We start from the raw sequence: 72,089 nt of genomic DNA on the forward strand, positions 1-72,089 counted from the left end.
GACTCAACTCTTGATTCTGCTTTCACTGAAAAGCTTACTTCAGTGAGATAAGCACTTCAGAATATCAAAATCTCAATTTCACCAACTGACTCAACATTTCATGCATGGTTTCACTGAAATGCTTATTTCAGTGAGATAAGCACTTCAGAAGAGCAAAATCTCAACTTCACCAACTGACTCAACATTTCATGCTGGTTTCACTGAAATGCTTATTACAGTACAATAAGCACTTCAGAATATCATAATCTCAACTTCACCAAACGGCTCAATTTTTAATGCTCGTTTCACTCGAATACTTATTTCAATGAGACTAGCACATCAGAAGACAAAAATATCGACTTCACCAAACGAGGCAACTTTTGACGCTGGTTTCACTGAAATGCTTATTTCAGTGAGATAAGCACTACAGATGACTGATATCTCAAATTGTCAAAACGTGTCAACTTTTAATGTTGGTTTCACTGAAATGCTTCTTTCAGTGAGATACACACTTCAGAAGAGCAAAATCTCAACTTCAGCAAACGACTGAACTCTTGATTCTGCATTCACTGAAATGCTATTTCAAGGAGATAAGCACTTCAGAGTATCAAAATCTCATCTTCACCAAACGACTCAACTTTTGATTCTGGTTTCACTGAAATGCTTATTTCAGTGAGATAAGCACTTCAGAAGAGCTAAGTCTCAACTTCATCAATCGACTCAACTTTTGATGGTGGTTTCATTGAACTGCTTATTTCAGTGCGATGCACACTTCAGAAGAGCAAAATCTCAACTTCACCAAACGACTCAACTCTTGATTCTGCTTTCACTGAAAAGCTTACTTCAGTGAGATAAGCACTTCAGAAGAGCAAAATCTCAACTTCACCAACTGACTCAACATTTCATGCTGGTTTCACTGAAATGCTTATTACAGTACAATAAGCACTTCAGAATATCATAATCTCAACTTCAACAAACGACTCAACTTTTTGTTGCTGGTTTCACTGAAATGCTTATTTGAGTGAGATAAGCACTACGGAAGACTGATATCTCAAATTGTCAAAACGTGGCAACTTTTAATGTTGGTTTCACTGAAATGCTTCTTTCAGTGAGATACACACTTCAGAAGAGCAAAATCTCAACTTCACCAAACGACTCAACTCTTGATTCTGCATCACTGAAATGCTATTTCAGTGAGAAAAGCACTTCAGAGTATCAAAATCTCATCTTCACCAAACGACTCAACTTTTGATTCTGGTTTCACTGAAATGCTTATTTCAGTGAGATAAGCACTTCAGAAGAGCTAAATCTCAACTTCATCAATCGACTCAACTTTTGATGGTGGTTTCATTGAACTGCTTATTTCAGTGAGATAAGCACTTCAGAAGAGCAAAATCTCAACTTCACCAAACGACTCAACTCTTCATTCTGGTTACACTGAATAGCTTACTTCAGTGAGATAAGCACTTCAGAAGAGCAAAATGTGAACTTCAGCAACTGACTCAACATTTCATGCTGGTTTCACTGGAAAGCTTGTTTCACTCAGATAAGCACCTCAGAATATCAAAATCTCAACTTCACCAACTGACTCAACATTTCATGCTGGTTTCACTGAAATGCTTATTTCAGTGAGATAAGCACTTCATAATATCATAATCTCAACTTCACCAAACGGCTCAATTTTTAATGCTCGTTTCACTCAAATGCTTATTTCAATGAGACTAGCACATCAGAAGACAAAAATATCGACTTCACCAAACGAGGCAACTTTTGACGCTGGTTTCACTGAAATGCTTATTTGAGCTCACTCAAATAAGCACTACAGAAGACTGATATCTCAAATTGTCAAAACGTGGCAACTTTTAATGTTGGTTTCACTGAAATGCTTATTTCAGTGAGATACACACTTCAGAAGAGCAAAATCTCAACTTCACCAAACGAATCAACTCTTGATTCTGCTTTCACTGAAAAGCTTACTTCAGTGAGATAAGCACTTGAGAATATCAAAATCTCAATTTCACCAACTGGCTCAACATTTCATGTATGGTTTCACTGAAATGCTTATTTAAGTGAGATAAGCACTTCAGAAGAACAAAATCTCAACTTCACCAAACGACTCAAATCGTGTTCCTGGTTTCACTGGAAAGCTTGTTTCACTCAGTTAAGCACTTCAGAATATCAAAATCTCAACTTCACCAACTGACTCAACATTTCATGCTGGTTTCACTGAAATGCTTATTACAGTACAATAAGCACTTCAGAATATCATAATCTCAACTTCAACAAACGACTCAACTTTTTGTTGCTGGTTTCACTGAAATGCTTATTTGAGTGAGATAAGCACTTCGGAAGACTGATATATCAAATTTTCAAAACGTGGCAACTTTTAATGTTGGTTTCACTGAAATCCTTATTTCAGTGAGATAAGCACTTGAGAGTATCATATTCTCATCTTCACCAAACGACTCAACTTTTGATTCTGGTTTCATGAAATGCTTATTTCAGTGAGATAAGCACTTCAGCAGTGCTAAATCTCATCTTCACCAATCGACTCAACTTTTGATGGTGGTTTCACTGATCTGCTTACTTCTTTGAGATAAGCACTTCAGAAGAGCAAAATCGCAACTTCACCAAACGAATCAACTCTTGATTCTGCTTTCACTGAAAAGCTTACTTCAGTGAGATAAGCACTTCAGAATATCAAAATCTCAATTTCACCAAACGACTCAACTCTTCATTCTGGTTACACTGAATAGCTTACTTCAGTGAGATAAGCACTTCAGAAGAGCAAAATGTGAACTTCAGCAACTGACTCAACATTTCATGCTGGTTTCACTGGAAAGCTTGTTTCACTCAGATAAGCACCTCAGAATATCAAAATCTCAACTTCACCAACTGACTCAACATTTCATGCTGGTTTCACTGAAATGCTTATTTCAGTGAGATAAGCACTTCATAATATCATAATCTCAACTTCACCAAACGGCTCAATTTTTAATGCTCGTTTCACTCAAATGCTTATTTCAATGAGACTAGCACATCAGAAGACAAAAATATCGACTTCACCAAACGAGGCAACTTTTGACGCTGGTTTCACTGAAATGCTTATTTGAGCTCACTCAAATAAGCACTACAGAAGACTGATATCTCAAATTGTCAAAACGTGGCAACTTTTAATGTTGGTTTCACTGAAATGCTTATTTCAGTGAGATACACACTTCAGAAGAGCAAAATCTCAACTTCACCAAACGAATCAACTCTTGATTCTGCTTTCACTGAAAAGCTTACTTCAGTGAGATAAGCACTTGAGAATATCAAAATCTCAATTTCACCAACTGGCTCAACATTTCATGTATGGTTTCACTGAAATGCTTATTTAAGTGAGATAAGCACTTCAGAAGAACAAAATCTCAACTTCACCAAACGACTCAAATCGTGTTCCTGGTTTCACTGGAAAGCTTGTTTCACTCAGTTAAGCACTTCAGAATATCAAAATCTCAACTTCACCAACTGACTCAACATTTCATGCTGGTTTCACTGAAATGCTTATTACAGTACAATAAGCACTTCAGAATATCATAATCTCAACTTCAACAAACGACTCAACTTTTTGATGCTGGTTTCACTGAAATGCTTATTTGAGTGAGATAAGCTCTTCGGAAGACTGATATATCAAATTTTCAAAACGTGGCAACTTTTAATGTTGGTTTCACTGAAATCCTTATTTCAGTGAGATAAGCACTTGAGAGTATCATATTCTCATCTTCACCAAACGACTCAACTTTTGATTCTGGTTTCATGAAATGCTTATTTCAGTGAGATAAGCACTTCAGCAGTGCTAAATCTCATCTTCACCAATCGACTCAACTTTTGATGGTGGTTTCACTGATCTGCTTACTTCTTTGAGATAAGCACTTCAGAAGAGCAAAATCTCAACTTCACCAAACGACTCAACTCTTGATTCTGCTTTCACTGAAAAGCTTACTTCAGTGAGATAAGCACTTCAGAATATCAAAATCTCAATTTCACCAACTGACTCAACATTTCATGCTGGTTTCACTGAAAAGCTTATTTCAATGAGACTAGAACTTCAGAAGACAAAAATCTCGACTTCACCAAACGAGGCAACTTTTGACGCTGGTTTCACGGAAATGCTTATTTGAGTCAGATAAGTACTTCAGAAGACTGACATCTCAAATTGTCAAAACGTGGCAACTTTTAATGTTGGTTTCACTGAAATGCTTATTTCAGTGAGATAAGCAATTCAGAAGACCAAAATCTCAACTTCTCCAAACGACTCAAATCTTGATTCTGCTTTCACTGAAAAGCTTACTTCAGTGAGATAAGCACTTGAGAATATCAAAATCTCAATTTCACCAACTGGCTCAACATTTCATGCTGGTTTCACTGAAATGCTTATTACAGTACAATAAGCACTTCAGAATATCATAATCTCAACTTCAACAAACGACTCAACTTTTTGTTGCTGGTTTCACTGAAATGCTTATTTGAGTGAGAATAAGCCCTTCGGAAGACTGATATATCAAATTGTCAAAACGTGGCAACTTTTAATGTTGGTTTCACTGAAATGCTTATTTCAGTGAGATAAGCACTTGAGAGTATCATATTCTCATCTTCACCAAACGACTCAACTTTTGATTCTGGTTTCACTGAAATGCGTATTACAGTGAGATAAGCACTTCAGAAGTGCTAAATCTCATCTTCACCAATCGACTCAACTTTTGATGGTGGTTTCACTGAAATGCTTATTTCAGTGAGATAAGGACTTCAGTTGAACAAAAATCTCAACTTCACCAAACGACTCAACTCTTGATTCTGCTTTCACTGAAAAGCTTACTTCAGTGAGATAAGCACTTCAGAAGACCAAAATCTCAACCTCTCCAAACGACTCAAATCTTGTTCCTGGTTTCACTGGAAAGCTTGTTTCACTCAGATAAGCACTTCAGAATATCAAAATCTCAACTTCACCAACTGACTCAACATTTCATGCTGGTTTCACTGAAATGCTTATTACAGTGAGATAAGCACTTCATAATATCACAATCTCACCTTCACCAAACGACTCAATTTTTAATGCTGGTTTCGCTGAAATGGTTATTTCAATTCTACCGGCACTTCAGTAGACAAAAATCTCGACTTCACCAAACGAGGCAACTTTTGACGCTGGTTTCACTGAAATGCTTATTTAGGTGAGATAAGCATTTCAGAAGACTGATATCTCAAATTGTCAAAACGTGACAACTTTTAATGTTGGTTTCACTGAAATGCTTATTTCAGTGCGATGCACACTTCAGAAGAGCAAAATCTCAACTTCACCAAACGACTCAACTCTTGATTCTGCTTTCACTGAAAAGCTTACTTCAGTGAGATAAGCACTTCAGAATATCAAAATCTCAATTTCACCAACTGACTCAACATTTCATGCATGGTTTCACTGAAATGCTTATTTCAGTGAGATAAGCACTTCAGAAGAGCAAAATCTCAACTTCACCAACTGACTCAACATTTCATGCTGGTTTCACTGAAATGCTTATTACAGTACAATAAGCACTTCAGAATATCATAATCTCAACTTCACCAAACGGCTCAATTTTTAATGCTCGTTTCACTCGAATACTTATTTCAATGAGACTAGCACATCAGAAGACAAAAATATCGACTTCACCAAACGAGGCAACTTTTGACGCTGGTTTCACTGAAATGCTTATTTCAGTGAGATAAGCACTACAGATGACTGATATCTCAAATTGTCAAAACGTGTCAACTTTTAATGTTGGTTTCACTGAAATGCTTCTTTCAGTGAGATACACACTTCAGAAGAGCAAAATCTCAACTTCACCAAACGACTGAACTCTTGATTCTGCATTCACTGAAATGCTATTTCAAGGAGATAAGCACTTCAGAGTATCAAAATCTCATCTTCACCAAACGACTCAACTTTTGATTCTGGTTTCACTGAAATGCTTATTTCAGTGAGATAAGCACTTCAGAAGAGCTAAGTCTCAACTTCATCAATCGACTCAACTTTTGATGGTGGTTTCATTGAACTGCTTATTTCAGTGCGATGCACACTTCAGAAGAGCAAAATCTCAACTTCACCAAACGACTCAACTCTTGATTCTGCTTTCACTGAAAAGCTTACTTCAGTGAGATAAGCACTTCAGAAGAGCAAAATCTCAACTTCACCAACTGACTCAACATTTCATGCTGGTTTCACTGAAATGCTTATTACAGTACAATAAGCACTTCAGAATATCATAATCTCAACTTCAACAAACGACTCAACTTTTTGTTGCTGGTTTCACTGAAATGCTTATTTGAGTGAGATAAGCACTACGGAAGACTGATATCTCAAATTGTCAAAACGTGGCAACTTTTAATGTTGGTTTCACTGAAATGCTTCTTTCAGTGAGATACACACTTCAGAAGAGCAAAATCTCAACTTCACCAAACGACTCAACTCTTGATTCTGCATCACTGAAATGCTATTTCAGTGAGAAAAGCACTTCAGAGTATCAAAATCTCATCTTCACCAAACGACTCAACTTTTGATTCTGGTTTCACTGAAATGCTTATTTCAGTGAGATAAGCACTTCAGAAGAGCTAAATCTCAACTTCATCAATCGACTCAACTTTTGATGGTGGTTTCATTGAACTGCTTATTTCAGTGAGATAAGCACTTCAGAAGAGCAAAATCTCAACTTCACCAAACGACTCAACTCTTCATTCTGGTTACACTGAATAGCTTACTTCAGTGAGATAAGCACTTCAGAAGAGCAAAATGTGAACTTCAGCAACTGACTCAACATTTCATGCTGGTTTCACTGGAAAGCTTGTTTCACTCAGATAAGCACCTCAGAATATCAAAATCTCAACTTCACCAACTGACTCAACATTTCATGCTGGTTTCACTGAAATGCTTATTTCAGTGAGATAAGCACTTCATAATATCATAATCTCAACTTCACCAAACGGCTCAATTTTTAATGCTCGTTTCACTCAAATGCTTATTTCAATGAGACTAGCACATCAGAAGACAAAAATATCGACTTCACCAAACGAGGCAACTTTTGACGCTGGTTTCACTGAAATGCTTATTTGAGCTCACTCAAATAAGCACTACAGAAGACTGATATCTCAAATTGTCAAAACGTGGCAACTTTTAATGTTGGTTTCACTGAAATGCTTATTTCAGTGAGATACACACTTCAGAAGAGCAAAATCTCAACTTCACCAAACGAATCAACTCTTGATTCTGCTTTCACTGAAAAGCTTACTTCAGTGAGATAAGCACTTGAGAATATCAAAATCTCAATTTCACCAACTGGCTCAACATTTCATGTATGGTTTCACTGAAATGCTTATTTAAGTGAGATAAGCACTTCAGAAGAACAAAATCTCAACTTCACCAAACGACTCAAATCGTGTTCCTGGTTTCACTGGAAAGCTTGTTTCACTCAGTTAAGCACTTCAGAATATCAAAATCTCAACTTCACCAACTGACTCAACATTTCATGCTGGTTTCACTGAAATGCTTATTACAGTACAATAAGCACTTCAGAATATCATAATCTCAACTTCAACAAACGACTCAACTTTTTGATGCTGGTTTCACTGAAATGCTTATTTGAGTGAGATAAGCACTTCGGAAGACTGATATATCAAATTTTCAAAACGTGGCAACTTTTAATGTTGGTTTCACTGAAATCCTTATTTCAGTGAGATAAGCACTTGAGAGTATCATATTCTCATCTTCACCAAACGACTCAACTTTTGATTCTGGTTTCATGAAATGCTTATTTCAGTGAGATAAGCACTTCAGCAGTGCTAAATCTCATCTTCACCAATCGACTCAACTTTTGATGGTGGTTTCACTGATCTGCTTACTTCTTTGAGATAAGCACTTCAGAAGAGCAAAATCTCAACTTCACCAAACGAATCAACTCTTGATTCTGCTTTCACTGAAAAGCTTACTTCAGTGAGATAAGCACTTCAGAATATCAAAATCTCAATTTCACCAACTGACTCAACATTTCATGCTGGTTTCACTGAAAAGCTTATTTCAATGAGACTAGAACTTCAGAAGACAAAAATCTCGACTTCACCAAACGAGGCAACTTTTGACGCTGGTTTCACGGAAATGCTTATTTGAGTGAGATAAGTACTTCAGAAGACTGACATCTCAAATTGTCAAAACGTGGCAACTTTTAATGTTGGTTTCACTGAAATGCTTATTTCAGTGAGATAAGCAATTCAGAAGACCAAAATCTCAACTTCTCCAAACGACTCAAATCTTGATTCTGCTTTCACTGAAAAGCTTACTTCAGTGAGATAAGCACTTGAGAATATCAAAATCTCAATTTCACCAACTGGCTCAACATTTCATGCATGGTTTCACTGAAATGCTTATTTAAGTGAGATAAGCACTTCAGAAGAACAAAATCTCAACTTCTCCAAACGACTCAAATCGTGTTCCTGGTTTCACTGGAAAACTTGTTTCACTCAGATAAGCACTTCAGAATATCAAAATCTCAACTTCAGCAACTGACTCAACATTTCATGCTGGTTTCACTGAAATGCTTATTACAGTACAATAAGCACTTCAGAATATCATAATCTCAACTTCAACAAACGACTCAACTTTTTGTTGCTGGTTTCACTGAAATGCTTATTTGAGTGAGAATAAGCCCTTCGGAAGACTGATATATCAAATTGTCAAAACGTGGCAACTTTTAATGTTGGTTTCACTGAAATGCTTATTTCAGTGAGATAAGCACTTGAGAGTATCATATTCTCATCTTCACCAAACGACTCAACTTTTGATTCTGGTTTCACTGAAATGCGTATTACAGTGAGATAAGCACTTCAGAAGTGCTAAATCTCATCTTCACCAATCGACTCAACTTTTGATGGTGGTTTCACTGAAATGCTTATTTCAGTGAGATAAGGACTTCAGTTGAACAAAAATCTCAACTTCACCAAACGACTCAACTCTTGATTCTGCTTTCACTGAAAAGCTTACTTCAGTGAGATAAGCACTTCAGAAGACCAAAATCTCAACCTCTCCAAACGACTCAAATCTTGTTCCTGGTTTCACTGGAAAGCTTGTTTCACTCAGATAAGCACTTCAGAATATCAAAATCTCAACTTCACCAACTGACTCAACATTTCATGCTGGTTTCACTGAAATGCTTATTACAGTGAGATAAGCACTTCATAATATCACAATCTCACCTTCACCAAACGACTCAATTTTTAATGCTGGTTTCGCTGAAATGGTTATTTCAATTCTACCGGCACTTCAGAAGACAAAAATCTCGACTTCACCAAACGAGGCAACTTTTGACGCTGGTTTCACTGAAATGCTTATTTAGGTGAGATAAGCATTTCAGAAGACTGATATCTCAAATTGTCAAAACGTGACAACTTTTAATGTTGGTTTCACTGAAATGCTTATTTCAGTGCGATGCACACTTCAGAAGAGCAAAATCTCAACTTCACCAAACGACTCAACTCTTGATTCTGCTTTCACTGAAAAGCTTACTTCAGTGAGATAAGCACTTCAGAATATCAAAATCTCAATTTCACCAACTGACTCAACATTTCATGCATGGTTTCACTGAAATGCTTATTTCAGTGAGATAAGCACTTCAGAAGAGCAAAATCTCAACTTCACCAACTGACTCAACATTTCATGCTGGTTTCACTGAAATGCTTATTACAGTACAATAAGCACTTCAGAATATCATAATCTCAACTTCACCAAACGGCTCAATTTTTAATGCTCGTTTCACTCGAATACTTATTTCAATGAGACTAGCACATCAGAAGACAAAAATATCGACTTCACCAAACGAGGCAACTTTTGACGCTGGTTTCACTGAAATGCTTATTTCAGTGAGATAAGCACTACAGATGACTGATATCTCAAATTGTCAAAACGTGTCAACTTTTAATGTTGGTTTCACTGAAATGCTTCTTTCAGTGAGATACACACTTCAGAAGAGCAAAATCTCAACTTCAGCAAACGACTGAACTCTTGATTCTGCATTCACTGAAATGCTATTTCAAGGAGATAAGCACTTCAGAGTATCAAAATCTCATCTTCACCAAACGACTCAACTTTTGATTCTGGTTTCACTGAAATGCTTATTTCAGTGAGATAAGCACTTCAGAAGAGCTAAGTCTCAACTTCATCAATCGACTCAACTTTTGATGGTGGTTTCATTGAACTGCTTATTTCAGTGCGATGCACACTTCAGAAGAGCAAAATCTCAACTTCACCAAACGACTCAACTCTTGATTCTGCTTTCACTGAAAAGCTTACTTCAGTGAGATAAGCACTTCAGAAGAGCAAAATCTCAACTTCACCAACTGACTCAACATTTCATGCTGGTTTCACTGAAATGCTTATTACAGTACAATAAGCACTTCAGAATATCATAATCTCAACTTCAACAAACGACTCAACTTTTTGTTGCTGGTTTCACTGAAATGCTTATTTGAGTGAGATAAGCACTACGGAAGACTGATATCTCAAATTGTCAAAACGTGGCAACTTTTAATGTTGGTTTCACTGAAATGCTTCTTTCAGTGAGATACACACTTCAGAAGAGCAAAATCTCAACTTCACCAAACGACTCAACTCTTGATTCTGCATCACTGAAATGCTATTTCAGTGAGAAAAGCACTTCAGAGTATCAAAATCTCATCTTCACCAACCCACTCAACTTTTGATTCTGGTTTCACTGAAATGCTTATTTCAGTGAGATAAGCACTTCAGAAGAGCTAAATCTCAACTTCATCAATCGACTCAACTTTTGATGGTGGTTTCATTGAACTGCTTATTTCAGTGAGATAAGCACTTCAGAAGAGCAAAATCTCAACTTCACCAAACGACTCAACTCTTCATTCTGGTTACACTGAATAGCTTACTTCAGTGAGATAAGCACTTCAGAAGAGCAAAATGTGAACTTCAGCAACTGACTCAACATTTCATGCTGGTTTCACTGGAAAGCTTGTTTCACTCAGATAAGCACCTCAGAATATCAAAATCTCAACTTCACCAACTGACTCAACATTTCATGCTGGTTTCACTGAAATGCTTATTTCAGTGAGATAAGCACTTCATAATATCATAATCTCAACTTCACCAAACGGCTCAATTTTTAATGCTCGTTTCACTCAAATGCTTATTTCAATGAGACTAGCACATCAGAAGACAAAAATATCGACTTCACCAAACGAGGCAACTTTTGACGCTGGTTTCACTGAAATGCTTATTTGAGCTCACTCAAATAAGCACTACAGAAGACTGATATCTCAAATTGTCAAAACGTGGCAACTTTTAATGTTGGTTTCACTGAAATGCTTATTTCAGTGAGATACACACTTCAGAAGAGCAAAATCTCAACTTCACCAAACGAATCAACTCTTGATTCTGCTTTCACTGAAAAGCTTACTTCAGTGAGATAAGCACTTGAGAATATCAAAATCTCAATTTCACCAACTGGCTCAACATTTCATGTATGGTTTCACTGAAATGCTTATTTAAGTGAGATAAGCACTTCAGAAGAACAAAATCTCAACTTCACCAAACGACTCAAATCGTGTTCCTGGTTTCACTGGAAAGCTTGTTTCACTCAGTTAAGCACTTCAGAATATCAAAATCTCAACTTCACCAACTGACTCAACATTTCATGCTGGTTTCACTGAAATGCTTATTACAGTACAATAAGCACTTCAGAATATCATAATCTCAACTTCAACAAACGACTCAACTTTTTGATGCTGGTTTCACTGAAATGCTTATTTGAGTGAGATAAGCACTTCGGAAGACTGATATATCAAATTTTCAAAACGTGGCAACTTTTAATGTTGGTTTCACTGAAATCCTTATTTCAGTGAGATAAGCACTTGAGAGTATCATATTCTCATCTTCACCAAACGACTCAACTTTTGATTCTGGTTTCATGAAATGCTTATTTCAGTGAGATAAGCACTTCAGCAGTGCTAAATCTCATCTTCACCAATCGACTCAACTTTTGATGGTGGTTTCACTGATCTGCTTACTTCTTTGAGATAAGCACTTCAGAAGAGCAAAATCTCAACTTCACCAAACGAATCAACTCTTGATTCTGCTTTCACTGAAAAGCTTACTTCAGTGAGATAAGCACTTCAGAATATCAAAATCTCAATTTCACCAAACGACTCAACTCTTCATTCTGGTTACACTGAATAGCTTACTTCAGTGAGATAAGCACTTCAGAAGAGCAAAATGTGAACTTCAGCAACTGACTCAACATTTCATGCTGGTTTCACTGGAAAGCTTGTTTCACTCAGATAAGCACCTCAGAATATCAAAATCTCAACTTCACCAACTGACTCAACATTTCATGCTGGTTTCACTGAAATGCTTATTTCAGTGAGATAAGCACTTCATAATATCATAATCTCAACTTCACCAAACGGCTCAATTTTTAATGCTCGTTTCACTCAAATGCTTATTTCAATGAGACTAGCACATCAGAAGACAAAAATATCGACTTCACCAAACGAGGCAACTTTTGACGCTGGTTTCACTGAAATGCTTATTTGAGCTCACTCAAATAAGCACTACAGAAGACTGATATCTCAAATTGTCAAAACGTGGCAACTTTTAATGTTGGTTTCACTGAAATGCTTATTTCAGTGAGATACACACTTCAGAAGAGCAAAATCTCAACTTCACCAAACGAATCAACTCTTGATTCTGCTTTCACTGAAAAGCTTACTTCAGTGAGATAAGCACTTGAGAATATCAAAATCTCAATTTCACCAACTGGCTCAACATTTCATGTATGGTTTCACTGAAATGCTTATTTAAGTGAGATAAGCACTTCAGAAGAACAAAATCTCAACTTCACCAAACGACTCAAATCGTGTTCCTGGTTTCACTGGAAAGCTTGTTTCACTCAGTTAAGCACTTCAGAATATCAAAATCTCAACTTCACCAACTGACTCAACATTTCATGCTGGTTTCACTGAAATGCTTATTACAGTACAATAAGCACTTCAGAATATCATAATCTCAACTTCAACAAACGACTCAACTTTTTGATGCTGGTTTCACTGAAATGCTTATTTGAGTGAGATAAGCTCTTCGGAAGACTGATATATCAAATTTTCAAAACGTGGCAACTTTTAATGTTGGTTTCACTGAAATCCTTATTTCAGTGAGATAAGCACTTGAGAGTATCATATTCTCATCTTCACCAAACGACTCAACTTTTGATTCTGGTTTCATGAAATGCTTATTTCAGTGAGATAAGCACTTCAGCAGTGCTAAATCTCATCTTCACCAATCGACTCAACTTTTGATGGTGGTTTCACTGATCTGCTTACTTCTTTGAGATAAGCACTTCAGAAGAGCAAAATCTCAACTTCACCAAACGACTCAACTCTTGATTCTGCTTTCACTGAAAAGCTTACTTCAGTGAGATAAGCACTTCAGAATATCAAAATCTCAATTTCACCAACTGACTCAACATTTCATGCTGGTTTCACTGAAAAGCTTATTTCAATGAGACTAGAACTTCAGAAGACAAAAATCTCGACTTCACCAAACGAGGCAACTTTTGACGCTGGTTTCACGGAAATGCTTATTTGAGTCAGATAAGTACTTCAGAAGACTGACATCTCAAATTGTCAAAACGTGGCAACTTTTAATGTTGGTTTCACTGAAATGCTTATTTCAGTGAGATAAGCAATTCAGAAGACCAAAATCTCAACTTCTCCAAACGACTCAAATCTTGATTCTGCTTTCACTGAAAAGCTTACTTCAGTGAGATAAGCACTTGAGAATATCAAAATCTCAATTTCACCAACTGGCTCAACATTTCATGCATGGTTTCACTGAAATGCTTATTTAAGTGAGATAAGCACTTCAGAAGAACAAAATCTCAACTTCTCCAAACGACTCAAATCGTGTTCCTGGTTTCACTGGAAAACTTGTTTCACTCAGATAAGCACTTCAGAATATCAAAATCTCAACTTCAGCAACTGACTCAACATTTCATGCTGGTTTCACTGAAATGCTTATTACAGTACAATAAGCACTTCAGAATATCATAATCTCAACTTCAACAAACGACTCAACTTTTTGTTGCTGGTTTCACTGAAATGCTTATTTGAGTGAGAATAAGCCCTTCGGAAGACTGATATATCAAATTGTCAAAACGTGGCAACTTTTAATGTTGGTTTCACTGAAATGCTTATTTCAGTGAGATAAGCACTTGAGAGTATCATATTCTCATCTTCACCAAACGACTCAACTTTTGATTCTGGTTTCACTGAAATGCGTATTACAGTGAGATAAGCACTTCAGAAGTGCTAAATCTCATCTTCACCAATCGACTCAACTTTTGATGGTGGTTTCACTGAAATGCTTATTTCAGTGAGATAAGGACTTCAGTTGAACAAAAATCTCAACTTCACCAAACGACTCAACTCTTGATTCTGCTTTCACTGAAAAGCTTACTTCAGTGAGATAAGCACTTCAGAAGACCAAAATCTCAACCTCTCCAAACGACTCAAATCTTGTTCCTGGTTTCACTGGAAAGCTTGTTTCACTCAGATAAGCACTTCAGAATATCAAAATCTCAACTTCACCAACTGACTCAACATTTCATGCTGGTTTCACTGAAATGCTTATTACAGTGAGATAAGCACTTCATAATATCACAATCTCACCTTCACCAAACGACTCAATTTTTAATGCTGGTTTCGCTGAAATGGTTATTTCAATTCTACCGGCACTTCAGAAGACAAAAATCTCGACTTCACCAAACGAGGCAACTTTTGACGCTGGTTTCACTGAAATGCTTATTTAGGTGAGATAAGCATTTCAGAAGACTGATATCTCAAATTGTCAAAACGTGACAACTTTTAATGTTGGTTTCACTGAAATGCTTATTTCAGTGCGATGCACACTTCAGAAGAGCAAAATCTCAACTTCACCAAACGACTCAACTCTTGATTCTGCTTTCACTGAAAAGCTTACTTCAGTGAGATAAGCACTTCAGAATATCAAAATCTCAATTTCACCAACTGACTCAACATTTCATGCATGGTTTCACTGAAATGCTTATTTCAGTGAGATAAGCACTTCAGAAGAGCAAAATCTCAACTTCACCAACTGACTCAACATTTCATGCTGGTTTCACTGAAATGCTTATTACAGTACAATAAGCACTTCAGAATATCATAATCTCAACTTCACCAAACGGCTCAATTTTTAATGCTCGTTTCACTCGAATACTTATTTCAATGAGACTAGCACATCAGAAGACAAAAATATCGACTTCACCAAACGAGGCAACTTTTGACGCTGGTTTCACTGAAATGCTTATTTCAGTGAGATAAGCACTACAGATGACTGATATCTCAAATTGTCAAAACGTGTCAACTTTTAATGTTGGTTTCACTGAAATGCTTCTTTCAGTGAGATACACACTTCAGAAGAGCAAAATCTCAACTTCAGCAAACGACTGAACTCTTGATTCTGCATTCACTGAAATGCTATTTCAAGGAGATAAGCACTTCAGAGTATCAAAATCTCATCTTCACCAAACGACTCAACTTTTGATTCTGGTTTCACTGAAATGCTTATTTCAGTGAGATAAGCACTTCAGAAGAGCTAAGTCTCAACTTCATCAATCGACTCAACTTTTGATGGTGGTTTCATTGAACTGCTTATTTCAGTGCGATGCACACTTCAGAAGAGCAAAATCTCAACTTCACCAAACGACTCAACTCTTGATTCTGCTTTCACTGAAAAGCTTACTTCAGTGAGATAAGCACTTCAGAAGAGCAAAATCTCAACTTCACCAACTGACTCAACATTTCATGCTGGTTTCACTGAAATGCTTATTACAGTACAATAAGCACTTCAGAATATCATAATCTCAACTTCAACAAACGACTCAACTTTTTGTTGCTGGTTTCACTGAAATGCTTATTTGAGTGAGATAAGCACTACGGAAGACTGATATCTCAAATTGTCAAAACGTGGCAACTTTTAATGTTGGTTTCACTGAAATGCTTCTTTCAGTGAGATACACACTTCAGAAGAGCAAAATCTCAACTTCACCAAACGACTCAACTCTTGATTCTGCATCACTGAAATGCTATTTCAGTGAGAAAAGCACTTCAGAGTATCAAAATCTCATCTTCACCAAACGACTCAACTTTTGATTCTGGTTTCACTGAAATGCTTATTTCAGTGAGATAAGCACTTCGACAGAGCTAAATCTCAACTTCATCAATCGACTCAACTTTTGATGGTGGTTTCATTGAACTGCTTATTTCAGTGAGATAAGCACTTCAGAAGAGCAAAATCTCAACTTCACCAAACGACTCAACTCTTCATTCTGGTTACACTGAATAGCTTACTTCAGTGAGATAAGCACTTCAGAAGAGCAAAATGTGAACTTCAGCAACTGACTCAACATTTCATGCTGGTTTCACTGGAAAGCTTGTTTCACTCAGATAAGCACCTCAGAATATCAAAATCTCAACTTCACCAACTGACTCAACATTTCATGCTGGTTTCACTGAAATGCTTATTTCAGTGAGATAAGCACTTCATAATATCATAATCTCAACTTCACCAAACGGCTCAATTTTTAATGCTCGTTTCACTCAAATGCTTATTTCAATGAGACTAGCACATCAGAAGACAAAAATATCGACTTCACCAAACGAGGCAACTTTTGACGCTGGTTTCACTGAAATGCTTATTTGAGCTCACTCAAATAAGCACTACAGAAGACTGATATCTCAAATTGTCAAAACGTGGCAACTTTTAATGTTGGTTTCACTGAAATGCTTATTTCAGTGAGATACACACTTCAGAAGAGCAAAATCTCAACTTCACCAAACGAATCAACTCTTGATTCTGCTTTCACTGAAAAGCTTACTTCAGTGAGATAAGCACTTGAGAATATCAAAATCTCAATTTCACCAACTGGCTCAACATTTCATGTATGGTTTCACTGAAATGCTTATTTAAGTGAGATAAGCACTTCAGAAGAACAAAATCTCAACTTCACCAAACGACTCAAATCGTGTTCCTGGTTTCACTGGAAAGCTTGTTTCACTCAGTTAAGCACTTCAGAATATCAAAATCTCAACTTCACCAACTGACTCAACATTTCATGCTGGTTTCACTGAAATGCTTATTACAGTACAATAAGCACTTCAGAATATCATAATCTCAACTTCAACAAACGACTCAACTTTTTGATGCTGGTTTCACTGAAATGCTTATTTGAGTGAGATAAGCACTTCGGAAGACTGATATATCAAATTTTCAAAACGTGGCAACTTTTAATGTTGGTTTCACTGAAATCCTTATTTCAGTGAGATAAGCACTTGAGAGTATCATATTCTCATCTTCACCAAACGACTCAACTTTTGATTCTGGTTTCATGAAATGCTTATTTCAGTGAGATAAGCACTTCAGCAGTGCTAAATCTCATCTTCACCAATCGACTCAACTTTTGATGGTGGTTTCACTGATCTGCTTACTTCTTTGAGATAAGCACTTCAGAAGAGCAAAATCTCAACTTCACCAAACGAATCAACTCTTGATTCTGCTTTCACTGAAAAGCTTACTTCAGTGAGATAAGCACTTCAGAATATCAAAATCTCAATTTCACCAAACGACTCAACTCTTCATTCTGGTTACACTGAATAGCTTACTTCAGTGAGATAAGCACTTCAGAAGAGCAAAATGTGAACTTCAGCAACTGACTCAACATTTCATGCTGGTTTCACTGGAAAGCTTGTTTCACTCAGATAAGCACCTCAGAATATCAAAATCTCAACTTCACCAACTGACTCAACATTTCATGCTGGTTTCACTGAAATGCTTATTTCAGTGAGATAAGCACTTCATAATATCATAATCTCAACTTCACCAAACGGCTCAATTTTTAATGCTCGTTTCACTCAAATGCTTATTTCAATGAGACTAGCACATCAGAAGACAAAAATATCGACTTCACCAAACGAGGCAACTTTTGACGCTGGTTTCACTGAAATGCTTATTTGAGCTCACTCAAATAAGCACTACAGAAGACTGATATCTCAAATTGTCAAAACGTGGCAACTTTTAATGTTGGTTTCACTGAAATGCTTATTTCAGTGAGATACACACTTCAGAAGAGCAAAATCTCAACTTCACCAAACGAATCAACTCTTGATTCTGCTTTCACTGAAAAGCTTACTTCAGTGAGATAAGCACTTGAGAATATCAAAATCTCAATTTCACCAACTGGCTCAACATTTCATGTATGGTTTCACTGAAATGCTTATTTAAGTGAGATAAGCACTTCAGAAGAACAAAATCTCAACTTCACCAAACGACTCAAATCGTGTTCCTGGTTTCACTGGAAAGCTTGTTTCACTCAGTTAAGCACTTCAGAATATCAAAATCTCAACTTCACCAACTGACTCAACATTTCATGCTGGTTTCACTGAAATGCTTATTACAGTACAATAAGCACTTCAGAATATCATAATCTCAACTTCAACAAACGACTCAACTTTTTGATGCTGGTTTCACTGAAATGCTTATTTGAGTGAGATAAGCTCTTCGGAAGACTGATATATCAAATTTTCAAAACGTGGCAACTTTTAATGTTGGTTTCACTGAAATCCTTATTTCAGTGAGATAAGCACTTGAGAGTATCATATTCTCATCTTCACCAAACGACTCAACTTTTGATTCTGGTTTCATGAAATGCTTATTTCAGTGAGATAAGCACTTCAGCAGTGCTAAATCTCATCTTCACCAATCGACTCAACTTTTGATGGTGGTTTCACTGATCTGCTTACTTCTTTGAGATAAGCACTTCAGAAGAGCAAAATCTCAACTTCACCAAACGACTCAACTCTTGATTCTGCTTTCACTGAAAAGCTTACTTCAGTGAGATAAGCACTTCAGAATATCAAAATCTCAATTTCACCAACTGACTCAACATTTCATGCTGGTTTCACTGAAAAGCTTATTTCAATGAGACTAGAACTTCAGAAGACAAAAATCTCGACTTCACCAAACGAGGCAACTTTTGACGCTGGTTTCACGGAAATGCTTATTTGAGTCAGATAAGTACTTCAGAAGACTGACATCTCAAATTGTCAAAACGTGGCAACTTTTAATGTTGGTTTCACTGAAATGCTTATTTCAGTGAGATAAGCAATTCAGAAGACCAAAATCTCAACTTCTCCAAACGACTCAAATCTTGATTCTGCTTTCACTGAAAAGCTTACTTCAGTGAGATAAGCACTTGAGAATATCAAAATCTCAATTTCACCAACTGGCTCAACATTTCATGCATGGTTTCACTGAAATGCTTATTTAAGTGAGATAAGCACTTCAGAAGAACAAAATCTCAACTTCTCCAAACGACTCAAATCGTGTTCCTGGTTTCACTGGAAAACTTGTTTCACTCAGATAAGCACTTCAGAATATCAAAATCTCAACTTCAGCAACTGACTCAACATTTCATGCTGGTTTCACTGAAATGCTTATTACAGTACAATAAGCACTTCAGATTATCATAATCTCAACTTCAACAAACGACTCAACTTTTTGTTGCTGGTTTCACTGAAATGCTTATTTGAGTGAGAATAAGCCCTTCGGAAGACTGATATATCAAATTGTCAAAACGTGGCAACTTTTAATGTTGGTTTCACTGAAATGCTTATTTCAGTGAGATAAGCACTTGAGAGTATCATATTCTCATCTTCACCAAACGACTCAACTTTTGATTCTGGTTTCACTGAAATGCGTATTACAGTGAGATAAGCACTTCAGAAGTGCTAAATCTCATCTTCACCAATCGACTCAACTTTTGATGGTGGTTTCACTGAAATGCTTATTTCAGTGAGATAAGGACTTCAGTTGAACAAAAATCTCAACTTCACCAAACGACTCAACTCTTGATTCTGCTTTCACTGAAAAGCTTACTTCAGTGAGATAAGCACTTCAGAAGACCAAAATCTCAACCTCTCCAAACGACTCAAATCTTGTTCCTGGTTTCACTGGAAAGCTTGTTTCACTCAGATAAGCACTTCAGAATATCAAAATCTCAACTTCACCAACTGACTCAACATTTCATGCTGGTTTCACTGAAATGCTTATTACAGTGAGATAAGCACTTCATAATATCACAATCTCACCTTCACCAAACGACTCAATTTTTAATGCTGGTTTCGCTGAAATGGTTATTTCAATTCTACCGGCACTTCAGAAGACAAAAATCTCGACTTCACCAAACGAGGCAACTTTTGACGCTGGTTTCACTGAAATGCTTATTTAGGTGAGATAAGCATTTCAGAAGACTGATATCTCAAATTGTCAAAACGTGACAACTTTTAATGTTGGTTTCACTGAAATGCTTATTTCAGTGCGATGCACACTTCAGAAGAGCAAAATCTCAACTTCACCAAACGACTCAACTCTTGATTCTGCTTTCACTGAAAAGCTTACTTCAGTGAGATAAGCACTTCAGAATATCAAAATCTCAATTTCACCAACTGACTCAACATTTCATGCATGGTTTCACTGAAATGCTTATTTCAGTGAGATAAGCACTTCAGAAGAGCAAAATCTCAACTTCACCAACTGACTCAACATTTCATGCTGGTTTCACTGAAATGCTTATTACAGTACAATAAGCACTTCAGAATATCATAATCTCAACTTCACCAAACGGCTCAATTTTTAATGCTCGTTTCACTCGAATACTTATTTCAATGAGACTAGCACATCAGAAGACAAAAATATCGACTTCACCAAACGAGGCAACTTTTGACGCTGGTTTCACTGAAATGCTTATTTCAGTGAGATAAGCACTACAGATGACTGATATCTCAAATTGTCAAAACGTGTCAACTTTTAATGTTGGTTTCACTGAAATGCTTCTTTCAGTGAGATACACACTTCAGAAGAGCAAAATCTCAACTTCAGCAAACGACTGAACTCTTGATTCTGCATTCACTGAAATGCTATTTCAAGGAGATAAGCACTTCAGAGTATCAAAATCTCATCTTCACCAAACGACTCAACTTTTGATTCTGGTTTCACTGAAATGCTTATTTCAGTGAGATAAGCACTTCAGAAGAGCTAAGTCTCAACTTCATCAATCGACTCAACTTTTGATGGTGGTTTCATTGAACTGCTTATTTCAGTGCGATGCACACTTCAGAAGAGCAAAATCTCAACTTCACCAAACGACTCAACTCTTGATTCTGCTTTCACTGAAAAGCTTACTTCAGTGAGATAAGCACTTCAGAAGAGCAAAATCTCAACTTCACCAACTGACTCAACATTTCATGCTGGTTTCACTGAAATGCTTATTACAGTACAATAAGCACTTCAGAATATCATAATCTCAACTTCAACAAACGACTCAACTTTTTGTTGCTGGTTTCACTGAAATGCTTATTTGAGTGAGATAAGCACTACGGAAGACTGATATCTCAAATTGTCAAAACGTGGCAACTTTTAATGTTGGTTTCACTGAAATGCTTCTTTCAGTGAGATACACACTTCAGAAGAGCAAAATCTCAACTTCACCAAACGACTCAACTCTTGATTCTGCATCACTGAAATGCTATTTCAGTGAGAAAAGCACTTCAGAGTATCAAAATCTCATCTTCACCAAACGACTCAACTTTTGATTCTGGTTTCACTGAAATGCTTATTTCAGTGAGATAAGCACTTCAGAAGAGCTAAATCTCAACTTCATCAATCGACTCAACTTTTGATGGTGGTTTCATTGAACTGCTTATTTCAGTGAGATAAGCACTTCAGAAGAGCAAAATCTCAACTTCACCAAACGACTCAACTCTTCATTCTGGTTACACTGAATAGCTTACTTCAGTGAGATAAGCACTTCAGAAGAGCAAAATGTGAACTTCAGCAACTGACTCAACATTTCATGCTGGTTTCACTGGAAAGCTTGTTTCACTCAGATAAGCACCTCAGAATATCAAAATCTCAACTTCACCAACTGACTCAACATTTCATGCTGGTTTCACTGAAATGCTTATTTCAGTGAGATAAGCACTTCATAATATCATAATCTCAACTTCACCAAACGGCTCAATTTTTAATGCTCGTTTCACTCAAATGCTTATTTCAATGAGACTAGCACATCAGAAGACAAAAATATCGACTTCACCAAACGAGGCAACTTTTGACGCTGGTTTCACTGAAATGCTTATTTGAGCTCACTCAAATAAGCACTACAGAAGACTGATATCTCAAATTGTCAAAACGTGGCAACTTTTAATGTTGGTTTCACTGAAATGCTTATTTCAGTGAGATACACACTTCAGAAGAGCAAAATCTCAACTTCACCAAACGAATCAACTCTTGATTCTGCTTTCACTGAAAAGCTTACTTCAGTGAGATAAGCACTTGAGAATATCAAAATCTCAATTTCACCAACTGGCTCAACATTTCATGTATGGTTTCACTGAAATGCTTATTTAAGTGAGATAAGCACTTCAGAAGAACAAAATCTCAACTTCACCAAACGACTCAAATCGTGTTCCTGGTTTCACTGGAAAGCTTGTTTCACTCAGTTAAGCACTTCAGAATATCAAAATCTCAACTTCACCAACTGACTCAACATTTCATGCTGGTTTCACTGAAATGCTTATTACAGTACAATAAGCACTTCAGAATATCATAATCTCAACTTCAACAAACGACTCAACTTTTTGATGCTGGTTTCACTGAAATGCTTATTTGAGTGAGATAAGCACTTCGGAAGACTGATATATCAAATTTTCAAAACGTGGCAACTTTTAATGTTGGTTTCACTGAAATCCTTATTTCAGTGAGATAAGCACTTGAGAGTATCATATTCTCATCTTCACCAAACGACTCAACTTTTGATTCTGGTTTCATGAAATGCTTATTTCAGTGAGATAAGCACTTCAGCAGTGCTAAATCTCATCTTCACCAATCGACTCAACTTTTGATGGTGGTTTCACTGATCTGCTTACTTCTTTGAGATAAGCACTTCAGAAGAGCAAAATCTCAACTTCACCAAACGAATCAACTCTTGATTCTGCTTTCACTGAAAAGCTTACTTCAGTGAGATAAGCACTTCAGAATATCAAAATCTCAATTTCACCAAACGACTCAACTCTTCATTCTGGTTACACTGAATAGCTTACTTCAGTGAGATAAGCACTTCAGAAGAGCAAAATGTGAACTTCAGCAACTGACTCAACATTTCATGCTGGTTTCACTGGAAAGCTTGTTTCACTCAGATAAGCACCTCAGAATATCAAAATCTCAACTTCACCAACTGACTCAACATTTCATGCTGGTTTCACTGAAATGCTTATTTCAGTGAGATAAGCACTTCATAATATCATAATCTCAACTTCACCAAACGGCTCAATTTTTAATGCTCGTTTCACTCAAATGCTTATTTCAATGAGACTAGCACATCAGAAGACAAAAATATCGACTTCACCAAACGAGGCAACTTTTGACGCTGGTTTCACTGAAATGCTTATTTGAGCTCACTCAAATAAGCACTACAGAAGACTGATATCTCAAATTGTCAAAACGTGGCAACTTTTAATGTTGGTTTCACTGAAATGCTTATTTCAGTGAGATACACACTTCAGAAGAGCAAAATCTCAACTTCACCAAACGAATCAACTCTTGATTCTGCTTTCACTGAAAAGCTTACTTCAGTGAGATAAGCACTTGAGAATATCAAAATCTCAATTTCACCAACTGGCTCAACATTTCATGTATGGTTTCACTGAAATGCTTATTTAAGTGAGATAAGCACTTCAGAAGAACAAAATCTCAACTTCACCAAACGACTCAAATCGTGTTCCTGGTTTCACTGGAAAGCTTGTTTCACTCAGTTAAGCACTTCAGAATATCAAAATCTCAACTTCACCAACTGACTCAGCATTTCATGCTGGTTTCACTGAAATGCTTATTACAGTACAATAAGCACTTCAGAATATCATAATCTCAACTTCAACAAACGACTCAACTTTTTGATGCTGGTTTCACTGAAATGCTTATTTGAGTGAGATAAGCACTTCGGAAGACTGATATATCAAATTTTCAAAACGTGGCAACTTTTAATGTTGGTTTCACTGAAATCCTTATTTCAGTGAGATAAGCACTTGAGAGTATCATATTCTCATCTTCACCAAACGACTCAACTTTTGATTCTGGTTTCATGAAATGCTTATTTCAGTGAGATAAGCACTTCAGCAGTGCTAAATCTCATCTTCACCAATCGACTCAACTTTTGATGGTGGTTTCACTGATCTGCTTACTTCTTTGAGATAAGCACTTCAGAAGAGCAAAATCTCAACTTCACCAAACGACTCAACTCTTGATTCTGCTTTCACTGAAAAGCTTACTTCAGTGAGATAAGCACTTCAGAATATCAAAATCTCAATTTCACCAACTGACTCAACATTTCATGCTGGTTTCACTGAAAAGCTTATTTCAATGAGACTAGAACTTCAGAAGACAAAAATCTCGACTTCACCAAACGAGGCAACTTTTGACGCTGGTTTCACGGAAATGCTTATTTGAGTCAGATAAGTACTTCAGAAGACTGACATCTCAAATTGTCAAAACGTGGCAACTTTTAATGTTGGTTTCACTGAAATCCTTATTTCAGTGAGCTAAGCAATTCAGAAGACCAAAATCTCAACTTCTCCAAACGACTCAAATCTTGATTCTGCTTTCACTGAAAAGCTTACTTCAGTGAGATAAGCACTTCAGAATATCAAAATCTCAATTTCACCAACTGACTCAACATTTCATGCATGGTTTCACTGAAATGCTTATTTCAGTGAGATAAGCACTTCAGAAGAGCAAAATCTCAACTTCACCAACTGACTCAACATTTCATGCTGGTTTCACTGAAATGCTTATTACAGTACAATAAGCACTTCAGAATATCATAATCTCAACTTCACCAAACGGCTCAATTTTTAATGCTCGTTTCACTCGAATACTTATTTCAATGAGACTAGCACATCAGAAGACAAAAATATCGACTTCACCAAACGAGGCAACTTTTGACGCTGGTTTCACTGAAATGCTTATTTCAGTGAGATAAGCACTACAGATGACTGATATCTCAAATTGTCAAAACGTGTCAACTTTTAATGTTGGTTTCACTGAAATGCTTCTTTCAGTGAGATACACACTTCAGAAGAGCAAAATCTCAACTTCAGCAAACGACTGAACTCTTGATTCTGCATTCACTGAAATGCTATTTCAAGGAGATAAGCACTTCAGAGTATCAAAATCTCATCTTCACCAAACGACTCAACTTTTGATTCTGGTTTCACTGAAATGCTTATTTCAGTGAGATAAGCACTTCAGAAGAGCTAAGTCTCAACTTCATCAATCGACTCAACTTTTGATGGTGGTTTCATTGAACTGCTTATTTCAGTGCGATGCACACTTCAGAAGAGCAAAATCTCAACTTCACCAAACGACTCAACTCTTGATTCTGCTTTCACTGAAAAGCTTACTTCAGTGAGATAAGCACTTCAGAAGAGCAAAATCTCAACTTCACCAACTGACTCAACATTTCATGCTGGTTTCACTGAAATGCTTATTACAGTACAATAAGCACTTCAGAATATCATAATCTCAACTTCAACAAACGACTCAACTTTTTGTTGCTGGTTTCACTGAAATGCTTATTTGAGTGAGATAAGCACTACGGAAGACTGATATCTCAAATTGTCAAAACGTGGCAACTTTTAATGTTGGTTTCACTGAAATGCTTCTTTCAGTGAGATACACACTTCAGAAGAGCAAAATCTCAACTTCACCAAACGACTCAACTCTTGATTCTGCATCACTGAAATGCTATTTCAGTGAGAAAAGCACTTCAGAGTATCAAAATCTCATCTTCACCAAACGACTCAACTTTTGATTCTGGTTTCACTGAAATGCTTATTTCAGTGAGATAAGCACTTCAGAAGAGCTAAATCTCAACTTCATCAATCGACTCAACTTTTGATGGTGGTTTCATTGAACTGCTTATTTCAGTGAGATAAGCACTTCAGAAGAGCAAAATCTCAACTTCACCAAACGACTCAACTCTTCATTCTGGTTACACTGAATAGCTTACTTCAGTGAGATAAGCACTTCAGAAGAGCAAAATGTGAACTTCAGCAACTGACTCAACATTTCATGCTGGTTTCACTGGAAAGCTTGTTTCACTCAGATAAGCACCTCAGAATATCAAAATCTCAACTTCACCAACTGACTCAACATTTCATGCTGGTTTCACTGAAATGCTTATTTCAGTGAGATAAGCACTTCATAATATCATAATCTCAACTTCACCAAACGGCTCAATTTTTAATGCTCGTTTCACTCAAATGCTTATTTCAATGAGACTAGCACATCAGAAGACAAAAATATCGACTTCACCAAACGAGGCAACTTTTGACGCTGGTTTCACTGAAATGCTTATTTGAGCTCACTCAAATAAGCACTACAGAAGACTGATATCTCAAATTGTCAAAACGTGGCAACTTTTAATGTTGGTTTCACTGAAATGCTTATTTCAGTGAGATACACACTTCAGAAGAGCAAAATCTCAACTTCACCAAACGAATCAACTCTTGATTCTGCTTTCACTGAAAAGCTTACTTCAGTGAGATAAGCACTTGAGAATATCAAAATCTCAATTTCACCAACTGGCTCAACATTTCATGTATGGTTTCACTGAAATGCTTATTTAAGTGAGATAAGCACTTCAGAAGAACAAAATCTCAACTTCACCAAACGACTCAAATCGTGTTCCTGGTTTCACTGGAAAGCTTGTTTCACTCAGTTAAGCACTTCAGAATATCAAAATCTCAACTTCACCAACTGACTCAACATTTCATGCTGGTTTCACTGAAATGCTTATTACAGTACAATAAGCACTTCAGAATATCATAATCTCAACTTCAACAAACGACTCAACTTTTTGATGCTGGTTTCACTGAAATGCTTATTTGAGTGAGATAAGCACTTCGGAAGACTGATATATCAAATTTTCAAAACGTGGCAACTTTTAATGTTGGTTTCACTGAAATCCTTATTTCAGTGAGATAAGCACTTGAGAGTATCATATTCTCATCTTCACCAAACGACTCAACTTTTGATTCTGGTTTCATGAAATGCTTATTTCAGTGAGATAAGCACTTCAGCAGTGCTAAATCTCATCTTCACCAATCGACTCAACTTTTGATGGTGGTTTCACTGATCTGCTTACTTCTTTGAGATAAGCACTTCAGAAGAGCAAAATCTCAACTTCACCAAACGAATCAACTCTTGATTCTGCTTTCACTGAAAAGCTTACTTCAGTGAGATAAGCACTTCAGAATATCAAAATCTCAATTTCACCAAACGACTCAACTCTTCATTCTGGTTACACTGAATAGCTTACTTCAGTGAGATAAGCACTTCAGAAGAGCAAAATGTGAACTTCAGCAACTGACTCAACATTTCATGCTGGTTTCACTGGAAAGCTTGTTTCACTCAGATAAGCACCTCAGAATATCAAAATCTCAACTTCACCAACTGACTCAACATTTCATGCTGGTTTCACTGAAATGCTTATTTCAGTGAGATAAGCACTTCATAATATCATAATCTCAACTTCACCAAACGGCTCAATTTTTAATGCTCGTTTCACTCAAATGCTTATTTCAATGAGACTAGCACATCAGAAGACAAAAATATCGACTTCACCAAACGAGGCAACTTTTGACGCTGGTTTCACTGAAATGCTTATTTGAGCTCACTCAAATAAGCACTACAGAAGACTGATATCTCAAATTGTCAAAACGTGGCAACTTTTAATGTTGGTTTCACTGAAATGCTTATTTCAGTGAGATACACACTTCAGAAGAGCAAAATCTCAACTTCACCAAACGAATCAACTCTTGATTCTGCTTTCACTGAAAAGCTTACTTCAGTGAGATAAGCACTTGAGAATATCAAAATCTCAATTTCACCAACTGGCTCAACATTTCATGTATGGTTTCACTGAAATGCTTATTTAAGTGAGATAAGCACTTCAGAAGAACAAAATCTCAACTTCACCAAACGACTCAAATCGTGTTCCTGGTTTCACTGGAAAGCTTGTTTCACTCAGTTAAGCACTTCAGAATATCAAAATCTCAACTTCACCAACTGACTCAACATTTCATGCTGGTTTCACTGAAATGCTTATTACAGTACAATAAGCACTTCAGAATATCATAATCTCAACTTCAACAAACGACTCAACTTTTTGATGCTGGTTTCACTGAAATGCTTATTTGAGTGAGATAAGCACTTCGGAAGACTGATATATCAAATTTTCAAAACGTGGCAACTTTTAATGTTGGTTTCACTGAAATCCTTATTTCAGTGAGATAAGCACTTGAGAGTATCATATTCTCATCTTCACCAAACGACTCAACTTTTGATTCTGGTTTCATGAAATGCTTATTTCAGTGAGATAAGCACTTCAGCAGTGCTAAATCTCATCTTCACCAATCGACTCAACTTTTGATGGTGGTTTCACTGATCTGCTTACTTCTTTGAGATAAGCACTTCAGAAGAGCAAAATCTCAACTTCACCAAACGACTCAACTCTTGATTCTGCTTTCACTGAAAAGCTTACTTCAGTGAGATAAGCACTTCAGAATATCAAAATCTCAATTTCACCAACTGACTCAACATTTCATGCTGGTTTCACTGAAAAGCTTATTTCAATGAGACTAGAACTTCAGAAGACAAAAATCTCGACTTCACCAAACGAGGCAACTTTTGACGCTGGTTTCACGGAAATGCTTATTTGAGTGAGATAAGTACTTCAGAAGACTGACATCTCAAATTGTCAAAACGTGGCAACTTTTAATGTTGGTTTCACAGAAATCCTTATTTCAGTGAGCTAAGCAATTCAGAAGACCAAAATCTCAACTTCTCCAAACGACTCAAATCTTGATTCTGCTTTCACTGAAAAGCTTACTTCAGTGAGATAAGCACTTGAGAATATCAAAATCTCAATTTCACCAACTGGCTCAACATTTCATGCATGGTTTCACTGAAATGCTTATTTAAGTGAGATAAGCACTTCAGAAGAACAAAATCTCAACTTCTCCAAACGACTCAAATCGTGTTCCTGGTTTCACTGGAAAGCTTGTTTCACTCAGATAAGCACTTCAGAATATCAAAATCTCAACTTCACCAACTGACTCAACATTTCATGCTGGTTTCACTGAAGTGCTTATTACAGTGAGATAAGCACTTCATAACATCATAATCTCAACTTCACCAAACGACTCAACTTTTGATGCTGGTTTCACTGAAATGCTTATTTCAATGAGACTAGCACTTCAGAAGACAAAAATCTCGACTTCACCAAACGAGGCAACTTTTGACGCTGGTTTCACTGAAATGCTTATTTGAGTGTGATAAGCACTTCAGAAGACTGATATCTCAAAATGTCAAAACGTGGCAACTTTTAATGTTGGTTTCACTGAAATGCTTATTTCAGTGAGACACACACTTCAGAAGAGCAAAATCTCAACTTCACCAAACGACTCAACTCTTCATTCTGGTTACACTGAATAGCTTACTTCAGTGAGATAAGCACTTCAGAAGAGCAAAATGTGAACTTCAGCAACTGACTCAACATTTCATGCTGGTTTCACTGGAAAGCTTGTTTCACTCAGATAAGCACCTCAGAATATCAAAATCTCAACTTCACCAACTGACTCAACATTTCATGCTTGTTTCACTGAAATGCTTATTTCAGTGAGATAAGCACTTCATAATATCATAATCTCAACTTCACCAAACGGCTCAATTTTTAATGCTCGTTTCACTCAAATGCTTATTTCAATGAGACTAGCACATCAGAAGACAAAAATATCGACTTCACCAAACGAGGCAACTTTTGACGCTGGTTTCACTGAAATGCTTATTTGAGCTCACTCAAATAAGCACTACAGAAGACTGATATCTCAAATTGTCAAAACGTGGCAACTTTTAATGTTGGTTTCACTGAAATGCTTATTTCAGTGAGATACACACTTCAGAAGAGCAAAATCTCAACTTCACCAAACGAATCAACTCTTGATTCTGCTTTCACTGAAAAGCTTACTTCAGTGAGATAAGCACTTGAGAATATCAAAATCTCAATTTCACCAACTGGCTCAACATTTCATGTATGGTTTCACTGAAATGCTTATTTAAGTGTGATAAGCACTTCAGAAGAACAAAATCTCAACTTCACCAAACGACTCAAATCGTGTTCCTGGTTTCACTGGAAAGCTTGTTTCACTCAGTTAAGCACTTCAGAATATCAAAATCTCAACTTCACCAACTGACTCAACATTTCATGCATGGTTTCACTGAAATGCTTATTACAGTACAATAAGCACTTTAGAATATCATAATCTCAACTTCAACAAACGACTCAACTTTTTGATTCTGGTTTCATGAAATGCTTATTTCAGTGAGATAAGCACTTCAGCAGTGCTAAATCTCATCTTCACCAATCGACTCAACTTTTGATGGTGGTTTCACTGATCTGCTTACTTCTTTGAGATAAGCACTTCAGAAGAGCAAAATCTCAACTTCACCAAACGAATCAACTCTTGATTCTGCTTTCACTGAAAAGCTTACTTCAGTGAGATAAGCACTTCAGAATATCAAAATCTCAATTTCACCAAACGACTCAACTCTTCATTCTGGTTACACTGAATAGCTTACTTCAGTGAGATAAGCACTTCAGAAGAGCAAAATGTGAACTTCAGCAACTGACTCAACATTTCATGCTGGTTTCACTGGAAAGCTTGTTTCACTCAGATAAGCACCTCAGAATATCAAAATCTCAACTTCACCAACTGACTCAACATTTCATGCTGGTTTCACTGAAATGCTTATTTCAGTGAGATAAGCACTTCATAATATCATAATCTCAACTTCACCAAACGGCTCAATTTTTAATGCTCGTTTCACTCAAATGCTTATTTCAATGAGACTAGCACATCAGAAGACAAAAATATCGACTTCACCAAACGAGGCAACTTTTGACGCTGGTTTCACTGAAATGCTTATTTGAGCTCACTCAAATAAGCACTACAGAAGACTGATATCTCAAATTGTCAAAACGTGGCAACTTTTAATGTTGGTTTCACTGAAATGCTTATTTCAGTGAGATACACACTTCAGAAGAGCAAAATCTCAACTTCACCAAACGAATCAACTCTTGATTCTGCTTTCACTGAAAAGCTTACTTCAGTGAGATAAGCACTTGAGAATATCAAAATCTCAATTTCACCAACTGGCTCAACATTTCATGTATGGTTTCACTGAAATGCTTATTTAAGTGAGATAAGCACTTCAGAAGAACAAAATCTCAACTTCACCAAACGACTCAAATCGTGTTCCTGGTTTCACTGGAAAGCTTGTTTCACTCAGTTAAGCACTTCAGAATATCAAAATCTCAACTTCACCAACTGACTCAACATTTCATGCTGGTTTCACTGAAATGCTTATTACAGTACAATAAGCACTTCAGAATATCATAATCTCAACTTCAACAAACGACTCAACTTTTTGATGCTGGTTTCACTGAAATGCTTATTTGAGTGAGATAAGCACTTCGGAAGACTGATATATCAAATTTTCAAAACGTGGCAACTTTTAATGTTGGTTTCACTGAAATCCTTATTTCAGTGAGATAAGCACTTGAGAGTATCATATTCTCATCTTCACCAAACGACTCAACTTTTGATTCTGGTTTCATGAAATGCTTATTTCAGTGAGATAAGCACTTCAGCAGTGCTAAATCTCATCTTCACCAATCGACTCAACTTTTGATGGTGGTTTCACTGATCTGCTTACTTCTTTGAGATAAGCACTTCAGAAGAGCAAAATCTCAACTTCACCAAACGACTCAACTCTTGATTCTGCTTTCACTGAAAAGCTTACTTCAGTGAGATAAGCACTTCAGAATATCAAAATCTCAATTTCACCAACTGACTCAACATTTCATGCTGGTTTCACTGAAAAGCTTATTTCAATGAGACTAGAACTTCAGAAGACAAAAATCTCGACTTCACCAAACGAGGCAACTTTTGACGCTGGTTTCACGGAAATGCTTATTTGAGTCAGATAAGTACTTCAGAAGACTGACATCTCAAATTGTCAAAACGTGGCAACTTTTAATGTTGGTTTCACAGAAATCCTTATTTCAGTGAGCTAAGCAATTCAGAAGACCAAAATCTCAACTTCTCCAAACGACTCAAATCTTGATTCTGCTTTCACTGAAAAGCTTACTTCAGTGAGATAAGCACTTGAGAATATCAAAATCTCAATTTCACCAACTGGCTCAACATTTCATGCATGGTTTCACTGAAATGCTTATTTAAGTGAGATAAGCACTTCAGAAGAACAAAATCTCAACTTCTCCAAACGACTCAAATCGTGTTCCTGGTTTCACTGGAAAGCTTGTTTCACTCAGATAAGCACTTCAGAATATCAAAATCTCAACTTCACCAACTGACTCAACATTTCATGCTGGTTTCACTGAAGTGCTTATTACAGTGAGATAAGCACTTCATAACATCATAATCTCAACTTCACCAAACGACTCAACTTTTGATGCTGGTTTCACTGAAATGCTTATTTCAATGAGACTAGCACTTCAGAAGACAAAAATCTCGACTTCACCAAACGAGGCAACTTTTGACGCTGGTTTCACTGAAATGCTTATTTGAGTGTGATAAGCACTTCAGAAGACTGATATCTCAAAATGTCAAAACGTGGCAACTTTTAATGTTGGTTTCACTGAAATGCTTATTTCAGTGAGACACACACTTCAGAAGAGCAAAATCTCAACTTCACCAAACGACTCAACTCTTCATTCTGGTTACACTGAATAGCTTACTTCAGTGAGATAAGCACTTCAGAAGAGCAAAATGTGAACTTCAGCAACTGACTCAACATTTCATGCTGGTTTCACTGGAAAGCTTGTTTCACTCAGATAAGCACCTCAGAATATCAAAATCTCAACTTCACCAACTGACTCAACATTTCATGCTTGTTTCACTGAAATGCTTATTTCAGTGAGATAAGCACTTCATAATATCATAATCTCAACTTCACCAAACGGCTCAATTTTTAATGCTCGTTTCACTCAAATGCTTATTTCAATGAGACTAGCACATCAGAAGACAAAAATATCGACTTCACCAAACGAGGCAACTTTTGACGCTGGTTTCACTGAAATGCTTATTTGAGCTCACTCAAATAAGCACTACAGAAGACTGATATCTCAAATTGTCAAAACGTGGCAACTTTTAATGTTGGTTTCACTGAAATGCTTATTTCAGTGAGATACACACTTCAGAAGAGCAAAATCTCAACTTCACCAAACGAATCAACTCTTGATTCTGCTTTCACTGAAAAGCTTACTTCAGTGAGATAAGCACTTGAGAATATCAAAATCTCAATTTCACCAACTGGCTCAACATTTCATGTATGGTTTCACTGAAATGCTTATTTAAGTGTGATAAGCACTTCAGAAGAACAAAATCTCAACTTCACCAAACGACTCAAATCGTGTTCCTGGTTTCACTGGAAAGCTTGTTTCACTCAGTTAAGCACTTCAGAATATCAAAATCTCAACTTCACCAACTGACTCAACATTTCATGCATGGTTTCACTGAAATGCTTATTACAGTACAATAAGCACTTTAGAATATCATAATCTCAACTTCAACAAACGACTCAACTTTTTGATGCTGGTTTCACTGAAATGCTTATTTGAGTGAGATAAGCACTTCGGAAGACTGATATATCAAATTTTCAAAACGTGGCAACTTTTAATGTTGGTTTCACTGAAATCCTTATTTCAGTGAGATAAGCACTTGAGAGTATCATATTCTCATCTTCACCAAACGACTCAACTTTTGATTCTGGTTTCATGAAATGCTTATTTCAGTGAGATAAGCACTTCAGCAGTGCTAAATCTCATCTTCACCAATCGACTCAACTTTTGATGGTGGTTTCACTGATCTGCTTACTTCTTTGAGATAAGCACTTCAGAAGAGCAAAATCTCAACTTCACCAAACGACTCAACTCTTGATTCTGCTTTCACTGAAAAGCTTACTTCAGTGAGATAAGCACTTCAGAATATCAAAATCTCAATTTCACCAACTGACTCAACATTTCATGCTGGTTTCACTGAAAAGCTTATTTCAATGAGACTAGAACTTCAGAAGACAAAAATCTCGACTTCACCAAACGAGGCAACTTTTGACGCTGGTTTCACGGAAATTCTTATTTGAGTCAGATAAGTACTTCAGAAGACTGACATCTCAAATTGTCAAAACGTGGCAACTTTTAATGTTGGTTTCACTGAAATCCTTATTTCAGTGAGCTAAGCAATTCAGAAGACCAAAATCTCAACTTCTCCAAACGACTCAAATCTTGATTCTGCTTTCACTGAAAAGCTTACTTCAGTGAGATAAGCACTTGAGAATATCAAAATCTCAATTTCACCAACTGGCTCAACATTTCATGCATGGTTTCACTGAAATGCTTATTTAAGTGAGATAAGCACTTCAGAAGAACAAAATCTCAACTTCTCCAAACGACTCAAATCTTGTTCCTGGTTTCACTGGAAAGCTTGTTTCACTCAGATAAGCACTTCAGAATATCAAAATCTCAACTTCACCAACTGACTCAACATTTCATGCTGGTTTCACTGAAGTGCTTATTACAGTGAGATAAGCACTTCATAACATCATAATCTCAACTTCACCAAACGACTCAACTTTTGATGCTGGTTTCACTGAAATGCTTATTTCAATGAGACTAGCACTTCAGAAGACAAAAATCTCGACTTCACCAAACGAGGCAACTTTTGACGCTGGTTTCACTGAAATGCTTATTTAGGTGAGATAAGCATTTCAGAAGACTGATATCTCAAATTGTCAAAACGTGACAACTTTTAATGTTGGTTTCACTGAAATGCTTATTTCAGTGCGATGCACACTTCAGAAGAGCAAATTCTCAACTTCACCAAACGACTCAACTCTTGATTCTGCTTTCACTGAAAAGCTTACTTCAGTGAGATAAGCACATCAGAATATCAAAATCTCAATTTCACCAACTGACTCAACATTTCATGCATGGTTTCACTGAAATGCTAATTTCAGTGAGATAAGCACTTCAGAAGAGCAAAATCTCAACTTCACCAACTGACTCAACATTTCATGCTGGTTTCACTGAAATGCTTATTACAGTACAATAAGCACTTCAGAATATCATAATCTCAACTTCACCAAACGGCTCAATTTTTAATGCTCGTTTCACTCGAATACTTATTTCAATGAGACTAGCACATCAGAAGACAAAAATATCGACTTCACCAAACGAGGCAACTTTTGACGCTGGTTTCACTGAAATGCTTATTTCAGTGAGATAAGCACTACAGAAGACTGATATCTCAAATTGTCAAAACGTGTCAACTTTTAATGTTGGTTTCACTGAAATGCTTCTTTCAGTGAGATACACACTTCAGAAGAGCAAAATCTCAACTTCAGCAAACGACTGAACTCTTGATTCTGCATTCACTGAAATGCTATTTCAAGGAGATAAGCACTTCAGAGTATCAAAATCTCATCTTCACCAAACGACTCAACTTTTGATTCTGGTTTCACTGAAATGCTTATTTCAGTGAGATAAGCACTTCAGAAGAGCTAAGTCTCAACTTCATCAATCGACTCAACTTTTGATGGTGGTTTCATTGAACTGCTTATTTCAGTGCGATGCACACTTCAGAAGAGCAAAATCTCAACTTCACCAAACGACTCAACTCTTGATTCTGCTTTCACTGAAAAGCTTACTTCAGTGAGATAAGCACTTCAGAAGAGCAAAATCTCAACTTCACCAACTGACTCAACATTTCATGCTGGTTTCACTGAAATGCTTATTACAGTACAATAAGCACTTCAGAATATCATAATCTCAACTTCAACAAACGACTCAACTTTTTGTTGCTGGTTTCACTGAAATGCTTATTTGAGTGAGATAAGCACTACGGAAGACTGATATCTCAAATTGTCAAAACGTGGCAACTTTTAATGTTGGTTTCACTGAAATGCTTCTTTCAGTGAGATACACACTTCAGAAGAGCAAAATCTCAACTTCACCAAACGACTCAACTCTTGATTCTGCATCACTGAAATGCTATTTCAGTGAGAAAAGCACTTCAGAGTATCAAAATCTCATCTTCACCAACCCACTCAACTTTTGATTCTGGTTTCACTGAAATGCTTATTTCAGTGAGATAAGCACTTCAGAAGAGCTAAGTCTCAACTTCATCAATCGACTCAACTTTTGATGGTGGTTTCATTGAACTGCTTATTTCAGTGAGATAAGCACTTCAGAAGAGCAAAATCTCAACTTCACCAAACGACTCAACTCTTCATTCTGGTTACACTGAATAGCTTACTTCAGTGAGATAAGCACTTCAGAAGAGCAAAATGTGAACTTCAGCAACTGACTCAACATTTCATGCTGGTTTCACTGGAAAGCTTGTTTCACTCAGATAAGCACCTCAGAATATCAAAATCTCAACTTCACCAACTGACTCAACATTTCATGCTGGTTTCACTGAAATGCTTATTTCAGTGAGATAAGCACTTCATAATATCATAATCTCAACTTCACCAAACGGCTCAATTTTTAATGCTCGTTTCACTCAAATGCTTATTTCAATGAGACTAGCACATCAGAAGACAAAAATATCGACTTCACCAAACGAGGCAACTTTTGACGCTGGTTTCACTGAAATGCTTATTTGAGCTCACTCAAATAAGCACTACAGAAGACTGATATCTCAAATTGTCAAAACGTGGCAACTTTTAATGTTGGTTTCACAGAAATCCTTATTTCAGTGAGCTAAGCAATTCAGAAGACCAAAATCTCAACTTCTCCAAACGACTCAAATCTTGATTCTGCTTTCACTGAAAAGCTTACTTCAGTGAGATAAGCACTTGAGAATATCAAAATCTCAATTTCACCAACTGGCTCAACATTTCATGCATGGTTTCACTGAAATGCTTATTTAAGTGAGATAAGCACTTCAGAAGAACAAAATCTCAACTTCTCCAAACGACTCAAATCGTGTTCCTGGTTTCACTGGAAAGCTTGTTTCACTCAGATAAGCACTTCAGAATATCAAAATCTCAACTTCACCAACTGACTCAACATTTCATGCTGGTTTCACTGAAGTGCTTATTACAGTGAGATAAGCACTTCATAACATCATAATCTCAACTTCACCAAACGACTCAACTTTTGATGCTGGTTTCACTGAAATGCTTATTTCAATGAGACTAGCACTTCAGAAGACAAAAATCTCGACTTCACCAAACGAGGCAACTTTTGACGCTGGTTTCACTGAAATGCTTATTTGAGTGAGATAAGCACTTCAGAAGACTGATATCTCAAAATGTCAAAACGTGGCAACTTTTAATGTTGGTTTCACTGAAATGCTTATTTCAGTGAGACACACACTTCAGAAGAGCAAAATCTCAACTTCACCAAACGACTCAACTCTTCATTCTGGTTACACTGAATAGCTTACTTCAGTGAGATAAGCACTTCAGAAGAGCAAAATGTGAACTTCAGCAACTGACTCAACATTTCATGCTGGTTTCACTGGAAAGCTTGTTTCACTCAGATAAGCACCTCAGAATATCAAAATCTCAACTTCACCAACTGACTCAACATTTCATGCTTGTTTCACTGAAATGCTTATTTCAGTGAGATAAGCACTTCATAATATCATAATCTCAACTTCACCAAACGGCTCAATTTTTAATGCTCGTTTCACTCAAATGCTTATTTCAATGAGACTAGCACATCAGAAGACAAAAATATCGACTTCACCAAACGAGGCAACTTTTGACGCTGGTTTCACTGAAATGCTTATTTGAGCTCACTCAAATAAGCACTACAGAAGACTGATATCTCAAATTGTCAAAACGTGGCAACTTTTAATGTTGGTTTCACTGAAATGCTTATTTCAGTGAGATACACACTTCAGAAGAGCAAAATCTCAACTTCACCAAACGAATCAACTCTTGATTCTGCTTTCACTGAAAAGCTTACTTCAGTGAGATAAGCACTTGAGAATATCAAAATCTCAATTTCACCAACTGGCTCAACATTTCATGTATGGTTTCACTGAAATGCTTATTTAAGTGAGATAAGCACTTCAGAAGAACAAAATCTCAACTTCACCAAACGACTCAAATCGTGTTCCTGGTTTCACTGGAAAGCTTGTTTCACTCAGTTAAGCACTTCAGAATATCAAAATCTCAACTTCACCAACTGACTCAACATTTCATGCATGGTTTCACTGAAATGCTTATTACAGTACAATAAGCACTTTAGAATATCATAATCTCAACTTCAACAAACGACTCAACTTTTTGATGCTGGTTTCACTGAAATGCTTATTTGAGTGAGATAAGCACTTCGGAAGACTGATATATCAAATTTTCAAAACGTGGCAACTTTTAATGTTGGTTTCACTGAAATCCTTATTTCAGTGAGATAAGCACTTGAGAGTATCATATTCTCATCTTCACCAAACGACTCAACTTTTGATTCTGGTTTCATGAAATGCTTATTTCAGTGAGATAAGCACTTCAGCAGTGCTAAATCTCATCTTCACCAATCGACTCAACTTTTGATGGTGGTTTCACTGATCTGCTTACTTCTTTGAGATAAGCACTTCAGAAGAGCAAAATCTCAACTTCACCAAACGACTCAACTCTTGATTCTGCTTTCACTGAAAAGCTTACTTCAGTGAGATAAGCACTTCAGAATATCAAAATCTCAATTTCACCAACTGACTCAACATTTCATGCTGGTTTCACTGAAAAGCTTATTTCAATGAGACTAGAACTTCAGAAGACAAAAATCTCGACTTCACCAAACGAGGCAACTTTTGACGCTGGTTTCACGGAAATGCTTATTTGAGTCAGATAAGTTTATCAGAAGACTGACATCTCAAATTGTCAAAACGTGGCAACTTTTAATGTTGGTTTCACTGAAATCCTTATTTCAGTGAGCTAAGCAATTCAGAAGACCAAAATCTCAACTTCTCCAAACGACTCAAATCTTGATTCTGCTTTCACTGAAAAGCTTACTTCAGTGAGATAAGCACTTGAGAATATCAAAATCTCAATTTCACCAACTGGCTCAACATTTCATGCATGGTTTCACTGAAATGCTTATTTAAGTGAGATAAGCACTTCAGAAGAACAAAATCTCAACTTCTCCAAACGACTCAAATCTTGTTCCTGGTTTCACTGGAAAGCTTGTTTCACTCAGATAAGCACTTCAGAATATCAAAATCTCAACTTCACCAACTGACTCAACATTTCATGCTGGTTTCACTGAAGTGCTTATTACAGTGAGATAAGCACTTCATAACATCATAATCTCAACTTCACCAAACGACTCAACTTTTGATGCTGGTTTCACTGAAATGCTTATTTCAATGAGACTAGCACTTCAGAAGACAAAAATCTCGACTTCACCAAACGAGGCAACTTTTGACGCTGGTTTCACTGAAATGCTTATTTAGGTGAGATAAGCATTTCAGAAGACTGATATCTCAAATTGTCAAAACGTGACAACTTTTAATGTTGGTTTCACTGAAATGCTTATTTCAGTGCGATGCACACTTCAGAAGAGCAAATTCTCAACTTCACCAAACGACTCAACTCTTGATTCTGCTTTCACTGAAAAGCTTACTTCAGTGAGATAAGCACTTCAGAATATCAAAATCTCAATTTCACCAACTGACTCAACATTTCATGCATGGTTTCACTGAAATGCTAATTTCAGTGAGATAAGCACTTCAGAAGAGCAAAATCTCAACTTCACCAACTGACTCAACATTTCATGCTGGTTTCACTGAAATGCTTATTACAGTACAATAAGCACTTCAGAATATCATAATCTCAACTTCACCAAACGGCTCAATTTTTAATGCTCGTTTCACTCGAATACTTATTTCAATGAGACTAGCACATCAGAAGACAAAAATATCGACTTCACCAAACGAGGCAACTTTTGACGCTGGTTTCACTGAAATGCTTATTTCAGTGAGATAAGCACTACAGAAGACTGATATCTCAAATTGTCAAAACGTGTCAACTTTTAATGTTGGTTTCACTGAAATGCTTCTTTCAGTGAGATACACACTTCAGAAGAGCAAAATCTCAACTTCAGCAAACGACTGAACTCTTGATTCTGCATTCACTGAAATGCTATTTCAAGGAGATAAGCACTTCAGAGTATCAAAATCTCATCTTCACCAAACGACTCAACTTTTGATTCTGGTTTCACTGAAATGCTTATTTCAGTGAGATAAGCACTTCAGAAGAGCTAAGCCTCAACTTCATCAATCGACTCAACTTTTGATGGTGGTTTCATTGAACTGCTTATTTCAGTGCGATGCACACTTCAGAAGAGCAAAATCTCAACTTCACCAAACGACTCAACTCTTGATTCTGCTTTCACTGAAAAGCTTACTTCAGTGAGATAAGCACTTCAGAAGAGCAAAATCTCAACTTCACCAACTGACTCAACATTTCATGCTGGTTTCACTGAAATGCTTATTACAGTACAATAAGCACTTCAGAATATCATAATCTCAACTTCAACAAACGACTCAACTTTTTGTTGCTGGTTTCACTGAAATGCTTATTTGAGTGAGATAAGCACTACGGAAGACTGATATCTCAAATTGTCAAAACGTGGCAACTTTTAATGTTGGTTTCACTGAAATGCTTATTTCAGTGCGATGCACACTTCAGAAGAGCAAAATCTCAACTTCACCAAACGACTCAACTCTTGATTCTGCTTTCACTGAAAAGCTTACTTCAGTGAGATAAGCACTTCAGAATATCAAAATCTCAATTTCACCAACTGACTCAACATTTCATGCTGGTTTCACTGAAAAGCTTATTTCAATGAGACTAGAACTTCAGAAGACAAAAATCTCGACTTCACCAAACGAGGCAACTTTTGACGCTGGTTTCACGGAAATGCTTATTTGAGTGAGATAAGTACTTCAGAAGACTGACATCTCAAATTGTCAAAACGTGGCAACTTTTAATGTTGGTTTCACTGAAATGCTTATTTCAGTGAGATAAGCAATTCAGAAGACCAAAATCTCAACTTCTCCAAACGACTCAAATCGTGTTCCTGGTTTCACTGGAAAACTTGTTTCACTCAGATAAGCACTTCAGAATATCAAAATCTCAACTTCTGCAACTGACTCAACATTTCATGCTGGTTTCACTGAAATGCTTATTACAGTACAATAAGCACTTCAGAATATCATAATCTCAACTTCAACAAACGACTCAACTTTTTGTTGCTGGTTTCACTGAAATGCTTATTTGAGTGAGAATAAGCCCTTCGGAAGACTGATATATCAAATTGTCAAAACGTGGCAACTTTTAATGTTGGTTTCACTGAAATGCTTATTTCAGTGAGATAAGCACTTGAGAGTATCATATTCTCATCTTCACCAAACGACTCAACTTTTGATTCTGGTTTCACTGAAATGCGTATTACAGTGAGATAAGCACTTCAGAAGTGCTAAATCTCATCGTCAACAATCGACTCAACTTTTGATGGTGGTTTCACTGAAATGCTTATTTCAGAGAGATAAGGACTTCAGTTGAACAAAAATCTCACCTTCACCAAACGACTCAACTCTTGATTCTGCTTTCACTGAAAAGCTTACTTCAGTGAGATAAGCACTTCAGAAGACCAAAATCTCAACCTCTCCAAACGACTCAAATCTTGTTCCTGGTTTCACTGGAAAGCTTGTTTCACTCAGATAAGCACTTCAGAATATCAAAATCTCAACTTCACCAACTGTCTCAACATTTCATGCTGGTTTCACTGAAATGCTTATTACAGTGAGATAAGCACTTCATAATATCACAATCTCACCTTCACCAAACGACTCAATTTTTAATGCTGGTTTCGCTGAAATTGTTATTTCAATTCTACCGGCACTTCAGAAGACAAAAATCTCGACTTCACCAAACGAGGCAACTTTTGACGCTGGTTTCACTGAAATGCTTATTTAGGTGAGATAAGCATTTCAGAAGACTGATATCTCAAATTGTCAAAACGTGGCAACTTTTAATGTTGGTTTCACTGAAATGCTTATTTCAGTGCGATGCACACTTCAGAAGAGCAAAATCTCAACTTCACCAAACGACTCAACTCTTGATTCTGCTTTCACTGAAAAGCTTACTTCAGTGAGATAAGCACTTCAGAATATCAAAATCTCAATTTCACCAACTGACTCAACATTTCATGCATGGTTTCACTGAAATGCTTATTTCAGTGAGATAAGCACTTCAGAAGAGCAAAATCTCAACTTCACCAACTGACTCAACATTTCATGCTGGTTTCACTGAAATGCTTATTAGAGTACAATAAGCACTTCAGAATATCATAATCTCAACTTCAACAAACGACTCAACTTTTTGTTGCTGGTTTCACTGAAATGCTTATTTGAGTGAGATAAGCACTACGGAAGACTGATATCTCAAATTGTCAAAACGTGGCAACTTTTAATGTTGGTTTCACTGAAATGCTTCTTTCAGTGAGATACACACTTCAGAAGAGCAAAATCTCAACTTCACCAAACGACTGAACTCTTGATTCTGCATTCACTGAAATGCTATTTCAAGGAGATAAGCACTTCAGAGTATCAAAATCTCATCTTCACCAAACGACTCAACTTTTGATTCTGGTTTCACTGAAATGCTTATTTCAGTGAGATAAGCACTTCAGAAGAGCTAAGTCTCAACTTCATCAATCGACTCAACTTTTGATGGTGGTTTCATTGAACTGCTTATTTCAGTGAGATAAGCACTTCAGAAGAGCAAAATCTCAACTTCACCAAACGACTCAACTCTTGATTCTGCTTTCACTGAAAAGCTTACTTCAGTGAGATAAGCACTTCAGAATATCAAAATCTCAATTTCACCAACTGACTCAACATTTCATGCTGGTTTCACAGAAAAGCTTATTTCAATGAGACTAGAACTTCAGAAGACAAAAATCTCGACTTCACCAAACGAGGCAACTTTTGACGCTGGTTTCACTGAAATGCTTATTTGAGTGAGATAAGTACTTCAGAAGACTGACATCTCAAATTGTCAAAACGTGGCAAGTTTTAATGTTGGTTTCACTGAAATGCTTATTTCAGTGAGATAAGCAATTCAGAAGACCAAAATCTCAACTTCTCCAAACGACTCAAATCTTGATCCTGGTTTCACTGGAAAGCTTGTTTCACTCAGATAAGCACTTCAGAATATCAAAATCTCAACTTCACCAACTGACTCAACATTTCATGCTGGTTTCACTGAAATGCTTATTACAGTGAGATAAGCACTTCATAATATCACAATCTCAACTTCACCAAACGACTCAATTTTTAATGCTCGTTTCTCTCAAATGCTGATTTCAATGAGACTAGCACATCAGAAGACAAAAATATCGACTTCACCAAACGAGGCAACGTTTGACGCTGGTTTCACTGAAATGCTTATTACAGTGAGATAAGCACTACAGAAGACTGATATCTCAAATTGTCAAAAGGTGGCAACTTTTAATGTTGGTTTCACTGAAATGCTTATTTCAGTGAGATACACACTTCAGAAGAGCAAAATCTCAACTTCACCAAACGACTCAACTCTTGATTCTGGTTTCACTGAAAAGCTTACTTCAGTGAGATAAGCACTTGAGAATATCAAAATCTCAATTTCACAAACTGGCTCAACATTTCATGCATGGTTTCACTGAAATGTTTATTTAAGTGAGATAAGCACTTCAGAAGAACAAAATCTCAACTTCTCCAAACGACTCAAATCGTCTTCCTGGTTTCACTGGAAAGCTTGTTTCACTCAGATTAAGCACTTCAGAATATCAAAATCTCAACTTCACCAACTGACTCAACATTTCATGCTGGTTACACTGAAATGCTTATTTCAGTGAGATAAGCACTTCATAATATCACAATCTCACCTTCACCAAACGACTCAATTTTTAATGCTGGTTTCGCTGAAATGGTTATTTCAATTCTACCGGCACTTCAGAAGACAAAAAGCTCGACTTCACCAAACGAGGCAACTTTTGACGCTGGTTTCACTGAAATGCTTATTTAGGTGAGATAAGCATTTCAGAAGACTGATATCTCAAATTGTCAAAACGTGGCAACTTTTAATGTTGGTTTCACTGAAATGCTTATTTCAGTGCGATGCACACTTCAGAAGAGCAAAATGTCAACTTCACCAAACGAGTCAACTCTTGATTCTGCTTTCACTGAAAAGCTTACTTCAGTGAGATAAGCACTTCAGAATATCATAATCTCAACTTCACCAAACGGCTCAATTTTTAATGCTCGTTTCACTCAAATGCTTATTTCAATGAGACTAGCACATCAGAAGACAAAAATATCGACTTCACCAAACGAGGCAACTTTTGACGCTGGTTTCACTGAAATGCTTATTTGAGCTCACTCAAATAAGCACTACAGAAGACTGATATCTCAAATTGTCAAAACGTGGCAACTTTTAATGTTGGTTTCACTGAAATGCTTATTTCAGTGAGATACACACTTCAGAAGAGCAAAATCTCAACTTCACCAAACGAATCAACTCTTGATTCTGCTTTCACTGAAAAGCTTACTTCAGTGAGATAAGCACTTGAGAATATCAAAATCTCAATTTCACCAACTGGCTCAACATTTCATGTATGGTTTCACTGAAATGCTTATTTAAGTGAGATAAGCACTTCAGAAGAACAAAATCTCAACTTCACCAAACGACTCAAATCGTGTTCCTGGTTTCACTGGAAAGCTTGTTTCACTCAGTTAAGCACTTCAGAATATCAAAATCTCAACTTCACCAACTGACTCAACATTTCATGCTGGTTTCACTGAAATGCTTATTACAGTACAATAAGCACTTCAGAATATCATAATCTCAACTTCAACAAACGACTCAACTTTTTGATGCTGGTTTCACTGAAATGCTTATTTGAGTGAGATAAGCACTTCGGAAGACTGATATATCAAATTTTCAAAACGTGGCAACTTTTAATGTTGGTTTCACTGAAATCCTTATTTCAGTGAGATAAGCACTTGAGAGTATCATATTCTCATCTTCACCAAACGACTCAACTTTTGATTCTGGTTTCATGAAATGCTTATTTCAGTGAGATAAGCACTTCAGCAGTGCTAAATCTCATCTTCACCAATCGACTCAACTTTTGATGGTGGTTTCACTGATCTGCTTACTTCTTTGAGATAAGCACTTCAGAAGAGCAAAATCTCAACTTCACCAAACGACTCAACTCTTGATTCTGCTTTCACTGAAAAGCTTACTTCAGTGAGATAAGCACTTCAGAATATCAAAATCTCAATTTCACCAACTGACTCAACATTTCATGCTGGTTTCACTGAAAAGCTTATTTCAATGAGACTAGAACTTCAGAAGACAAAAATCTCGACTTCACCAAACGAGGCAACTTTTGACGCTGGTTTCACGGAAATGCTTATTTGAGTGAGATAAGTACTTCAGAAGACTGACATCTCAAATTGTCAAAACGTGGCAACTTTTAATGTTGGTTTCACTGAAATAAGCATTTCAGTGAGATAAGCAATTCAGAAGACCAAAATCTCAACTTCTCCAAACGACTCAAATCGTGTTCCTGGTTTCACTGGAAAACTTGTTTCACTCAGATAAGCACTTCAGAATATCAAAATCTCAACTTCAGCAACTGACTCAACATTTCATGCTGGTTTCACTGAAATGCTTATTACAGTACAATAAGCACTTCAGAATATCATAATCTCAACTTCAACAAACGACTCAACTTTTTGTTGCTGGTTTCACTGAAATGCTTATTTGAGTGAGAATAAGCCCTTCGGAAGACTGATATATCAAATTGTCAAAACGTGGCAACTTTTAATGTTGGTTTCACTGAAATGCTTATTTCAGTGAGATAAGCACTTGAGAGTATCATATTCTCATCTTCACCAAACGACTCAACTTTTGATTCTGGTTTCACTGAAATGCGTATTACAGTGAGATAAGCACTTCAGAAGTGCTAAATCTCATCGTCAACAATCGACTCAACTTTTGATGGTGGTTTCACTGAAATGCTTATTTCAGTGAGATAAGGACTTCAGTTGAACAAAAATCTCACCTTCACCAAACGACTCAACTCTTGATTCTGCTTTCACTGAAAAGCTTACTTCAGTGAGATAAGCACTTCAGAAGACCAAAATCTCAACCTCTCCAAACGACTCAAATCTTGTTCCTGGTTTCACTGGAAAGCTTGTTTCACTCAGATAAGCACTTCAGAATATCAAAATCTCAACTTCACCAACTGTCTCAACATTTCATGCTGGTTTCACTGAAATGCTTATTACAGTGAGATAAGCACTTCATAATATCACAATCTCACCTTCACCAAACGACTCAATTTTTAATGCTGGTTTCGCTGAAATTGTTATTTCAATTCTACCGGCACTTCAGAAGACAAAAATCTCGACTTCACCAAACGAGGCAACTTTTGACGCTGGTTTCACTGAAATGCTTATTTAGGTGAGATAAGCATTTCAGAAGACTGATATCTCAAATTGTCAAAACTTGGCAACTTTTAATGTTGGTTTCACTGAAATGCTTATTTCAGTGCGATCAACACTTCAGAAGAGCAAAATCTCAACTTCACCAAACGACTCAACTCTTGATTCTGCTTTCACTGAAAAGCTTACTTCAGTGAGATAAGCACTTCAGAATATCAAAATCTCAATTTCACCAACTGACTCAACATTTCATGCATGGTTTCACTGAAATGCTTATTTCAGTGAGATAAGCACTTCAGAAGAGCAAAATCTCAACTTCACCAACTGACTCAACATTTCATGCTGGTTTCACTGAAATGCTTATTAGAGTACAATAAGCACTTCAGAATATCATAATCTCAACTTCAACAAACGACTCAACTTTTTGTTGCTGGTTTCACTGAAATGCTTATTTGAGTGAGATAAGCACTACGGAAGACTGATAACTCAAATTGTCAAAACGTGGCAACTTTTAATGTTGGTTTCACTGAAATGCTTCTTTCAGTGAGATACACACTTCAGAAGAGCAAAATCTCAACTTCACCAAACGACTGAACTCTTGATTCTGCATTCACTGAAATGCTATTTCAAGGAGATAAGCACTTCAGAGTATCAAAATCTCATCTTCACCAAACGACTCAACTTTTGATTCTGGTTTCACTGAAATGCTTATTTCAGTGAGATAAGCACTTCAGAAGAGCTAAGTCTCAACTTCATCAATCGACTCAACTTTTGATGGTGGTTTCATTGAACTGCTTATTTCAGTGAGATAAGCACTTCAGAAGAGCAAAATCTCAACTTCACCAAACGACTCAACTCTTGATTCTGCTTTCACTGAAAAGCTTACTTCAGTGAGATAAGCACTTCAGAATATCAAAATCTCAATTTCACCAACTGACTCAACATTTCATGCTGGTTTCACAGAAAAGCTTATTTCAATGAGACTAGAACTTCAGAAGACAAAAATCTCGACTTCACCAAACGAGGCAACTTTTGACGCTGGTTTCACTGAAATGCTTATTTGAGTGAGATAAGTACTTTAGAAGACTGACATCTCAAATTGTCAAAACGTGGCAAGTTTTAATGTTGGTTTCACTGAAATGCTTATTTCAGTGAGATAAGCAATTCAGAAGACCAAAATCTCAACTTCTCCAAACGACTCAAATCTTGATCCTGGTTTCACTGGAAAGCTTGTTTCACTCAGATAAGCACTTCAGAATATCAAAATCTCAACTTCACCAACTGACTCAACATTTCATGCTGGTTTCACTGAAATGCTTATTACAGTGAGATAAGCACTTCATAATATCACAATCTCAACTTCACCAAACGACTCAATTTTTAATGCTCGTTTCTCTCAAATGCTGATTTCAATGAGACTAGCACATCAGAAGACAAAAATATCGACTTCACCAAACGAGGCAACGTTTGACGCTGGTTTCACTGAAATGCTTATTACAGTGAGATAAGCACTACAGAAGACTGATATCTCAAATTGTCAAAAGGTGGCAACTTTTAATGTTGGTTTCACTGAAATGCTTATTTCAGTGAGATACACACTTCAGAAGAGCAAAATCTCAACTTCACCAAACGACTCAACTCTTGATTCTGGTTTCACTGAAAAGCTTACTTCAGTGAGATAAGCACTTGAGAATATCAAAATCTCAATTTCACAAACTGGCTCAACATTTCATGCATGGTTTCACTGAAATGTTTATTTAAGTGAGATAAGCACTTCAGAAGAACAAAATCTCAACTTCTCCAAACGACTCAAATCGTCTTCCTGGTTTCACTGGAAAGCTTGTTTCACTCAGATTAAGCACTTCAGAATATCAAAATCTCAACTTCACCAACTGACTCAACATTTCATGCTGGTTACACTGAAATGCTTATTTCAGTGAGATAAGCACTTCATAATATCACAATCTCACCTTCACCAAACGACTCAATTTTTAATGCTGGTTTCGCTGAAATGGTTATTTCAATTCTACCGGCACTTCAGAAGACAAAAAGAACGACTTCACCAAACGAGGCAACTTTTGACGCTGGTTTCACTGAAATGCTTATTTAGGTGAGATAAGCATTTCAGAAGACTGATATCTCAAATTGTCAAAACTTGGCAACTTTTAATGTTGGTTTCACTGAAATGCTTATTTCAGTGCGATCAACACTTCAGAAGAGCAAAATCTCAACTTCACCAAACGACTCAACTCTTGATTCTGCTTTCACTGAAAAGCTTACTTCAGTGAGATAAGCACTTCAGAATATCAAAATCTCAATTTCACCAACTGACTCAACATTTCATGCATGGTTTCACTGAAATGCTTATTTCAGTGAGATAAGCACTTCAGAAGAGCAAAATCTCAACTTCACCAACTGACTCAACATTTCATGCTGGTTTCACTGAAATGCTTATTAGAGTACAATAAGCACTTCAGAATATCATAATCTCAACTTCAACAAACGACTCAACTTTTTGTTGCTGGTTTCACTGAAATGCTTATTTGAGTGAGATAAGCACTACGGAAGACTGATAACTCAAATTGTCAAAACGTGGCAACTTTTAATGTTGGTTTCACTGAAATGCTTCTTTCAGTGAGATACACACTTCAGAAGAGCAAAATCTCAACTTCACCAAACGACTGAACTCTTGATTCTGCATTCACTGAAATGCTATTTCAAGGAGATAAGCACTTCAGAGTATCAAAATCTCATCTTCACCAAACGACTCAACTTTTGATTCTGGTTTCACTGAAATGCTTATTTCAGTGAGATAAGCACTTCAGAAGAGCTAAGTCTCAACTTCATCAATCGACTCAACTTTTGATGGTGGTTTCATTGAACTGCTTATTTCAGTGAGATAAGCACTTCAGAAGAGCAAAATCTCAACTTCACCAAACGACTCAACTCTTGATTCTGCTTTCACTGAAAAGCTTACTTCAGTGAGATAAGCACTTCAGAATATCAAAATCTCAATTTCACCAACTGACTCAACATTTCATGCTGGTTTCACAGAAAAGCTTATTTCAATGAGACTAGAACTTCAGAAGACAAAAATCTCGACTTCACCAAACGAGGCAACTTTTGACGCTGGTTTCACTGAAATGCTTATTTGAGTGAGATAAGTACTTTAGAAGACTGACATCTCAAATTGTCAAAACGTGGCAAGTTTTAATGTTGGTTTCACTGAAATGCTTATTTCAGTGAGATAAGCAATTCAGAAGACCAAAATCTCAACTTCTCCAAACGACTCAAATCTTGATCCTGGTTTCACTGGAAAGCTTGTTTCACTCAGATAAGCACTTCAGAATATCAAAATCTCAACTTCACCAACTGACTCAACATTTCATGCTGGTTTCACTGAAATGCTTATTACAGTGAGATAAGCACTTCATAATATAACAATCTCAACTTCACCAAACGACTCAATTTTTAATGCTCGTTTCTCTCAAATGCTGATTTCAATGAGACTAGCACATCAGAAGACAAAAATATCGACTTCACCAAACGAGGCAACGTTTGACGCTGGTTTCACTGAAATGCTTATTACAGTGAGATAAGCACTACAGAAGACTGATATCTCAAATTGTCAAAAGGTGGCAACTTTTAATGTTGGTTTCACTGAAATGCTTATTTCAGTGAGATACACACTTCAGAAGAGCAAAATCTCAACTTCACCAAACGACTCAACTCTTGATTCTGGTTTCACTGAAAAGCTTACTTCAGTGAGATAAGCACTTGAGAATATCAAAATCTCAATTTCACAAACTGGCTCAACATTTCATGCATGGTTTCACTGAAATGTTTATTTAAGTGAGATAAGCACTTCAGAAGAACAAAATCTCAACTTCTCCAAACGACTCAAATCGTCTTCCTGGTTTCACTGGAAAGCTTGTTTCACTCAGATTAAGCACTTCAGAATATCAAAATCTCAACTTCACCAACTGACTCAACATTTCATGCTGGTTACACTGAAATGCTTATTTCAGTGAGATAAGCACTTCATAATATCACAATCTCACCTTCACCAAACGACTCAATTTTTAATGCTGGTTTCGCTGAAATGGTTATTTCAATTCTACCGGCACTTCAGAAGACAAAAAGAACGACTTCACCAAACGAGGCAACTTTTGACGCTGGTTTCACTGAAATGCTTATTTAGGTGAGATAAGCATTTCAGAAGACTGATATCTCAAATTGTCAAAACGTGGCAACTTTTAATGTTGGTTTCACTGAAATGCTTATTTCAGTGCGATGCACACTTCAGAAGAGCAAAATGTCAACTTCACCAAACGACTCAACTCTTGATTCTGCTTTCACTGAAAAGCTTACTTCAGTGAGATAAGCACTTCAGAATATCAAAATCTCAATTTCACCAACTGACTCAACATTTCATGCATGGTTTCACTGAAATGCTTATTTCAGTGAGATAAGCACTTCAGAAGAGCAAAATCTCAACTTCACCAACTGACTCAACATTTCATGCTGGTTTCACTGAAATGCTTATTACAGTACAATAAGCACTTCAGAATATCATAATCTCAACTTCAACAAACGACTCAACTTTTAGTTGCTGGTTTCACTGAAATGCTGATTTGAGTGAGATAAGCACTACGGAAGACTGATATCTCAAATTGTCAAAACGTGGCAACTTTTAATGTTGGTTTCACTGAAATGCTTCTTTCAGTGAGATACACACTTCAGAAGAGCAAAATCTCAACTTCACCAAACGACTCAACTCTTGATTCTGCATTCACTGAAATGCTATTTCAAGGAGATAAGCACTTCAGAGTATCAAAATCTTATCTTCACCAAACGACTCAACTTTTGATTCTGGTTTCACTGAAATGCTTATTTCAGTGAGATAAGCACTTCAGAAGAGCTAAGTCTCAACTTCATCAATCGACTCAACTTTTGATGGTGGTTTCATTGAACTGCTTATTTCAGTGAGATAAGCACTTCAGAAGAGCAAAATCTCAACTTCACCAAACGACTCAACTCTTGATTCTGCTTTCACTGAAAAGCTTACTTCAGTGAGATAAGCACTTCAGAATATCAAAATCTCAATTTCACCAACTGACTCAACATTTCATGCTGGTTTCACTGAAAAGCTTATTTCAATGAGACTAGAACTTCAGAAGACAAAAATCTCGACTTCACCAAACGAGGCAACTTTTGACGCTGGTTTCACGGAAATGCTTATTTGAGTGAGATAAGTACTTCAGAAGACTGACATCTCAAATTGTCAAAACGTGGCAACTTTTAATGTTGGTTTCACTGAAATGTTTATTTCAGTGAGATAAGCAATTCAGAAGACCAAAATCTCAACTTCTCCAAACGACTCAAATCTTGATTCTGCTTTCACTGAAAAGCTTACTTCAGTGAGATAAGCACTTGAGAATATCAAAATCTCAATTTCAGCAACTGGCTCAACATTTCATGCATGGTTTCACTGAAATGCTTATTTAAGTGAGATAAGCACTTCAGAAGAACAAAATCTCAACTTCTCCAAACGACTCAAATCGTGTTCCTGGTTTCACTGGAAAACTTGTTTCACTCAGATAAGCACTTCAGAATATCAAAATCTCAACTTCACCAACTGACTCAACATTTCATGCTGGTTTCACTGAAATGCTTATTACAGTACAATAAGCACTTCAGAATATCATAATCTCAACTTCAACAAACGACTCAACTTTTTGTTGCTGGTTTCACTGAAATGCTTATTTGAGTGAGAATAAGCCCTTCGGAAGACTGATATATCAAATTGTCAAAACGTGGCAACTTTTAATGTTGGTTTCACTGAAATGCTTATTTCAGTGAGATAAGCACTTGAGAGTATCATATTCTCATCTTCACCAAACGACTCAACTTTTGATTCTGGTTTCACTGAAATGCGTATTACAGTGAGATAAGCACTTCAGAAGTGCTAAATCTCATCTTCACCAATCGACTCAACTTTTGATGGTGGTTTCACTGAAATGCTTATTTCAGTGAGATAAGGACTTCAGTTGAACAAAAATCTCAACTTCACCAAACGACTCAACTCTTGATTCTGCTTTCACTGAAAAGCTTACTTCAGTGAGATAAGCACTTCAGAAGAGCAAAATCTGCACTTCAGCAACTGACTCAACATTTCATGCTGGTTTCACTGAAATGCTTATTTCAGTGAGATAAGCACTTCAGAAGACCAAAATCTCACCCTCTCCAAACGACTCAAATCTTGGTCCTGGTTTCACTGGAAAGCTTGTTTCACTCAGATAAGCACTTCAGAATATAAAAATCTCAACTTCACCAATCGACTAAACTTTTGATTTTGCTTTGACTGAACTGCTTATTTCAGTGAGATAAGCACTTCAGAAGACAAAAATCTCAACTTCTCCAAACGACTCAATTCTTGTTCCTGGTTTCACTGAAATGCTTATTTCAGTGAGATAAGCACTTCAGAATATCAAAATCTCAATGTCACCAACTGACTCAACATTTCATGCTGGTTACACTGAAATGCTTATTTCAGTGAGATAAGCACTTCAGAAGACCAAAATCTCAACCTCTCCAAACGACTCAAATCTTGTTCCTGGTTTCACTGGAAAGCTTGTTTCACTCAGATAAGCACTTCAGAATATCAAAATCTCAACTTCACCAACTGACTCAACATTTCATGCTGGTTTCACTGAAATGCTTATTACAGTACAATAAGCACTTCAGAATATCATAATCTCAACTTCAACAAACGACTCAACTTTTTGTTGCTGGTTTCACTGAAATGCTTATTTGAGTGAGATAAGCACTACGGAAGACTGATATCTCAAATTGTCAAAACGTGGCAACTTTTAATGTTGGTTTCACTGAAATGCTTCTTTCAGTGAGATACACACTTCAGAAGAGCAAAATCTCAACTTCACCAAACGACTCAACTCTTGATTCTGCATCACTGAAATGCTATTTCAGTGAGAAAAGCACTTCAGAGTATCAAAATCTCATCTTCACCAAACGACTCAACTTTTGATTCTGGTTTCACTGAAATGCTTATTTCAGTGAGATAAGCACTTCAGAAGAGCTAAATCTCAACTTCATCAATCGACTCAACTTTTGATGGTGGTTTCATTGAACTGCTTATTTCAGTGAGATAAGCACTTCAGAAGAGCAAAATCTCAACTTCACCAAACGACTCAACTCTTCATTCTGGTTACACTGAATAGCTTACTTCAGTGAGATAAGCACTTCAGAAGAGCAAAATGTGAACTTCAGCAACTGACTCAACATTTCATGCTGGTTTCACTGGAAAGCTTGTTTCACTCAGATAAGCACCTCAGAATATCAAAATCTCAACTTCACCAACTGACTCAACATTTCATGCTGGTTTCACTGAAATGCTTATTTCAGTGAGATAAGCACTTCATAATATCATAATCTCAACTTCACCAAACGGCTCAATTTTTAATGCTCGTTTCACTCAAATGCTTATTTCAATGAGACTAGCACATCAGAAGACAAAAATATCGACTTCACCAAACGAGGCAACTTTTGACGCTGGTTTCACTGAAATGCTTATTTGAGCTCACTCAAATAAGCACTACAGAAGACTGATATCTCAAATTGTCAAAACGTGGCAACTTTTAATGTTGGTTTCACTGAAATGCTTATTTCAGTGAGATACACACTTCAGAAGAGCAAAATCTCAACTTCACCAAACGAATCAACTCTTGATTCTGCTTTCACTGAAAACCTTACTTCAGTGAGATAAGCACTTGAGAATATCAAAATCTCAATTTCACCAACTGGCTCAACATTTCATGTATGGTTTCACTGAAATGCTTATTTAAGTGAGATAAGCACTTCAGAAGAACAAAATCTCAACTTCACCAAACGACTCAAATCGTGTTCCTGGTTTCACTGGAAAGCTTGTTTCACTCAGTTAAGCACTTCAGAATATCAAAATCTCAACTTCACCAACTGACTCAACATTTCATGCTGGTTTCACTGAAATGCTTATTACAGTACAATAAGCACTTCAGAATATCATAATCTCAACTTCAACAAACGACTCAACTTTTTGATGCTGGTTTCACTGAAATGCTTATTTGAGTGAGATAAGCACTTCGGAAGACTGATATATCAAATTTTCAAAACGTGGCAACTTTTAATGTTGGTTTCACTGAAATCCTTATTTCAGTGAGATAAGCACTTGAGAGTATCATATTCTCATCTTCACCAAACGACTCAACTTTTGATTCTGGTTTCATGAAATGCTTATTTCAGTGAGATAAGCACTTCAGCAGTGCTAAATCTCATCTTCACCAATCGACTCAACTTTTGATGGTGGTTTCACTGATCTGCTTACTTCTTTGAGATAAGCACTTCAGAAGAGCAAAATCTCAACTTCACCAAACGACTCAACTCTTGATTCTGCTTTCACTGAAAAGCTTACTTCAGTGAGATAAGCACTTCAGAATATCAAAATCTCAATTTCACCAACTGACTCAACATTTCATGCTGGTTTCACTGAAAAGCTTATTTCAATGAGACTAGAACTTCAGAAGACAAAAATCTCGACTTCACCAAACGAGGCAACTTTTGACGCTGGTTTCACGGAAATGCTTATTTGAGTGAGATAAGTACTTCAGAAGACTGACATCTCAAATTGTCAAAACGTGGCAACTTTTAATGTTGGTTTCACTGAAATGCTTATTTCAGTGAGATAAGCAATTCAGAAGACCAAAATCTCAACTTCTCCAAACGACTCAAATCTTGATTCTGCTTTCACTGAAAAGCTTACTTCAGTGAGATAAGCACTTGAGAATATCAAAATCTCAATTTCACCAACTGGCTCAACATTTCATGCATGGTTTCACTGAAATGCTTATTTAAGTGAGATAAGCACTTCAGAAGAACAAAATCTCAACTTCTCCAAACGACTCAAATCGTGTTCCTGGTTTCACTGGAAAACTTGTTTCACTCAGATAAGCACTTCAGAATATCAAAATCTCAACTTCACCAACTGACTCAACATTTCATGCTGGTTTCACTGAAATGCTTATTACAGTGAGATAAGCACTTCATAATATCACAATCTCACCTTCACCAAACGACTCAATTTTTAATGCTGGTTTCGCTGAAATTGTTATTTCAATTCTACCGGCACTTCAGAAGACAAAAATCTCGACTTCACCAAACGAGGCAACTTTTGACGCTGGTTTCACTGAAATGCTTATTTAGGTGAGATAAGCATTTCAGAAGACTGATATCTCAAATTGTCAAAACGTGGCAACTTTTAATGTTGGTTTCACTGAAATGCTTATTTCAGTGCGATGCACACTTCAGAAGAGCAAAATCTCAACTTCACCAAACGACTCAACTCTTGATTCTGCTTTCACTGAAAAGCTTACTTCAGTGAGATAAGCACTTCAGAATATCAAAATCTCAATTTCACCAACTGACTCAACATTTCATGCATGGTTTCACTGAAATGCTTATTTCAGTGAGATAAGCACTTCAGAAGAGCAAAATCTCAACTTCACCAACTGACTCAACATTTCATGCTGGTTTCACTGAAATGCTTATTAGAGTACAATAAGCACTTCAGAATATCATAATCTCAACTTCAACAAACGACTCAACTTTTTGTTGCTGGTTTCACTGAAATGCTTATTTGAGTGAGATAAGCACTACGGAAGACTGATATCTCAAATTGTCAAAACGTGGCAACTTTTAATGTTGGTTTCACTGAAATGCTTCTTTCAGTGAGATACACACTTCAGAAGAGCAAAATCTCAACTTCACCAAACGACTGAACTCTTGATTCTGCATTCACTGAAATGCTATTTCAAGGAGATAAGCACTTCAGAGTATCAAAATCTCATCTTCACCAAACGACTCAACTTTTGATTCTGGTTTCACTGAAATGCTTATTTCAGTGAGATAAGCACTTCAGAAGAGCTAAGTCTCAACTTCATCAATCGACTCAACTTTTGATGGTGGTTTCATTGAACTGCTTATTTCAGTGAGATAAGCACTTCAGAAGAGCAAAATCTCAACTTCACCAAACGACTCAACTCTTGATTCTGCTTTCACTGAAAAGCTTACTTCAGTGAGATAAGCACTTCAGAATATCAAAATCTCAATTTCACCAACTGACTCAACATTTCATGCTGGTTTCACAGAAAAGCTTATTTCAATGAGACTAGAACTTCAGAAGACAAAAATCTCGACTTCACCAAACGAGGCAACTTTTGACGCTGGTTTCACTGAAATGCTTATTTGAGTGAGATAAGTACTTCAGAAGACTGACATCTCAAATTGTCAAAACGTGGCAAGTTTTAATGTTGGTTTCACTGAAATGCTTATTTCAGTGAGATAAGCAATTCAGAAGACCAAAATCTCAACTTCTCCAAACGACTCAAATCTTGATCCTGGTTTCACTGGAAAGCTTGTTTCACTCAGATAAGCACTTCAGAATATCAAAATCTCAACTTCACCAACTGACTCAACATTTCATGCTGGTTTCACTGAAATGCTTATTACAGTGAGATAAGCACTTCATAATATCACAATCTCAACTTCACCAAACGACTCAATTTTTAATGCTCGTTTCTCTCAAATGCTGATTTCAATGAGACTAGCACATCAGAAGACAAAAATATCGACTTCACCAAACGAGGCAACGTTTGACGCTGGTTTCACTGAAATGCTTATTACAGTGAGATAAGCACTACAGAAGACTGATATCTCAAATTGTCAAAAGGTGGCAACTTTTAATGTTGGTTTCACTGAAATGCTTATTTCAGTGAGATACACACTTCAGAAGAGCAAAATCTCAACTTCACCAAACGACTCAACTCTTGATTCTGGTTTCACTGAAAAGCTTACTTCAGTGAGATAAGCACTTGAGAATATCAAAATCTCAATTTCACAAACTGGCTCAACATTTCATGCATGGTTTCACTGAAATGTTTATTTAAGTGAGATAAGCACTTCAGAAGAACAAAATCTCAACTTCTCCAAACGACTCAAATCGTCTTCCTGGTTTCACTGGAAAGCTTGTTTCACTCAGATTAAGCACTTCAGAATATCAAAATCTCAACTTCACCAACTGACTCAACATTTCATGCTGGTTACACTGAAATGCTTATTTCAGTGAGATAAGCACTTCATAATATCACAATCTCACCTTCACCAAACGACTCAATTTTTAATGCTGGTTTCGCTGAAATGGTTATTTCAATTCTACCGGCACTTCAGAAGACAAAAAGCTCGACTTCACCAAACGAGGCAACTTTTGACGCTGGTTTCACTGAAATGCTTATTTAGGTGAGATAAGCATTTCAGAAGACTGATATCTCAAATTGTCAAAACGTGGCAACTTTTAATGTTGGTTTCACTGAAATGCTTATTTCAGTGCGATGCACACTTCAGAAGAGCAAAATGTCAACTTCACCAAACGAGTCAACTCTTGATTCTGCTTTCACTGAAAAGCTTACTTCAGTGAGATAAGCACTTCAGAATATCATAATCTCAACTTCACCAAACGGCTCAATTTTTAATGCTCGTTTCACTCAAATGCTTATTTCAATGAGACTAGCACATCAGAAGACAAAAATATCGACTTCACCAAACGAGGCAACTTTTGACGCTGGTTTCACTGAAATGCTTATTTGAGCTCACTCAAATAAGCACTACAGAAGACTGATATCTCAAATTGTCAAAACGTGGCAACTTTTAATGTTGGTTTCACTGAAATGCTTATTTCAGTGAGATACACACTTCAGAAGAGCAAAATCTCAACTTCACCAAACGAATCAACTCTTGATTCTGCTTTCACTGAAAAGCTTACTTCAGTGAGATAAGCACTTGAGAATATCAAAATCTCAATTTCACCAACTGGCTCAACATTTCATGTATGGTTTCACTGAAATGCTTATTTAAGTGAGATAAGCACTTCAGAAGAACAAAATCTCAACTTCACCAAACGACTCAAATCGTGTTCCTGGTTTCACTGGAAAGCTTGTTTCACTCAGTTAAGCACTTCAGAATATCAAAATCTCAACTTCACCAACTGACTCAACATTTCATGCTGGTTTCACTGAAATGCTTATTACAGTACAATAAGCACTTCAGAATATCATAATCTCAACTTCAACAAACGACTCAACTTTTTGATGCTGGTTTCACTGAAATGCTTATTTGAGTGAGATAAGCACTTCGGAAGACTGATATATCAAATTTTCAAAACGTGGCAACTTTTAATGTTGGTTTCACTGAAATCCTTATTTCAGTGAGATAAGCACTTGAGAGTATCATATTCTCATCTTCACCAAACGACTCAACTTTTGATTCTGGTTTCATGAAATGCTTATTTCAGTGAGATAAGCACTTCAGCAGTGCTAAATCTCATCTTCACCAATCGACTCAACTTTTGATGGTGGTTTCACTGATCTGCTTACTTCTTTGAGATAAGCACTTCAGAAGAGCAAAATCTCAACTTCACCAAACGACTCAACTCTTGATTCTGCTTTCACTGAAAAGCTTACTTCAGTGAGATAAGCACTTCAGAATATCAAAATCTCAATTTCACCAACTGACTCAACATTTCATGCTGGTTTCACTGAAAAGCTTATTTCAATGAGACTAGAACTTCAGAAGACAAAAATCTCGACTTCACCAAACGAGGCAACTTTTGACGCTGGTTTCACGGAAATGCTTATTTGAGTGAGATAAGTACTTCAGAAGACTGACATCTCAAATTGTCAAAACGTGGCAACTTTTAATGTTGGTTTCACTGAAATAAGCATTTCAGTGAGATAAGCAATTCAGAAGACCAAAATCTCAACTTCTCCAAACGACTCAAATCGTGTTCCTGGTTTCACTGGAAAACTTGTTTCACTCAGATAAGCACTTCAGAATATCAAAATCTCAACTTCAGCAACTGACTCAACATTTCATGCTGGTTTCACTGAAATGCTTATTACAGTACAATAAGCACTTCAGAATATCATAATCTCAACTTCAACAAACGACTCAACTTTTTGTTGCTGGTTTCACTGAAATGCTTATTTGAGTGAGAATAAGCCCTTCGGAAGACTGATATATCAAATTGTCAAAACGTGGCAACTTTTAATGTTGGTTTCACTGAAATGCTTATTTCAGTGAGATAAGCACTTGAGAGTATCATATTCTCATCTTCACCAAACGACTCAACTTTTGATTCTGGTTTCACTGAAATGCGTATTACAGTGAGATAAGCACTTCAGAAGTGCTAAATCTCATCGTCAACAATCGACTCAACTTTTGATGGTGGTTTCACTGAAATGCTTATTTCAGTGAGATAAGGACTTCAGTTGAACAAAAATCTCACCTTCACCAAACGACTCAACTCTTGATTCTGCTTTCACTGAAAAGCTTACTTCAGTGAGATAAGCACTTCAGAAGACCAAAATCTCAACCTCTCCAAACGACTCAAATCTTGTTCCTGGTTTCACTGGAAAGCTTGTTTCACTCAGATAAGCACTTCAGAATATCAAAATCTCAACTTCACCAACTGTCTCAACATTTCATGCTGGTTTCACTGAAATGCTTATTACAGTGAGATAAGCACTTCATAATATCACAATCTCACCTTCACCAAACGACTCAATTTTTAATGCTGGTTTCGCTGAAATTGTTATTTCAATTCTACCGGCACTTCAGAAGACAAAAATCTCGACTTCACCAAACGAGGCAACTTTTGACGCTGGTTTCACTGAAATGCTTATTTAGGTGAGATAAGCATTTCAGAAGACTGATATCTCAAATTGTCAAAACTTGGCAACTTTTAATGTTGGTTTCACTGAAATGCTTATTTCAGTGCGATGCACACTTCAGAAGAGCAAAATCTCAACTTCACCAAACGACTCAACTCTTGATTCTGCTTTCACTGAAAAGCTTACTTCAGTGAGATAAGCACTTCAGAATATCAAAATCTCAATTTCACCAACTGACTCAACATTTCATGCATGGTTTCACTGAAATGCTTATTTCAGTGAGATAAGCACTTCAGAAGAGCAAAATCTCAACTTCACCAACTGACTCAACATTTCATGCTGGTTTCACTGAAATGCTTATTAGAGTACAATAAGCACTTCAGAATATCATAATCTCAACTTCAACAAACGACTCAACTTTTTGTTGCTGGTTTCACTGAAATGCTTATTTGAGTGAGATAAGCACTACGGAAGACTGATATCTCAAATTGTCAAAACGTGGCAACTTTTAATGTTGGTTTCACTGAAATGCTTCTTTCAGTGAGATACACACTTCAGAAGAGCAAAATCTCAACTTCACCAAACGACTGAACTCTTGATTCTGCATTCACTGAAATGCTATTTCAAGGAGATAAGCACTTCAGAGTATCAAAATCTCATCTTCACCAAACGACTCAACTTTTGATTCTGGTTTCACTGAAATGCTTATTTCAGTGAGATAAGCACTTCAGAAGAGCTAAGTCTCAACTTCATCAATCGACTCAACTTTTGATGGTGGTTTCATTGAACTGCTTATTTCAGTGAGATAAGCACTTCAGAAGAGCAAAATCTCAACTTCACCAAACGACTCAACTCTTGATTCTGCTTTCACTGAAAAGCTTACTTCAGTGAGATAAGCACTTCAGAATATCAAAATCTCAATTTCACCAACTGACTCAACATTTCATGCTGGTTTCACAGAAAAGCTTATTTCAATGAGACTAGAACTTCAGAAGACAAAAATCTCGACTTCACCAAACGAGGCAACTTTTGACGCTGGTTTCACTGAAATGCTTATTTGAGTGAGATAAGTACTTCAGAAGACTGACATCTCAAATTGTCAAAACGTGGCAAGTTTTAATGTTGGTTTCACTGAAATGCTTATTTCAGTGAGATAAGCAATTCAGAAGACCAAAATCTCAACTTCTCCAAACGACTCAAATCTTGATCCTGGTTTCACTGGAAAGCTTGTTTCACTCAGATAAGCACTTCAGAATATCAAAATCTCAACTTCACCAACTGACTCAACATTTCATGCTGGTTTCACTGAAATGCTTATTACAGTGAGATAAGCACTTCATAATATCACAATCTCAACTTCACCAAACGACTCAATTTTTAATGCTCGTTTCTCTCAAATGCTGATTTCAATGAGACTAGCACATCAGAAGACAAAAATATCGACTTCACCAAACGAGGCAACGTTTGACGCTGGTTTCACTGAAATGCTTATTACAGTGAGATAAGCACTACAGAAGACTGATATCTCAAATTGTCAAAAGGTGGCAACTTTTAATGTTGGTTTCACTGAAATGCTTATTTCAGTGAGATACACACTTCAGAAGAGCAAAATCTCAACTTCACCAAACGACTCAACTCTTGATTCTGGTTTCACTGAAAAGCTTACTTCAGTGAGATAAGCACTTGAGAATATCAAAATCACAATTTCACAAACTGGCTCAACATTTCATGCATGGTTTCACTGAAATGTTTATTTAAGTGAGATAAGCACTTCAGAAGAACAAAATCTCAACTTCTCCAAACGACTCAAATCGTCTTCCTGGTTTCACTGGAAAGCTTGTTTCACTCAGATTAAGCACTTCAGAATATCAAAATCTCAACTTCACCAACTGACTCAACATTTCATGCTGGTTACACTGAAATGCTTATTTCAGTGAGATAAGCACTTCATAATATCACAATCTCACCTTCACCAAACGACTCAATTTTTAATGCTGGTTTCGCTGAAATGGTTATTTCAATTCTACCGGCACTTCAGAAGACAAAAAGAACGACTTCACCAAACGAGGCAACTTTTGACGCTGGTTTCACTGAAATGCTTATTTAGGTGAGATAAGCATTTCAGAAGACTGATATCTCAAATTGTCAAAACGTGGCAACTTTTAATGTTGGTTTCACTGAAATGCTTATTTCAGTGCGATGCACACTTCAGAAGAGCAAAATGTCAACTTCACCAAACGACTCAACTCTTGATTCTGCTTTCACTGAAAAGCTTACTTCAGTGAGATAAGCACTTCAGAATATCAAAATCTCAATTTCACCAACTGACTCAACATTTCATGCATGGTTTCACTGAAATGCTTATTTCAGTGAGATAAGCACTTCAGAAGAGCAAAATCTCAACTTCACCAACTGACTCAACATTTCATGCTGGTTTCACTGAAATGCTTATTACAGTACAATAAGCACTTCAGAATATCATAATCTCAACTTCAACAAACGACTCAACTTTTAGTTGCTGGTTTCACTGAAATGCTGATTTGAGTGAGATAAGCACTACGGAAGACTGATATCTCAAATTGTCAAAACGTGGCAACTTTTAATGTTGGTTTCACTGAAATGCTTCTTTCAGTGAGATACACACTTCAGAAGAGCAAAATCTCAACTTCACCAAACGACTCAACTCTTGATTCTGCATTCACTGAAATGCTATTTCAAGGAGATAAGCACTTCAGAGTATCAAAATCTTATCTTCACCAAACGACTCAACTTTTGATTCTGGTTTCACTGAAATGCTTATTTCAGTGAGATAAGCACTTCAGAAGAGCTAAGTCTCAACTTCATCAATCGACTCAACTTTTGATGGTGGTTTCATTGAACTGCTTATTTCAGTGAGATAAGCACTTCAGAAGAGCAAAATCTCAACTTCACCAAACGACTCAACTCTTGATTCTGCTTTCACTGAAAAGCTTACTTCAGTGAGATAAGCACTTCAGAATATCAAAATCTCAATTTCACCAACTGACTCAACATTTCATGCTGGTTTCACTGAAAAGCTTATTTCAATGAGACTAGAACTTCAGAAGACAAAAATCTCGACTTCACCAAACGAGGCAACTTTTGACGCTGGTTTCACGGAAATGCTTATTTGAGTGAGATAAGTACTTCAGAAGACTGACATCTCAAATTGTCAAAACGTGGCAACTTTTAATGTTGGTTTCACTGAAATGTTTATTTCAGTGAGATAAGCAATTCAGAAGACCAAAATCTCAACTTCTCCAAACGACTCAAATCTTGATTCTGCTTTCACTGAAAAGCTTACTTCAGTGAGATAAGCACTTGAGAATATCAAAATCTCAATTTCAGCAACTGGCTCAACATTTCATGCATGGTTTCACTGAAATGCTTATTTAAGTGAGATAAGCACTTCAGAAGAACAAAATCTCAACTTCTCCAAACGACTCAAATCGTGTTCCTGGTTTCACTGGAAAACTTGTTTCACTCAGATAAGCACTTCAGAATATCAAAATCTCAACTTCACCAACTGACTCAACATTTCATGCTGGTTTCACTGAAATGCTTATTACAGTACAATAAGCACTTCAGAATATCATAATCTCAACTTCAACAAACGACTCAACTTTTTGTTGCTGGTTTCACTGAAATGCTTATTTGAGTGAGAATAAGCCTTTCGGAAGACTGATATATCAAATTGTCAAAACGTGGCAACTTTTAATGTTGGTTTCACTGAAATGCTTATTTCAGTGAGATAAGCACTTGAGAGTATCATATTCTCATCTTCACCAAACGACTCAACTTTTGATTCTGGTTTCACTGAAATGCGTATTACAGTGAGATAAGCACTTCAGAAGTGCTAAATCTCATCTTCACCAATCGACTCAACTTTTGATGGTGGTTTCACTGAAATGCTTATTTCAGTGAGATAAGGACTTCAGTTGAACAAAAATCTCAACTTCACCAAACGACTCAACTCTTGATTCTGCTTTCACTGAAAAGCTTACTTCAGTGAGATAAGCACTTCAGAAGAGCAAAATCTGCACTTCAGCAACTGACTCAACATTTCATGCTGGTTTCACTGAAATGCTTATTTCAGTGAGATAAGCACTTCAGAAGACCAAAATCTCACCCTCTCCAAACGACTCAAATCTTGGTCCTGGTTTCACTGGAAAGCTTGTTTCACTCAGATAAGCACTTCAGAATATAAAAATCTCAACTTCACCAATCGACTAAACTTTTGATTTTGCTTTGACTGAACTGCTTATTTCAGTGAGATAAGCACTTCAGAAGACAAAAATCTCAACTTCTCCAAACGACTCAATTCTTGTTCCTGGTTTCACTGAAATGCTTATTTCAGTGAGATAAGCACTTCAGAATATCAAAATCTCAATGTCACCAACTGACTCAACATTTCATGCTGGTTACACTGAAATGCTTATTTCAGTGAGATAAGCACTTCAGAAGACCAAAATCTCAACCTCTCCAAACGACTCAAATCTTGTTCCTGGTTTCACTGGAAAGCTTGTTTCACTCAGATAAGCACTTCAGAATATCAAAATCTCAACTTCACCAACTGACTCAACATTTCATGCTGGTTTCACTGAAATGCTTATTACAGTACAATAAGCACTTCAGAATATCATAATCTCAACTTCAACAAACGACTCAACTTTTTGTTGCTGGTTTCACTGAAATGCTTATTTGAGTGAGATAAGCACTACGGAAGACTGATATCTCAAATTGTCAAAACGTGGCAACTTTTAATGTTGGTTTCACTGAAATGCTTCTTTCAGTGAGATACACACTTCAGAAGAGCAAAATCTCAACTTCACCAAACGACTCAACTCTTGATTCTGCATCACTGAAATGCTATTTCAGTGAGAAAAGCACTTCAGAGTATCAAAATCTCATCTTCACCAAACGACTCAACTTTTGATTCTGGTTTCACTGAAATGCTTATTTCAGTGAGATAAGCACTTCAGAAGAGCTAAATCTCAACTTCATCAATCGACTCAACTTTTGATGGTGGTTTCATTGAACTGCTTATTTCAGTGAGATAAGCACTTCAGAAGAGCAAAATCTCAACTTCACCAAACGACTCAACTCTTCATTCTGGTTACACTGAATAGCTTACTTCAGTGAGATAAGCACTTCAGAAGAGCAAAATGTGAACTTCAGCAACTGACTCAACATTTCATGCTGGTTTCACTGGAAAGCTTGTTTCACTCAGATAAGCACCTCAGAATATCAAAATCTCAACTTCACCAACTGACTCAACATTTCATGCTGGTTTCACTGAAATGCTTATTTCAGTGAGATAAGCACTTCATAATATCATAATCTCAACTTCACCAAACGGCTCAATTTTTAATGCTCGTTTCACTCAAATGCTTATTTCAATGAGACTAGCACATCAGAAGACAAAAATATCGACTTCACCAAACGAGGCAACTTTTGACGCTGGTTTCACTGAAATGCTTATTTGAGCTCACTCAAATAAGCACTACAGAAGACTGATATCTCAAATTGTCAAAACGTGGCAACTTTTAATGTTGGTTTCACTGAAATGCTTATTTCAGTGAGATACACACTTCAGAAGAGCAAAATCTCAACTTCACCAAACGAATCAACTCTTGATTCTGCTTTCACTGAAAAGCTTACTTCAGTGAGATAAGCACTTGAGAATATCAAAATCTCAATTTCACCAACTGGCTCAACATTTCATGTATGGTTTCACTGAAATGCTTATTTAAGTGAGATAAGCACTTCAGAAGAACAAAATCTCAACTTCACCAAACGACTCAAATCGTGTTCCTGGTTTCACTGGAAAGCTTGTTTCACTCAGTTAAGCACTTCAGAATATCAAAATCTCAACTTCACCAACTGACTCAACATTTCATGCTGGTTTCACTGAAATGCTTATTACAGTACAATAAGCACTTCAGAATATCATAATCTCAACTTCAACAAACGACTCAACTTTTTGATGCTGGTTTCACTGAAATGCTTATTTGAGTGAGATAAGCACTTCGGAAGACTGATATATCAAATTTTCAAAACGTGGCAACTTTTAATGTTGGTTTCACTGAAATCCTTATTTCAGTGAGATAAGCACTTGAGAGTATCATATTCTCATCTTCACCAAACGACTCAACTTTTGATTCTGGTTTCATGAAATGCTTATTTCAGTGAGATAAGCACTTCAGCAGTGCTAAATCTCATCTTCACCAATCGACTCAACTTTTGATGGTGGTTTCACTGATCTGCTTACTTCTTTGAGATAAGCACTTCAGAAGAGCAAAATCTCAACTTCACCAAACGACTCAACTCTTGATTCTGCTTTCACTGAAAAGCTTACTTCAGTGAGATAAGCACTTCAGAATATCAAAATCTCAATTTCACCAACTGACTCAACATTTCATGCTGGTTTCACTGAAAAGCTTATTTCAATGAGACTAGAACTTCAGAAGACAAAAATCTCGACTTCACCAAACGAGGCAACTTTTGACGCTGGTTTCACGGAAATGCTTATTTGAGTGAGATAAGTACTTCAGAAGACTGACATCTCAAATTGTCAAAACGTGGCAACTTTTAATGTTGGTTTCACTGAAATAAGCATTTCAGTGAGATAAGCAATTCAGAAGACCAAAATCTCAACTTCTCCAAACGACTCAAATCGTGTTCCTGGTTTCACTGGAAAACTTGTTTCACTCAGATAAGCACTTCAGAATATCAAAATCTCAACTTCAGCAACTGACTCAACATTTCATGCTGGTTTCACTGAAATGCTTATTACAGTACAATAAGCACTTCAGAATATCATAATCTCAACTTCAACAAACGACTCAACTTTTTGTTGCTGGTTTCACTGAAATGCTTATTTGAGTGAGAATAAGCCCTTCGGAAGACTGATATATCAAATTGTCAAAACGTGGCAACTTTTAATGTTGGTTTCACTGAAATGCTTATTTCAGTGAGATAAGCACTTGAGAGTATCATATTCTCATCTTCACCAAACGACTCAACTTTTGATTCTGGTTTCACTGAAATGCGTATTACAGTGAGATAAGCACTTCAGAAGTGCTAAATCTCATCGTCAACAATCGACTCAACTTTTGATGGTGGTTTCACTGAAATGCTTATTTCAGTGAGATAAGGACTTCAGTTGAACAAAAATCTCACCTTCACCAAACGACTCAACTCTTGATTCTGCTTTCACTGAAAAGCTTACTTCAGTGAGATAAGCACTTCAGAAGACCAAAATCTCAACCTCTCCAAACGACTCAAATCTTGTTCCTGGTTTCACTGGAAAGCTTGTTTCACTCAGATAAGCACTTCAGAATATCAAAATCTCAACTTCACCAACTGTCTCAACATTTCATGCTGGTTTCACTGAAATGCTTATTACAGTGAGATAAGCACTTCATAATATCACAATCTCACCTTCACCAAACGACTCAATTTTTAATGCTGGTTTCGCTGAAATTGTTATTTCAATTCTACCGGCACTTCAGAAGACAAAAATCTCGACTTCACCAAACGAGGCAACTTTTGACGCTGGTTTCACTGAAATGCTTATTTAGGTGAGATAAGCATTTCAGAAGACTGATATCTCAAATTGTCAAAACTTGGCAACTTTTAATGTTGGTTTCACTGAAATGCTTATTTCAGTGCGATGCACACTTCAGAAGAGCAAAATCTCAACTTCACCAAACGACTCAACTCTTGATTCTGCTTTCACTGAAAAGCTTACTTCAGTGAGATAAGCACTTCAGAATATCAAAATCTCAATTTCACCAACTGACTCAACATTTCATGCATGGTTTCACTGAAATGCTTATTTCAGTGAGATAAGCACTTCAGAAGAGCAAAATCTCAACTTCACCAACTGACTCAACATTTCATGCTGGTTTCACTGAAATGCTTATTAGAGTACAATAAGCACTTCAGAATATCATAATCTCAACTTCAACAAACGACTCAACTTTTTGTTGCTGGTTTCACTGAAATGCTTATTTGAGTGAGATAAGCACTACGGAAGACTGATATCTCAAATTGTCAAAACGTGGCAACTTTTAATGTTGGTTTCACTGAAATGCTTCTTTCAGTGAGATACACACTTCAGAAGAGCAAAATCTCAACTTCACCAAACGACTGAACTCTTGATTCTGCATTCACTGAAATGCTATTTCAAGGAGATAAGCACTTCAGAGTATCAAAATCTCATCTTCACCAAACGACTCAACTTTTGATTCTGGTTTCACTGAAATGCTTATTTCAGTGAGATAAGCACTTCAGAAGAGCTAAGTCTCAACTTCATCAATCGACTCAACTTTTGATGGTGGTTTCATTGAACTGCTTATTTCAGTGAGATAAGCACTTCAGAAGAGCAAAATCTCAACTTCACCAAACGACTCAACTCTTGATTCTGCTTTCACTGAAAAGCTTACTTCAGTGAGATAAGCACTTCAGAATATCAAAATCTCAATTTCACCAACTGACTCAACATTTCATGCTGGTTTCACAGAAAAGCTTATTTCAATGAGACTAGAACTTCAGAAGACAAAAATCTCGACTTCACCAAACGAGGCAACTTTTGACGCTGGTTTCACTGAAATGCTTATTTGAGTGAGATAAGTACTTCAGAAGACTGACATCTCAAATTGTCAAAACGTGGCAAGTTTTAATGTTGGTTTCACTGAAATGCTTATTTCAGTGAGATAAGCAATTCAGAAGACCAAAATCTCAACTTCTCCAAACGACTCAAATCTTGATCCTGGTTTCACTGGAAAGCTTGTTTCACTCAGATAAGCACTTCAGAATATCAAAATCTCAACTTCACCAACTGACTCAACATTTCATGCTGGTTTCACTGAAATGCTTATTACAGTGAGATAAGCACTTCATAATATCACAATCTCAACTTCACCAAACGACTCAATTTTTAATGCTCGTTTCTCTCAAATGCTGATTTCAATGAGACTAGCACATCAGAAGACAAAAATATCGACTTCACCAAACGAGGCAACGTTTGACGCTGGTTTCACTGAAATGCTTATTACAGTGAGATAAGCACTACAGAAGACTGATATCTCAAATTGTCAAAAGGTGGCAACTTTTAATGTTGGTTTCACTGAAATGCTTATTTCAGTGAGATACACACTTCAGAAGAGCAAAATCTCAACTTCACCAAACGACTCAACTCTTGATTCTGGTTTCACTGAAAAGCTTACTTCAGTGAGATAAGCACTTGAGAATATCAAAATCTCAATTTCACAAACTGGCTCAACATTTCATGCATGGTTTCACTGAAATGTTTATTTAAGTGAGATAAGCACTTCAGAAGAACAAAATCTCAACTTCTCCAAACGACTCAAATCGTCTTCCTGGTTTCACTGGAAAGCTTGTTTCACTCAGATTAAGCACTTCAGAATATCAAAATCTCAACTTCACCAACTGACTCAACATTTCATGCTGGTTACACTGAAATGCTTATTTCAGTGAGATAAGCACTTCATAATATCACAATCTCACCTTCACCAAACGACTCAATTTTTAATGCTGGTTTCGCTGAAATGGTTATTTCAATTCTACCGGCACTTCAGAAGACAAAAAGAACGACTTCACCAAACGAGGCAACTTTTGACGCTGGTTTCACTGAAATGCTTATTTAGGTGAGATAAGCATTTCAGAAGACTGATATCTCAAATTGTCAAAACGTGGCAACTTTTAATGTTGGTTTCACTGAAATGCTTATTTCAGTGCGATGCACACTTCAGAAGAGCAAAATGTCAACTTCACCAAACGACTCAACTCTTGATTCTGCTTTCACTGAAAAGCTTACTTCAGTGAGATAAGCACTTCAGAATATCAAAATCTCAATTTCACCAACTGACTCAACATTTCATGCATGGTTTCACTGAAATGCTTATTTCAGTGAGATAAGCACTTCAGAAGAGCAAAATCTCAACTTCACCAACTGACTCAACATTTCATGCTGGTTTCACTGAAATGCTTATTACAGTACAATAAGCACTTCAGAATATCATAATCTCAACTTCAACAAACGACTCAACTTTTAGTTGCTGGTTTCACTGAAATGCTGATTTGAGTGAGATAAGCACTACGGAAGACTGATATCTCAAATTGTCAAAACGTGGCAACTTTTAATGTTGGTTTCACTGAAATGCTTCTTTCAGTGAGATACACACTTCAGAAGAGCAAAATCTCAACTTCACCAAACGACTCAACTCTTGATTCTGCATTCACTGAAATGCTATTTCAAGGAGATAAGCACTTCAGAGTATCAAAATCTTATCTTCACCAAACGACTCAACTTTTGATTCTGGTTTCACTGAAATGCTTATTTCAGTGAGATAAGCACTTCAGAAGAGCTAAGTCTCAACTTCATCAATCGACTCAACTTTTGATGGTGGTTTCATTGAACTGCTTATTTCAGTGAGATAAGCACTTCAGAAGAGCAAAATCTCAACTTCACCAAACGACTCAACTCTTGATTCTGCTTTCACTGAAAAGCTTACTTCAGTGAGATAAGCACTTCAGAATATCAAAATCTCAATTTCACCAACTGACTCAACATTTCATGCTGGTTTCACTGAAAAGCTTATTTCAATGAGACTAGAACTTCAGAAGACAAAAATCTCGACTTCACCAAACGAGGCAACTTTTGACGCTGGTTTCACGGAAATGCTTATTTGAGTGAGATAAGTACTTCAGAAGACTGACATCTCAAATTGTCAAAACGTGGCAACTTTTAATGTTGGTTTCACTGAAATGTTTATTTCAGTGAGATAAGCAGTTCAGAAGACCAAAATCTCAACTTCTCCAAACGACTCAAATCTTGATTCTGCTTTCACTGAAAAGCTTACTTCAGTGAGATAAGCACTTGAGAATATCAAAATCTCAATTTCACCAACTGGCTCAACATTTCATGCATGGTTTCACTGAAATGCTTATTTAAGTGAGATAAGCACTTCAGAAGAACAAAATCTCAACTTCTCCAAACGACTCAAATCGTGTTCCTGGTTTCACTGGAAAACTTGTTTCACTCAGATAAGCACTTCAGAATATCAAAATCTCAACTTCACCAACTGACTCAACATTTCATGCTGGTTTCACTGAAATGCTTATTACAGTACAATAAGCACTTCAGAATATCATAATCTCAACTTCAACAAACGACTCAACTTTTTGTTGCTGGTTTCACTGAAATGCTTATTTGAGTGAGAATAAGCCTTTCGGAAGACTGATATATCAAATTGTCAAAACGTGGCAACTTTTAATGTTGGTTTCACTGAAATGCTTATTTCAGTGAGATAAGCACTTGAGAGTATCATATTCTCATCTTCACCAAACGACTCAACTTTTGATTCTGGTTTCACTGAAATGCGTATTACAGTGAGATAAGCACTTCAGAAGTGCTAAATCTCATCTTCACCAATCGACTCAACTTTTGATGGTGGTTTCACTGAAATGCTTATTTCAGTGAGA

Source organism: Stegostoma tigrinum, chromosome 4, assembly GCF_030684315.1.
Source record: "Stegostoma tigrinum isolate sSteTig4 chromosome 4, sSteTig4.hap1, whole genome shotgun sequence".
Lineage (NCBI taxonomy): Eukaryota > Metazoa > Chordata > Chondrichthyes > Orectolobiformes > Stegostomatidae > Stegostoma > Stegostoma tigrinum.